This window comes from Brachyistius frenatus, unplaced genomic scaffold (genome assembly GCF_029030835.1).
Source record: "Brachyistius frenatus isolate BFR_SWC_R1_liver_20210118 unplaced genomic scaffold, ASM2903083v1 Contig_131, whole genome shotgun sequence".
NCBI classification, from domain to species: Eukaryota; Metazoa; Chordata; class Actinopteri; family Embiotocidae; genus Brachyistius; species Brachyistius frenatus.
Genome location: NW_027210730.1, coordinates 830049 through 884586, shown reverse-complemented (window position 1 = coordinate 884586; position 54538 = coordinate 830049). Strand labels below are relative to the sequence as shown.

Genomic DNA, 54538 nt, shown 5'->3' with positions numbered 1-54538 from the left:
TGCTGGTGTAATTCAGTCTGGTGACGGCACAGTGTGGAACAAAGATTTATAATAACACTTTAAAGAGAAATACTTTAGCATTTGGTCTGTTATTGGATCTTAAATCTTTCCTTAGAATCTCTGATTATTTCTTACATTTGTAGAGCAGAATATATCAACATACAAACATCAGTTCCTTCGCTCACGTAGTTTCTCTTCTTTCTTTTCCAGATGTCCCGTCATGGAGCTGCATGTCTCTGATCTGCGCTTGTCGTCTCCACCAACAGTTCTTCTCTTGTATTTCTATGCTGTCCTTTTCTCTCTCTGCTCTCCTCTCACCCCAACTGGTTGAGGCAGATGGCTGCCCACCTCTGATCCTGGTTCTGTTAACAGATGCTCCGCCCACCTCTGAGCCTGGTTCTGTTAACAGATGCTCCGCCCACCTGAGCCCGGTAACAGATGCTCCGCCCACCTCTGAGCCCGGTAACAGATGCTCCACCCACCTCTGATCCTGGTTCTGTTAACAGATGCTCCACCCACCTCTGAGCCCGGTTCTGTTAACAGATGCTCCACCCACCTCTGAGCCCGGTTCTGTTAACAGATGTTCTCCACCTCTGATCCTGGTTCTGTCGGAGGTTTCTTCCTGTTAAAGGGAGTTTTTCTTCCCTCTGTTGGAGGATTTTCTCCCTTAAAGAGGAGTTTTTCCCTCCTAGCTTATGTGGGAATTGTTGAATTGTTGAATTGTTGGGTTTTCTCTGTATAATATTGTAAAGCCTTGTTGTAAGGACTTTAATGTGTTAACCCTCGTGTTGTCCTCGGGTCAAAATGACCCGCAGCTGTGTTCAACCAAGTTCTATTTTATTTCTATATTTTTATATTTTTGGGGATTTTTTTTTTGGTTTAAAGAAACCCTCACAGCATCCTCGTCACCAATGAGCCCAAAAAATATGAAAATATAGAAATAAAATAGAACTTGGTTGAACACAGCTGCGGGTCATTTTGACCCGAGGACAACACGAGGGTTAAGTGCCATAAAATAACCTATGTTGTGACTTGGCGCTATATAAATAAAGTTGAATTGAATTGAAATATACATACATTATGGGATTCAGTGACACACAAAGGAAAAAAAAAATGTTTTAAAAAATATTTGCAAATTTACAAAAAATCTGAAACTGAAATCTGTCATTTACAAAAAATCTTTTGACACTTCAGTACTTTGAGGAAGCAGCTAGAGCGTCAAGTCTTCTTTGGTTTCTTTAAGCTTTAAACATCTGAATTTAGTTAGTTTACCTCATCGTTCAGTCGATCCTCTCAGACTCAAACAGGCTGATGGAAAGTGTCTGAACGACCGTCTTTAGATCTTCAGGACCTTCACAGATGTCCGAGGCGACTCCAGCGTCGACCTGCTCGTTCGCTTCCGGTCATCGTTGTGCTGGTAATCTTCGAGTGACCGTTCACTACGGAAACACGGTTGTTTTTTCGAAGGACCTCTTAAGTGTTTGTCTCCAAACATCTTCACATTCACAGCTGTGAGTCCTCTGTTCTTCTGAGGACTCTCAAAACTTTAGAAATAGTTGTATAAACACCAGTTTTCTCTTTTCTCTACAGACGCTTCCTTTGACTTGGAGGCTTGTTGTTTTTGTTGTTTTTGTTGTTTCGTGCCAACATGCCGTGTGAACTGTTTCCCTTTCTCAACTGTATAATCTGCAACAGCTGGACTATAACTAAGGTCTAGACTTACCTCAAGGATCCTTAAAGCAAACATGAAGCACCTGACAACAATCTGGAGTGATTCAACACCCGGTCTGGTCCTCAGGGACGGACTAACCGGTGGGCCCATGACCAGCAGGTTTTCATGAATAACTGTTTTATGTGAATTAGACGTGTTGTATTGTTTGAGTGTTGTGTAGGTGCAAACACCCCGAGGTGCTGTAGTTTATATAATCATTCATAACGGGAGTCTGTGAGTGTTTGATAGAAGCAGAAGTTAAAATATTGATCCAAAATAGTGCAAAATGTGACTTTAATGTAAATTTTCACGTTATATTTTGTGGAGATTATCTTTTTTTTTTTTAAAACAGTAAATCTGTAGGATTTCATTGTGTCCTCTGAAACAATCTAGTCCTTTAGCGAGAAGAAAATCACACTGATTTCAGTCAGGTTAGAAAAGATTTTCTTTTTTCAGTTTTATATAAATAAGTGCACAGTATGGCAGTATGTCAGTCACAGGTTACTGGTTCCTGATCATTAAATGGCAGCCAGTCAGTTAACGAGTCGGTCGGAGAGCCGATCAGCTGGAGAGCCGATCAGCTGGCGAGCCGGTCGTTCAGGTAGTTGGAGGTCTTGATGTCCTGCAGCAGCGTCTTGGTGACGTCGTACAGGTTGTGCTGGTAGGCCAGCCGGTAGCGGCTGTTCACGTCATCACAGTGAGACAGCAGGCGCTTCACGTTGGGAGTGACGCCGCTGGGAGCGCCGTCCAGCCTGAAGGAACACACACACACACACACACACACACACACACACACACACACACACACACACACACACACACACACACACACACACACACACACACACACACACACAGTTTCAGGTAGTTTATCGACAGAGACTTGTGACGGAGGATCTCCGTCATCCTGAAGGATGAGTACTCACTTCTTGAAAATGTCCTCGAACAGGGTGGAGGTGAGCGGCCGGTGGCGTTTGAGCTCCTCCAGGTAAACGAAGTCTCCGTTCACGATCACCTTCTGGAACAGAATCTCAGCCCAGTCTGGACTGTGGCTGTACGCCTCCGACACCACGAACACCTGACACGCAGGAAACACGTGATTGACAGTCAGTCCTACCGGGAGGTTTTTGGGGATCGTTTTTGAGCCAATATTTTAGATTTTGTGGTGGATTTTCAAAAAACAACAACTTTGTGGAGTCTTAAGTGAGTTTCTTGCAGTAAAATTGCAGGAATTAGAAACAAATTTTAGTTCTATGTTTACTGAATAAATAATTCATTCAGGTTTTATCTTCCTCCTGCGTCACGGTGCTGCACACTGTGCACACGCAACAGCAGCAGTCTCTGAACGTGCGGATCCACCCTCGTAGGTTCAATCAAAGGTGACGTTAACAGAAACAGACCTGGTAGCACTGAGGCAGAGCGACGACGGCGTTCAGCAGCTCCGCAGGTCGCAGGTTGATGATGCGTAGGTCCGATCCGTGGTTCAGGAAGTGGAGCTGAAGAGCGACCAGTTTAGCTGTCTGCACACAGCGAGTCGCCTGACGCACACATGAGTCCTGGTGGAGTAAACACACACACACACACACACACACACACACACACACACACACACACACACACACACACACACACACACACACACACACACACACACACACACACACACACACACACAGTGAACATCTCTCCTCTGAGGTTTTATTAAAGGTATAAACACAGAGCAGCTCGGGTACCTTTGAGAAGCTCTCTGCAGCGTCCTTCAGCAGACTCAGCGCTTTGGCCAGCGAACTCTTGAGCTCAGGAGTGATGACTGTTTGGAGAAAAGTCAGTAAAACACCACATGAGGAGGTTCACTGAGTTTTAGTTTGATTCTTGTGTTTTAAAGGTTGTTTGTTTCTCGGTTTCTGGACTCACCCCAGGCCTGAGACTCGATGATCTTCAGCTGCGTCCTGGCAGCCATCTCGTGGTTCTCTCCGATCTCCCGCCTCATGCTGAAGCACAGCGCCACCATGTTGTATTTCTCGCTGTCTGCAGGGAGGCAGCGCTTTATGTAGTCCAGCAGAGCCGTCTTCAGGTTGGAGCTCTGCAGCACGACAGAAAGACTTTATTAAACTGGTTCATATCAGTCAACATGGATCTGTTGTGGTGTGAACTTCTATTTGATTTCAGACTTCCTGTTTTACTTTGTCGTATTCTGGCTTTAGTTCAGACTGGGTTTCGTGTTTTATTTTGAAATTCAGCAATAATATAATAAGTTATTCATTTATTTTTCATACACAGTGGGATGTGATGTCAGCTCTGTGCTGGAGATGCTTCAGAGATCAGCTGTGATGAGTAGAAAACACTTTGTTGGGCAGAGAAACAACGAATACCATCATTTCTTCTGTTTATATTATCATAAATGACATCATAAAAATGCTTGACTCCTATTGGCTGAGCCTTCTTCCCCAAAAACATAGGAGTGTCTTTCATATTTAAACTATTCAATAGTTTTATGTTCCAGACAATAATAGTTTCAGCTTTAGTTCTGAGAAACAGTTTTTTTCCATCTGCATAGATTAAAAAAATAAAATAAAAAATAAAAGTTACCATGGCAACAGCAGCTGGGAGCACTGAACTTTTTCAGATGGATAAATAGTGAATATTCACTTCTTTGCCTGTGTAGTGTGTGTGTGTGTGTGTGTGTGTGTGTGTGTGTGTGTGTGTGTGTGTGTGTGTGTGTGTGTGTGTGTGTGTGTGTGTGTGTGTGTGTGTGTGTGTGTGTGTGTGTGTGTGTGTGTGTGTGTGTGTGTGTGTGTGTGTGTGTCGAACCTGTCCTCTCTCTGTGTCCACCTTCTTCCTCAGCAGCATCTCAAAGCAGTGGTTATGATGCAGCAGGTCGAAGATGTACGTCATCTCGTTGTACCTGCCGATACCTGTCAGCAGACGCACCTACACACACACACACACACACACACACACACACACACACACACACACACACACACACACACACACACACACACACACACACACACACACACACACACACACACACGCACGCACACACACACACCTTACTGACTTCAGGGCTTATTTTAAGCACTTAATACAAGAACAGATAATACAATAATAAGATTATAAACTGTGATTATTTTCATCACAGGGAGGATGTTTTAAATCTTAAATTTGAAGATCAATACCAGCTGTTTGCCCACGTGTCATGTGGCCTGGATATAAATGTAAATGCCACCTTCACCTCACTGGGAGTCAGGAACAAACCTGTTTATCATCACTTCACTGGAATGAATTGTTTTCTAATGACATGAGAAACATGTTCATGAGGGTGAATTTTTTTAAGCCAATGTTAAATTCCTGCCTGATTTCTAAATGTGAAATGAATGACAGACATTTCTGACAGAAGAGAGTCTGAGTCGGTGTTTGAGGTTGGTGGATCAGGGTTGGGAGCTCACCAGCAGGCTGTAGTGCTCTCCTGGAGCCAGGTAGGTGTGGCTGAGGTGACGGGCGGCCTGGAGCACTCTCACGATCCCCTCCATGTTACAGGTGAGACTGAAACAGTCATGAGCCACGATCAGCAGCTCCACGACTGCAGGACACGAGAAGGACTTTTAATTTCATTTAAAAATCACAACATTTTGGACTTCATGTCCACGATCTAAAGCTCATTAAACAGGTGTATTCAGGGTGTATCCAAATCCACTTCTGCTAGTTTAATGGTGAATAATCTGTTAGTCTCTTAAATAATCAGGTGTTTTCTGATCATAACATGAAGCCAACCAATCAGAGTCATCCCTCATTGCCTTTAAAAGCCAGCTGCACTCACACGATGGTGCTTTTAAACTTGCTTAAAGCTTTTCTGCAGAGGAAACAGATCTGCTCGTGCACAAGTGGATTTGCTGTATAAACGTATTTGTGAAAATAACTGTCGGTCTGAAACAAAGACATCTGCGTTACACTTGGTAGACAGAGTCCATAATGTCTCTTCCTGTTCAGGACTTCAAGCTGAAATCATTCATTTGCAGTCAGATTTGTATTTTCACTGTCTGTCAGGTTTATTTTGGTTTCTACAAACTACTCAAAAATAAAATATCTTTCTCTTTGTCTGCTCAATCCTCCACCATGATCAGCGGCTGGTCTCCGACTCAGTCTGTCTGCTGCAGGAAGTGAATACAGTCAGAGTTGATCTGATCGCTGCAAATTAAAATAAACGGCACCGATCAGGACAACTGAGCGGTAACATACTGAGGAGGCCCTCAGAGAATCCACTCATTTCAATCTATTATTGAAGTATAGGGTGCTTAAAGCTTCCATCATTTCACTGGCCTCAATTGAAAATAATACATGTCGTGCAAATTACGTTTTAAAACTATAAAAGTGTTTGTTTCGTCTGCAGGAATTTTTGAAGGCTGCATTTCTGAAGTTTTACTGCCACACAGGAAATACATTTATGACTCCTTTAATGACTTATTTACTGCAAGCAGGAGGGAAAATATCACAGCGAAGAATTAACAATTAGTGAGAAGACAGTTTGGAAAATGTTAACGTTAAGAGAAAATGGTCGTAAGCTTCGAGTGTGAGTCTGTTTCTACACTTCATATTTCATGTTCAATTTTTTAACAGATGATGAGGAGAAAGTATTTTCTGTACTCAGAAAGTCTTCTTCTAAAAACAGATGGTGGAACAGGGAGGTTGTGTGTGTGTGTGTGTGTGTGTGTGTGTGTGTGTGTGTGTGTGTGTGTGTGTGTGTGTGTGTGTGTGTGTGTGTGTGTGTGTGTGTGTGTGTGTGTCGTACTGCACTCCAGGTCTCTCAGGGGAACAGTGGTGAGGTTCTCCAGCAGTTTCAGTCCCACCAGGTTCGGGTCGTCACACAGTTTGATCAGCTGCATCAGAGAGTCGCGGCCCTCCGAAGGCCTGAACACCTGCTTCTCCACTGAAAACACACACACACACACACACACACACACACACACACACACACACACACACACACACACACACACACACACACACACACACACACAGTTTCAATGTGGGAAACACATTTCTTAGTTTTGATGCTTTAAAGATTGTGAACATTTAAAAAAATATATATATTTGTGTAAATTTGAGCAAAAACATCATCAGATTTTCTGAAGTCCAGAAATTAGATAAAAAGAACCCAGTTAGACAAATGATACTAAAATATTTGACTTGGTTATGTATTTATTTGGGAGAATGATCCAGTATTACACTTCAGTGAGTGGAAAAACTCTGTGAACCTTCAGGATTATCAGTTCATTTGCAGGTGATTTTAAAGTCAGGTGTTTTCAGTTAATGGGATGATAATCAGGTGTGAGTGTGTGTAACCGGTTTCATTTAAAGAACAGGAATCGATCAGAGTTTGAGCTTCACCACATGTTTGTGGAAGAAAAGAGGAGATTTTTGAGGATCTCAGAAAAACTGTTGTTTGTGTTCATCAGGCTGGAAAAGGTTCTAAAACCTTTTGTAAAGAGTTTGGACTCCAACAAACCACAGTCAGACAGACTGGGTACAAATGGAGGGAGTTAAAGAGCACCGTTACCCTCCCCAGGAGTGGTCGACCAACAGAGATCACTCCGAGGTGTGTAACACCATCAGGAGAAGGCTGAACAACAACAGTGTGCACGGCAGGTTTACCAAAAGAAACCAACGCTAATTAAAAAGAATATAACTGCCCTTCTGCAGTTTCCAAAGATCATGTCAAAATGTTGTGGACCGACGAGACTAAAATGGAACTTTTTGGTTTAAATGAAAGCCAAAACAAAAAGCGTCCTGCATCGAGACATCGACGCTAAAGACACCAGGCTGCAGAAGAACAGAGTTGTTTTGAATGTTTTGAAAAAAACAAGTCAAAGTCCTGACCTGAGAAATGTTGTCGAAGGACCTGAAAGTTCCCTGTGCTGATGTGCCGGATGATTGACAGTTCCAGGAAACGCTTCAGTTACTGCTGCACGTGGAGATCACAGCAGATACTGATTGGTTACTTTTTGGTTCCTTACAGATATGAAATATTGAATCATTTTCCTCAACAAATACACCATCAAATATAATATTTGTTTAATTAAGTTCTCTTTATTTGATTTTAGGAGTTGTGTGAAAATCTGATGATGTTTTGGGAAAATTGGGAAACTTCTAAAGTGTTCACAGACTTTGTAGCACCGCTGTTGAACTGACACATATGAGCCGTGATAGGTAAACCAGATGTGCTCTCACCGGGCTGCAGCTCCTGGGTGGAGGCCAGCAGCGCCTGCACCACCGTGGAGGAGACGAGCTCGGCCACCGCGTCCGCAGAGAGACTCTGAGCTCGGATGAAGGCCTGAGCGTTCCTGAAGCGCTCCGGCTGCTCCGACAGCAGCAGCTTCTCCAGGACGAAGCGAGGTTCCTCCCCGCTGATCTGACCGAAGGAGCACTGCAGCTCCTGGAGAGGACCGAAGACACACACAGGTAATAACAGGCTGCTGGATGTGTTTTATTAAAGAAAGGACATCTTCATATTAGAATCAGAGGGCAGGGAAGAACAGAGGAGGAAGAATAGAGCATTTGTCTTATTAACATTGAGTGTCTGGAGCAGGAGGGTACCTTGGAGAGCTGGTAGAGGCTGAGGACCTGCTTGCAGTGGTTTTTGCCGTGGCGACACTGATCCACCAGTTTCTGTAGCTGCACGGCGACCTTGTCTTCAGGCAGCATCACAAACGAGGACAGGCTGATGAACGAGGAGGCTGGAAGAGAAAGGAACAGATGAGAAAGACGTGCAGCCAAATATGCATTTTGTGGATTATAAACTATCTCTTCCATGAAGCAGCCTTTCCAATGGACAGTTTATTTATGTTCCCAAGGTCACATCTTTCTTATGAAGTTAGTCAGCAGTGATGCTCCTCAAGGTTCAATTTTAGGTCCTATTCTTTATCAGTTTGTTTATTTTTTGTTATTTCCTTTGTCATTTTTTTTTAGATAGAATTACAATTTTAAAGTAGATGCAGCTACAGAGATCACTTTAATAATATCAAGCATTATCCAGCTGGGGAAAACAGCTACATTGGTTAAAATAGACAGTGAATTATTTCACCTTAAAACAAATGAAAGAAAAACCATGTATTAGTTTAACAGCAGAATAGTCTGATCACATAGGAGGTCTGATGTGTATTTATATATAAATGTAAAGTGATGTGATGTGGACAGACCAAAAATAAGGAAATGTAATGTAAATAACAAAATAATGTGTTTAAAGAGTTTATGTAAAAGAAGCTGATTCAGCTGGTTTGGGTGGAGCTCAGCTATGTGAATAAATGTGATAAACATGAGGAGACCCCTGCTGTGAACTGAAGGTGGGAGGAAGCTTACAGCTGGTCATGCTCGTCTTCGCTGGAGCTTCTGCAGCTTCTTCTTGTGGTTCCGGATCCAGATCTCCGGACGCCAGACCTCTGCAGCGCAGCACCACCCACATGTCCGGGTGGTGCTGGGAGAAATAGCGGCAGACACGACTGGCTTCGTGGACGCTGCCCTCGTCTAATAACTGACCAATCAGATCAGCCAGAATACTCCTCTCCTCTGGACTCAGCGCTGACTCTGCGCTCGGCTCCTGCCGCTCCTCCGGGAGTCCCTCCAGGCTGAGGCACTTCTCCGTACTCAGGGCTGAAATGCCGGAGAAAGAGAACTCCTTCATGATCACGTCGTATGAGTTCATCTCCGGCGTGACAGCCGGCGGCGGCAGGTTAAAAACGCTCTCCTTCTCCATGGCGACGGTGAGGATGTGTTTATGCACCCGGCTGAGCCACAGCTTCTTCTCCAGGCTCTCCAGTTGGTCCACAGGAGCCGGGCTGAACTGGGAGAGCCAGTGAGCGGCGAGCGCCAGCAGCAGACAGCGCTCCTGGACATCCAGCAGCTTCGTCTGAGCCTCTGTGCCCGGCGGGGAGTCGGCGGTCCCGGTGTCAGCCTGCGACAGGAAGAACCGGGAGGCTGGTTCTGGATCGGTGTCGTCGGCCTTCAGCTGCTCGTGACACTTCCTCCAGAAACCAACCCGGGTCTCCAGCCTCCTCCACTGACGTTTGGTCTTCTGGGAGCTCACTTCCTGAAGAAGCTACAAGGAGGACGGAAAAACATTACAGCCAAGTTTACAAAGTCTGTTTACTCGACTTATTTTAAACGGCTACTCGTTCTAATGGAACATTTACTGAGTCAAAATAAACAAAAGAATAATGTATATTCATGATAAGATGTAAAGTAAACCCACTGAGCATCTCCACACACATCTCCAGTGATTGGATCTCACTTCTACACTCAACATGCAAATAAATACAAACACGGCGTAAATAAACAAGTAAATAAGCACCTAGCTATGTACAGAAAGGCACGGAGAGAGGAGCCGAAGTCACAGGAAGGTTAACAAAATGAGACATCTCTGCTCACTTCAGCATCATTTGGTTAATTAGACGACTTATGACGACCTAAGTGAAAATCTGATGATGTTTTCGGTCAAATCTGTGCAGAAATATTGAATAATTCTTAAGGGTTCAAAAACTTTTTCAACACAACTGTACAAATCCTAAAACATGGATGTTTAACACACATCTTCAACCTGAATGGGAAACATGATCACCATCTCCTTTCATGTTCCTGCGTTAGCAACGGCCAGATAATGGTGTCAAAGTGTTGTTGACCTTTGACCTTTTGGACATGGACTCACAAATTTACCTCATCATTTTATCGAACTACTTTTTTTTTTTTTTTTTAAATTCTGTCATAATTAACGTGAATTGTTGAGTTATGGCGACAAATGTGTTTAGTGACGTCACAATAATTTCATCGTGGAGTCTGAGTGAACGCAATAAACAAATCAACGACATTATTGATTCCCATAAAAAAAACTCCTAGAGTAACGTAGATTAGGTACGATTAAATGTGATTTATAAATCTAACAGAATATTATAGTGTTTATATATATATATATATATATATATATATATATAGCCCTGCACCATGAATATATGACCATCCCCATTTTTAACTCTAAAATGACAGAAATATTGCATTGTTGGAGGATGAACCTCCGGGTGAACGCGAGGATCAGACCTGGCTGAGCAGCAGGCAGTGGACGGGCAGCCCGGCCAGCAGGGCGACCTGCCGCGCCTGGCTGTAGCGCCCCCGAGTCTGCAGAGCGTCAACGATGGCCTGGAACTCCTCCTGCTGGCCGGAGAGAGAAGTGCACTGCAGCAGCCTGGGAGACAGGCTGACCTCTGACCCCTGCAGCAACTGACTGAGCTGACTCAGCTTCCTGAAGTCTGGACCTACAGAGCAGATAAGAACAAGAAATACACATTAAAAAACAATGGTTTCTCAAAAAAAAAAAAAAAACACGGTTTGACATGATGACAGCAGCTGGTAGAAAGCAGTTTTCCAAAGTAATAGTCAAGCTTTCGATGGGAACGTCTCTGGAGCTGCGTCTCACAGACTCTCACATGTTTTTAAACCGCTTCACGAGGAGATTCTCACGTCTCACCGTTGGATTTGAGGAACTTGTCGACGTCAGCCAGGAGCTGCAGCAGCCGGTGGAGGTCGTACTGGGAGGAGGTGTGCTGCAGCATGGTGAGGAGCAGCACCGAGGCCTGGCTCTCCACCCACTGCAGCGGGAGGCCACCTGACGGAGCCGGGCCTCCGTTTCTCAGCTGTATCAGCGGAGATGGAACGAGAGCAGATTACAGAGCAGTTCATCGGTGCACAGCATGAAGAGCATCTTGAAGAAACCTGAGACTTGCTTTGGATCCAGATTACCAACAGATACATACATACATGTTATTTATCACCAACCTGACTTTATTAAAAGAAAAAAAGAAATCTTAAAAATCTTCATAAACCTACTCTGCTAGAATCACACCCTCAATTTAAATGGCAGAGAAGCTGAAGATTTAATAGTATTTCTTCAAAACCTTTATTTGTCTGACCATCTTTAAATTTTTGCAATTCTCTCTTTGTTGTGATTTATTTTTTTAAATACAGTAGTCAACTCAGTCCACAATTAAAAATTTGGGAAAACAGGTATATATTGTCCTCCTTCTTCTAAACAATCAAATATCATGGTAAAGGTAAAAGTGTGAAATAAAATTTAACATCAGAGATAACACAAAAACAAGAACGACAAAAGTTGAAATGTAAAACCTGTAAAATGTTCGTTGTGACAGATTACTATGTTTCTGCAAGTGGATGCTTGGTCAACTGATTGATTATATTTTTCTATCAATTGAAGCAGATAGTATTTCGGTGAGGTTGTTGGGACTCACGGTGATTAACATCCTTTGGAAGTCCAGCAGCTTTGATTTGGCCTCAGTGAAGTTTCTGTAGTCGCAGCACAACTCAAACATCCTCAGCACCAACACCAGAGGGCAGTCCTGAGAGACAAGCAGCACAGACAACGTTTTATACTTCCAAATGGGTCAAGCAATGTCATCATGTCTGGCTCAATTTATTATTGATATTATTATAAAATATTATTTTTTTTATATTGAAGAAAAAAAATATATTGATTTCAATTCTTAGCAAGAAGATTGTGATCTTTTGTTATCCAGAATGGGGCCTCACATCTACAAGATGCGATCAAAAGGTTGAAGCTGAGTGTCACAAAATAATGCGTATGAACAGGGGAAGAAACAACCTCTGTGAGTAGGTTGACGTCACTTGATCGACATCAGCATGAGTTCTTTGACTGTCAACACGGAGTTCTACTGGGACCTTCTGAGGCGTCCGAGAGAACATTCGGTGCAAACAACCTGAAATGTGCTGCGATAGCAATTCATTTCTCCAACTTGACAACACGCCTGCTCACCGTTAAAAACATTCAGGTTTCTCGCCCTCAACAAACCAATTATCGCTTTCGTACTCGCAGGATTCCTTGAAGTTCTTTTTCTTCAACAACACAAAGTTCGAGCTGAAGGTCGTTTTGACACAATGGAGGACATCCAGAGCAAGTCACAGATTATAATGGACGTGCTCCAGGACAGGACCATCAGGGAGCGTTTCATGTTTAGCAGCAGCATGAGGAGCTTTACAAGGGGGCGACTCTGAAGGGGGCGGGGGACAGATGTACATCAGGTACAGTGTTCGGTTCTTTTAGGCGCAGTCTCGGAACGCTTTAATCGGATTATTTTATTTCTCTCATCGCATGTTTTTACCCTCTGGAAGAGCTCGAAGCCTCGTAGGAGGGGCCTGACGTGGCCCCGCTCCAGCAGCGTCCTCCAGATGATTGACAGATCGTGCAGGGTCCATTCGTGGTGCTGGGGGGCTTCAACCAGGTGGGAGGTGGCTTCTCCAGTGGTGACATCATCGACGGAGGTCAGCACCCACACACACAGGCACGGCAGCAGCTCAGTTCCCTGTCAATCAAACATGGTGAAGAGGGTGGTGAACCACATCATTTCCCAGCTTTATTACGGACACCTGCTTTAAATTAAACATCCCCCCTGAGACATGTACTAATACATGTAAAATAATGTGCCTGGGACATGTGTTTGATGTGATGTTTCCACATAAGGTACATTTTATAGGTTATTTCTTAATATGACATGTACTACTCATCCTCCATTCACAATTCAAGAATCTTTGAACATAGACACACAAGATGTCTTAAAAATGTGATAAATGGTGAATTTGTTTGAAAGTTTAGAACCACTGAAATAAAATGTCAACTAAGGCCAAAGCACCTTTAACTGAAAACGTGCTCTTTAACAGCACTTAAACAGAATTTGGAGTTGACACGGTTCATAATGTCCAGAGAACAGAAGACGGGGTAACCAACAGTCACGTTATCTCCAGGTTCCCCAAACAGGGTTTTTCAACCACGCCGAAGTTGGATGGGTAACTGTAATAATGTAAATGTTTGTGATCTCAATCTGGATCAAATTATTGAGTTCTTCCAATTAAATGTGTTGCCTGCGCTGTGATTATAGTCTGTTTGTTTGCTCAGCCACTCTGAAGAGTGGACCAGTGTGATGATGTTGAAGTTCCAACAACGGGAGTGAACACACAACACGATGGCCTATGTGGATTTGTTAAAGGCTACTCCAGTAATTAAAAATGAATAAAAATGTCTATGCCTGTCAGGATGCAACAACTGGAAACTGTCCTGAATGCAGAGTGGGCAGTAATATATGTTACAGTTGTGTAACAGTACAATAACTTGAAGTGTCTCTTTGGAGTAGCAGTGCTTGTTTTTGTCCATTTACCTGTAGACAGGCAGCCAGTACCGCCAGCGTCGGGCAGCGCCGCGCCACCGCCTCCTGCAGCAGGTACCTGCAGGGCGCTGACTCATCCTGGCTCTGCAGGAGGACCTGGAACAGCTCGCCGGGGTGCTCCGGGCTCCCAGAGGCCTCATCGCTTCTCAGAGGCCCCGACGGCTCCACGGGGTCACAGCCCCTCTGACTGTACACCTGCAGGTCCTGAAACGCCAGGCTCAGGTGGGCCTGCAGGGCGGGGCTAAACTGAGCAGCCAGCAACTTCACCTGGAGGAAGAACCAAATATGGTCAGAGGAGTTTGATGTGACTCAACGTGAACAGAAACAACATCGCAGAAGAATCGAATAAAGATGACACAGCACCGTGTGTGTGTGTGTGTGTGTGTGTGTGTGTGTGTGTGTGTGTGTGTGTGTGTGTGTGTGTGTGTGTGTGTGTGTGTGTGTGTGTGTGTGTGTGTGTGTGTGTGTGTGTGTTTGTGTGTGTCTTCACCTGCTGCGGAGGGAAGTTGTGCAGTTGAACAAACAGTAAGAAGTGGATAAAGTGACTGTCATCGGCGCAGTGGGCGGGGTAAACAGAGCTGAGTTTCAGACTGTGGAGCTGACAGAACTGAACAGGCAACACCCACTCCTGAGCCGCCTCGTACGACGACCTGACAGGAAACAAACACAATATGTGTCATGATTTAGCCACATGTAATGAACACAAACATCTGGGAGGATATTTGTCCTTGACCCTCCCCTGAGCTCAGAGACTTAGACCCTCCCCCTTTTCTTGTCACTCACAGTAAAGACGAGAATTGAATGTTGTATGATGACATCAGTATTGAGGAGGCGGGGCTAACCTGCTAATGCCTTTCTGCTCCAGACCGTTTGTCACGGCAGCCTCCAGGTAACCAATCAGCTCCTCTGCTGCTCCAGGCTCCGCCTCCACCAGTTTTACACCTTTAGACACTAAAATGAGACAGAAGAGAAGATTAATGTGTGCGTTTACCCAGAGTGTGTAGGTGCAGCGTTGGAGCGGTGTGTGTGTGTGTGTGTGTGTGTGTGTGTGTGTGTGTGTGTGTGTGTGTGTGTGTGTGTGTGTGTGTGTGTGTGTGTGTGTGTGTGTGTGTGTGTGTGTGTGTGTGTGTGTTTACCCAGAGTGTGTAGGTGCAGCGTAGGAGCGGTGTGTGTGTGTTGTTGGTTCCAGTGCTGCAGGATAACGTTCATGGCTCTGATGTCGACTCTCAGCTTCAGGCTGCAGATTCCCAGCAGCTCAGAGAAACAAACAGCAGCTGACGCCACCGACGGCACGCTGAAACACTGCAGGGCCAACTTGTACACCTGCTGCCAGACCCGCTGCAGCCTGAAACACACATAACTAATGTTGTGTAGCAGAGCAACATTTCTTTCCTCTTTGCTCCATTAATCCTCTCATTGGACTCAACTAGACTTTCTTAAGTAGAAAAGCTGTATCTAAGTGTGTCATACTCACAGCAGCCTCAAGTCGCTGCCGCTGCTCAGCTGCTGGACGAGGAAGGTGGCGTACGCAAAACCGGGTCGGCCATGACGGATGTAGTACAGGAAGTCCAGGTTCTCCACCAGAGCGAACCTGCTGACCAACTGAGGGCTGGAGAAGTGAGGCAGCTCCGACGTCTCTGTGGAGAAATGTGTGCCCAGTTTTATTCAGCCTTCGGCTCTGTTTTAATGTCTCACGAGTACGACTACACCTGCTGCCTATACAACCCCGTTCCCCAAAAAGTTGGGACGCTGTGTAAATAAAGACAGAATGCTAACCAATGAGTTACTGCAGATAGACTAAACACAACATATCAAATGTTGAAACTGAGAAATGTTATAGTTTTATGAAAAATATAAGATCAAATATTTTGATGTCAGCAACATGTCTCAAAAAAGTTGGGACACTCATGTTTACCACTGTTTTCTTTTTACAACACTCTGTAAACGTCTGTGAGCTGAAGAGAGCCGTTGCTGGGAGTTTTGAAAGTGAAATGTTGTCCCATTCTTGCCTGACATGGGATTTCAGCCGCTCAACAGTTTGTGGTCTCCTTTGTCATATTTTTCATTTTAAAAATGCACCAAATGTTTTAAAATGGGAGGCAGGACATTTTAGTGCCACTGCTACTAAAGGTACATGGCATGTGACAAAAACTTAAAACAAGAACAGAATCTGACGTCATAGTTCAGATATAAGTATTAAATGTCTGTTTAACGTGTTTTTTTCACACGGCCATGACTCTGTGTTAACCTTGATGCAGGGCTTCAGATCTTACCTGTGGAGTTCAGGGTGTTTGACTTCTGCCAACCAAAAAGCTTTGACGGGTCCAGAGGATGGAGCGACTGGGGAAACACACCAACATGCACACTAAATACACATCATCTGCTGTAGACAATATTTATTCAGAGGACTTTTCTACTCAGCAGTAAACAAACTGGATGTTGGAGCACTAACTGTAAATGTATTTTCCTGAGGCCTGCAGCTGACAGGTGTGAGTGTACCTGCAGGAGGTGGTACACGGAGATGTCCGATAACGGGCTGTTTCCTCTGGGCCCGGCCGGGAACAGGGCAGCCCTCAGTTTCGGATGGGTGGCCAGTGCCATCTTCAAGAGCTGGGGGTCGACCGTCCTCTCCGACCTGCCCGACCTCTCACCCTGGACCATCACCTGGAGAGAAAGTACACGGAGGACGGTTCAAGAAATTCATCTTTTATACCCACGGAGGACTTTATCTCAGACTTATGCTAAAAGGGATTAAAGCTCTTTGGATTCTTCCCAACAATTATTTCTGCATATTCTTCGACATTACTGGTGTCGACTGGAGAGAGCTTATAACTTCTTAACAGTGTGAGTAGTGCAGGAGATTTTGTGTCGATGATAATTCTGCGTGGCCATTTCTTTCTTTACTTTTTATCTCTAAAACAGACTCAAGGGGAATATTAGTTAATGCTTTCCTAAATTCTGTGGAGCTATTCTTATAGTTATTAAGATTATGTCTTTTTTGTATGTTATTAGTGTGAATGCTGCTTAGCGGAGCCCTCAGCAGAACATCCCTGGTTCAATACCAGGTCGGGCCCATTCTTCTTGCATGTTATTGCACTTTTTTCACTCCAAGCAAGATGCAACTGCTGCAAAAATAAAAACTACTTGCAGGAAATATCTTTCTCTCTCTTTCTTTGTTTTATGCCCTGAAAAAAAGTTTAGCAAAGATGAAAAAAATCACGAGCCGACTCATAGGTCAAGGCTATAATCATTATTATTCTGTCTCTGAAGTAGTTCATACGTTTGAAACCAGTTTGGGCCAATCCTTCATGCATGTGTTTTCCCCCTTTCTCCCTCCAAAGCAGCACCAGCAACAGCACATTCAGCAGCTTAATGCAAGCTACAGCAGCTTGCAGCATTCACACGCATTTTCTACAGGAAATGCACATTCTAGTTATTATTGTCCTTTTATATGCAGTTAACTAACTGAACTGTTGGCTGTATCAATAAAGGAAGTGGGATCAAATGTTATTTAGTATGCCAGAGTTCACCTGGTCGATGCCTCCGGGGGCGAACATGATGGCAGCCAGAGCCAGCAGACTGTGTCCCTCCAACAGAAGACTGCTGAGAGACGCTTGGCTGCCCGGTAACAGAACCTGAGCGCTGGTTAAACTGGCCAGGAAGACCAACCCTGGATCTGGAAGCACAGACACAGAGACAGAGAACCAAAATGGAAATTAAGGTCAATCAGATCACAGACAAACAGGCTGAAAAACAGTTCCTACCCCACGTGAAGTAAACATGCAACAGGAGCCATCCTTTCCAACCAGTTTACAAAGTCTTTTTACCGTTTTAATCTTCCATATTGTATTTGTACTTCTATATTTCATCTATATTTCATATTTCCAGAGTGTTGTACCGACTTGGACTGTTTGAAGAGGATTACATTCAAACTAAGAAGACAAAGTGATGTCTTTGATGGTCAAAATGGATCAGCATGAGGCGTGATTCTGTATAATAATAGAAAACTGACACTAAAGGCATATCTCCTAAATTATATTGTTTTTCCACATGTGCAGAATAAATAATATACAATTTCTTGTTTGTTTAAATGTGAATTATCCCTCTTCTCTTGTGATTAAATCTTTATAGTACAACAGAGATGATTTACAAATCTTCATATTTGAGAAGCTGAAATCACAGAATGTCATTCAGTCAGTTTGATTCATCTTTGTTTGGAAAAGTTGTGAATAAAGAGAAGGATTGTGTTACCTGACAGATCTCTGGTGATCTCCTGGATCTTCACCAGCATCTCAAACCAGGGCTGACTCTCAGACAGGTTGTGATTGGTCAGAGGGGGGCAGTTTCTGGGTGTCAGTCTGTGGAGTGGAGACCCAGAGCTCATGAAGTATAATCACAGGAACATGAGTCTGATGAGTGCATATCATTACTCACACACACCTGTAGTGCTCCAGGTAGGTGTAGAGCAGGTACTGAAGGCTGCGGTCCAGACAGAAGGTGATGAAGACGCCGTGGAGGTCGAGGCCGAGGAGGGACCGGTACTGGGGGACGGGAGGGGAGGACGCCATCAGACCTCCGCCCTGAGCCAGTCTCCAAAGAAGCTGCTCCAAGTCAGCCAGCTCCTCTGGGATGAACACGGCTCTCCTGAAGGAGGAAGCACAGACACAAACAAAGATGAAATACAAAAAATACAAAATAAAAAGTGTGTTTGAGAGAAACAATCCATTAAAAACACTTGATCAATGTGTGTATAATACATCCACATCTGTCCATGTAGGGGAGAAGTTAAAGTAAGGTATTACTGATAAATCATATTTACAAGAAGGTCACAGTGACCTTGACCTTCAACCTTTGATCCCCACCAACAACTAAGTAGTTCATTCTTGAGGCCAAGTGAATGTTTGGGCCAAATTTGAAGAAATTACTATGAGGCGTTGGGTCAGAGCCACATTTTGATTCATTATTAGGTCTCCAAACATTTCTGTTTCAGTATTAAACTCGTTTGTTTTCTGTTGGAGGATGAAGAGTCTCAGTGGTGAAAGCAGCTCTGGTACCTGGCCAGCAGGTCCAGGATGTTCTCCCTCATGTAGGTGCTGCAGACTGTGGAGCTGTTCACCAGTTCTGGGGTCAACTCTGGCCACTGGGGGGCGCCAGACGTCTCCCTGTTCAGGATCCAGTCCACCGCTCGCTGCTGGTCGTGGAGGGCGGTCAGGTACCGCCACAGCACGGACGGGTCACAGGAACTCAACTCTAACGAACAGAAGAGAGGGAACTCCTGACGCTGCCATGACGCTGGTTTCTGTTTCTGTTCTGAGTGGTGCGACATACCTGTGTGATGGAGTCGGGACAGGAGGATGGCCGTCTGGCAGCTCTGGTCCCAGTTCCTCACCCAGTCCAGTCTGAGGTTCCTCCAGATTCCCTCTTCCTCCCTGGACCTCCTCGGTCCAACCAGCTCCTTCAGAAGCTGCTCACCACCCTTCTCCTCACCGGCCACCCCAATAACCCTGCGAAGTGTTTGGATTGTCAAATTTTTTTTTTTTTATACACTTTATTAATCCCCGAGGGGAAATTTCTGACGGACACGTCATTGGCTCCTCAGAGGCATGAAATAAATCAGAGTCATCTGGATATAAAGTCCAGAGGAGAACAAGGGGAAGCTCACAGGAGATAAAGAGAACATTGAGGTTTAAGAAAACAGGCAAACACACCAACATAAAAAAGGGAAAACTAGGAAAACCTCTTCCCCAACCTCTGTGTGACTCCTTTACCTTCGTAATGAGACTTTAGTTGGGCGGTGGGAGGCCGGCAGCGGCCCAAGCTTCTCCATCTCCCCGATGAAGAGGACACTCTGCAGCTCCTCCTCTGGAAAGCTGCCCTGATTGGACAGCTCCTCCACCTGACCAATCAACGGGTGGTCAGACAGGTGAGCAAAGAGGAGGAAACATGGTGCTGCAACCACGTGAAACTTTTAAGGGAAAACCTGCCGAAACCCAAAGCTTGAATACCAGACAGTTTACAGCTGATCAGTTGGAACAAAAGTGAAGAAGCAGAAGTCTTTAAGAAGCAGAACAAAGTGTCTTTAGACTAAAACTTACTGATATAATGTGTGTTGATACATGTTGGACTAAGAAAAGAGTATTTTATGGCAGAACTCAAGATTATATTAAAGATAGAACTGAACCAGTGATGCTGTTGAACACCAGACTCACCATCAGCTCCCTGAGCTCCTTGTCATCTGTGTAGAGGCAGATACTGTGGAGCTGCTTCTTCACACTGAAACCCTGCAAACAGAGAAATACTGTAGTTTAATATCTTCAACTTATTAGGATTTAAAGGACTCAGCTGTGCTGTAGCTCAGTGAGCTGACTGCTAATGTTAGCGTGCTACTGTGCAAACTCTATGTGGATTTGAGAGTTCGGTAAATTCCGACAGTGAGATGTGAATATTTATGAATCTCTGTGATTTTTGGGTTCTGGTTCCCATAATTTCGCTGTTTTGGAGGATATAAACGGGAAGTAAAATGTTGCCATGGCTGTAGTTACTCAGCTCTGATTTTTAAGCCTCTTCAAGAATGCTAAACTCCTTGTCATATGTTCTTGTTGGTGCCCACAGATGTACAGGCCACTCTGTTCCTGAAGAACATGCTGAGTCAGCCTTTTAACATTTGGCATGTTTAGCATGCAGCTGTAAAGAGTGATTGACTGCGACGGCGAGGAGCTCCCACCATGTTGGTGAGCAGTGTGTTGGCGGTCTGCAGGTCTCTGCGCTGCAGGCAGGAGAACACCTGACGCAGACCCTCCATCCTCAGAGCGGACAGGTGCTGTTCCGGCCGGCTCCGCCTCCGAAGGACAGCCTGAGCTCTGGGGATCTGATTGGTCAGGATGGATTCATGGACCACTTCCTGCAACACACAACATGGACATTTTTAGGGTTGCAGATTTTATGCTTGACATAAAATTATATTTCTTTTCTGAACATGAAGGGAAGTCTCAAAAACGAATTCTAGTATTTCCTGTTTTCTGACAAAATAAAAAATAGTTTTCAGATGCAGACTTCAAACGGAGTGGTAGAAGAAGACTTTGCAAACTGAAGCTAAACAAAAATATAAATGGTCCATAAAATAAATGTTGTAATCTGAAATTGCAGCTTTGGTATAATAAAGCTATTTCCGGTTCAAACAGATTGAACGAAGTCTTGTTTGTGAGTAATAGTAGTTGATTCTCTGAGGTACACTATTTTGCCATCATACTGTATCTTTCCATAAATTGAATAATCAAATTCTAGAAGAGTCACAAACTTAATAATAATCAACTCAGGAGAATTGTGGCTATTGTTGATGCAATGAGTGGTCCCATTTCCTTAGTTTACGATTTGAAGCCCTGCCCCTTCTAGCTCCACTCTGAAGGGCCACTACCCAGTAGAGGGACGTCCTAAACGAGGGCTAAGGGCCCGGGATGGGAAACGGGATTGGACCTATATGTCACCTCTGTTGAAAGCTGCTCCCACTCATCCTGTTGAGCCTCTTCCTGAGCAGCAGCAGCGTTGTTGGTGTCGGCCGCTGCAGACCAGGGGAACCTCTTCATGTAGCTCCTCAGCTCGGTGACGTACCGGTCCAGAATATCTGTGCAGCTCCGCACAGCCAAGTCCTCGTCTACAGACACAGCAGACTCTCAGAAACCAATAATAGGAGGGTTGAACCTGAGCTAAACATCTGTAGACAAAGTGTGTGTGTGTGTGTGTGTGTGTGTGTGTGTGTGTGTGTGTGTGTGTGTGTGTGTGTGTGTGTGTGTGTGTGTGTGTGTGTGTGTGTGTGTGTGTGTGTGTGTGTGTGTTTGTGTCTCACGGTGTGTGGTGGACAGCAAAGAGCGGATCTGTGTGTTGACGAAGCTCATGGTGATGTTGAGCAGCTGCTCGGAGAACGGTCGGCTCTGAGCTTCACTGTTGGAATCTCTGACGGCTGAACAGAGCAGGTCCAACGCAGGGAACAACTCCTGCACACCTGCGCACACACACACACACACACACACACACACACACACACACACACACACACACACACACACACACACACACACACACACACACACACACACACACACACACACACAAACAGAAGCAACACAAACAATATAAACCTGATAGCACATAGATGCAACACACATATTTGCACACACAACTTGTATGAAACGGCAGCAATTAACCCTTTAATGCACAATTTGCATTTAGTTTCCATTAACTTTCTATTACTTTAAGTTGTTATAACAGGTCTATTTACTGCTGTGTGTGTATTCATGCAGTGATACAGAGAGAGACACCAGGAGTTCAGTGGTTAATGAATAATGAATGAATTAGACAGATAAAATACAAAAGATGAAGTTTCCATACTGTCAGTCAGGCTGAGTGTGGAGGCTGCCGGCTGATCAGAACCACTGAAGGGTTTCAGAACATTTTCTTTGCTCTTCAGGTAGAAATCAACGGTGTCCAGCTGACGGTTCTTCAGTCCAGCCTGTAAAATGCACAGCAGAAATACTGTTTGGAGCTAAGAAACAATAATAAATCATCCAAATGTTGCAAGAAAAAGTCATACAGTGTTGTAACGTCGGCAGTCAGAGGGATGTGATTTCAAAGTGATGCCGTGTCCCAAATCATACGTACTCACACTCATTTTTTAGAGTGCGTTCCCACAGTCAGGTATGAAACATGCAGAGTTCTCAAAACAGTCCACAAAGTATGAAGAAGAAACGTTGAGACATTTTTCACCCTCAACTGTCGCCATCGTGGCTCTGAAGCAACATCAGCGGTGACGTCGGAGGAAGCTGCAGCTGCTGCAGGACGCCACGCTACTGATGCAGGTTGTACAAGTTCACACAAAAGTGTGTATTTTTCAATAAGTACCAACATACTGCTGAAAGCTATCAGTGTGTTTAATGTGTGCGCTAAACAGAGGAGACAAAAACATGTTCATTTCTCGGTTCAATAATCAAAACCTGCAGGTATGTTGGCAGGTGATGCGTTCAAATGTTACGGTTATTCCCGTTAAGTGTAGAATTGAATTTGAGACAACACCACCCTGTCAACATTCATCTGTGAGTGAGTGCTGCCTCCCACCTGCAGGGCGTGTATGGGGATGGAGCAGCGCCCCCAGCTGTTCAGGTGACAGACTGCGTCCACTGTCACTGCGCTGCCAAACAACATCAACCTGCTGAGGAGATCCTGCTGGGAGATGGAAAACAGGACCTGGAACACACCGGCCTCTGGAGACGGAGACGGAGACAGACAGGATCAGTTCACTGTGAACATACTGAAATTATGAAAACAAAAATAATGTTTTCCTTATTTTTTTGACTTCCTAAAAAAAAAAATCAAATCCCTGCGATCCTTTCCTCTTTTCTTTCATATCAACCTAATACGATATTTTTCTTTAGTTTAATTGTAAGTGTGAAAACTTCATGACTTCTGTGTATGAGTTTATGTTTTTTGTTGGTTTTTCTTTCAAACTTTGTTTAATATTTTAATATGTGAATATTTTGCTCCAAACTTTGCTGCTGACATCTAAAGATGCAGAAACATGAGACGATCCAAAACGTTGGAAACAAAACCAACAGTTATCAAAAGTTATGTGGAACAGAAAACCAAAGTTAAAGAAGAGAGTTAAAATCGGTCCCGTTTAAAGTTCTTCTGAGTTTTTCTGTGTTGATGAGCAACTACATCCAGTGTTCAGATGGATTAACTTTGAGTTTCACCTTTGCTGTAGACAATGTGGTGTTTTTTTTGTGTTTTTATTGGACTGTCGAAGTGAAATCAAGATCTCAGTCAAATATTTTACATTTTTATCATCCGTAACCCAGACTTTAAAAGATAAGAGCTCCGGTGTTAAAACGAATTCTTAGAATGAATTTTTAATTATTTAAATTTGCAGCTTGTGGTTTTGAGTCCGTGAAGGTGCCGTGTGAGTGTTGACTTACTCTTCAGCAGCAGGCGGTGCTGTTTCTCTCCGCAGCACTGAACCGGAGCCGCCTCGCTCTCCGCCTGGTGGCAGCTCACAATCCCAGACTCCATATCCCATAAGGCCACAGCGGTCTGTCTGTTGCCAGGGGTGACGAAGGTCAGCATGGCAGAGAACTCGGAGACAGCGAGCAGAGATGGAGCGGATGATTCGGGGACGGAGAAGGACGTGGTTGTCCCTCCGGGGGGCGCTCTGCTGTGGGAGGAGGACGGAGCCAGGTGGGACTCCAGGTGGGGGAGCGAGGAGGACCAGGAGGTGGAGGAGGAGGAGGATGGAGCGGTAGGCTGCTGGGCCATTTTATACATCAAGGCCAGACGAGCTTCCCAGGAGCTGGAGGGGAGGTTAACAGTCAAAGGTCAAAGGTCAGGGTTAAAAAGTTAGAAGATCAGATCAATTTCCAGGAACCCTAATGTTTAAAATGATGGTTTTAACAAACCAACAATAATAAGACAAATGCTATAAGATTTTTATGCTGTTTTCTGTTCAGCCGTGTAAAAACGGAGATTTTCTTCATTCAGCAGCTCCGAGTTTTAGAGTGAATGAAGGGAAAACTGGCTGTGATGCAGTTTTATTCTTTACAGACCAAAGTCGGTATGAATACATTATTTTTATACATGAATATATGACCTTTATTTAACCAGGTAAAATCAATTGAGAACCAATTCTCATTTACAATGATGACCTGTCAACACAGTCCACACAGTGACACAAACAGCACAGATACAAAACAGTATAACAAACACATGAGGAAAAGGCTAAAGACAACATGGGTAAATGAATAAACACTATGTACCAAAATAAACAATAAAATGAATAAAAATAAATAAATAAAATGAGAAAGGGAGATTACTGGATTTTCTTTATAAAAAAATGTAAAAAAAAGTTTTACGGGGAAACAGTCTTCACATGGGAATCCTGTGGCAGCAATCAATGCATCGTTAGTCTTTATTATTTATCAATATCATTCAATCTGTTGAACACAAATCCAGATTTAAATATGTCAACAACTACTAGACAGATGGAAGGAGATGAAATTAGATTTAGACATTCATGATCAACAGAGGATGAAAAACTGATTTTGTAGGAAAAGTTATCTTCAGACTGATAATCTGTAAAAGTGAAGTCTGCGTGGCGGTCGGCGGTTTACCGGTCGGTACTGAAGCTCGATCTGAGGGCGGCGACACTGCAGTTGGAGCTGGACAGGCTGTCCTGGTCTCGGGGGTGCTGGGGTTGGAGAGGGGGGCGGGACTGGGGGACAGCACACAGCAGGTGGTCTGGATGCATCCTGGAAGACAGACACATCGATGTGAAATTTGTTTCATCTTATATCTGGACAGAGGAGCGTCCGTCTGAGCGGCACTGTGCAGGACGAGTCACGGTGAAAAGGTTTGATGTTCCTCCAGCTCATCAGGAACACTCACATCACACCAGTTTGGCTACAACAGCAAACAGAAAGTGGGCAACGTCTCTGCAACGTCTCTGGAAACAGCATCCGAATCGTTTGATGGGCAGACAAATCAACAATGGTCCCGTGTGCAGGGACATTTTGATCAGAGTCAGAGAAGCTTTTTCACCCGAGTAGTCCCAGATTCATATTTATGAAAAGGGACTTGCAACTTCCATCTTCAGAACTGCACCGCCGCCTCGCACCGCAGCCTCACAAATTGTGCACTTTTTCAGAAGTAAAAACAATTTTTTTTCTGACAGTTGTGGAAATCCTGAAACACAACTTCAACCAGCAGGAAACTAACAACGAAAAAAAAGAGAAACAACACACTTCACAAAAAACTGGGCTTCCTGCTTCTCTACCTGAAATAGTGGTTGAGGTCGACAGCGACGGCGGTGTGGGTCTGAGTGACGGCCACAGCTGTACTGAGGTCAGCTGACACCTGGAGGAGGCAGAAGGAGGAGGAGGGAGAGGAGGAGGAGGGAGAGATGGAGGTCTGTTCGTCCTCGGCCGAGCCAGAGTCCAGGTAGGCGGGCAGGTCGACGGTGGCCAGCAGACGGCCATCAGTCATGTTGTACACAGCTGGGGGGAGGGGGGCGGGGTTAAAGACCAACAGTCACATGACACTGTCAGTTATTACTCACTATTATGACATTTATAATTATTATTACACTGTGCACTATTATTATATTATCAATTCATTGTATGTTCATTTACAAAGACAAATCAAGAAAATGATGAATTTAAAAATATTCCACACTTCAGTGTTTTTCAGTTTCAGACCGCTACATCTTTAAAGAAATAATAATCATACAGCTTCAAAAGATTCGACTAAATTACAATACAAATGGTCAAAAAGATTGTTTTGTCTATTTCAGTTTCATTAAGGTGTGTTTAGTTTTAGAGTTGAGCCGACTGAAAGTTTAGTTCACCTTGTTTCTTCAGGTTCATCTTAATTGTGTGATAAACAGCTTATAAACAGTTTCCTTCATTTAAATGTAGTTTATGAAACTTGAAAATAGTTCATCTTTGTTTAATTTAGTTTAGCTATCTTAATTTAATTAGTTTTAGTTTACTTCAGGGGATTAGCAGGTAAAGTTAAAGGATGGATCTGATTGGTTTGTTAAAATGAGTTAAATTCATTTCAGTTTAGACCTAATAATATATTCATTTTGTAGTTTGCGCTTGTTTTTACAAGGATAATAACTTAGTTTGATTTGGTTAAACATTTACTCATTTAGCTCTTTGATTTAATTAGTTAATATTAGTTTCTTTAATTAAATACAGAACAGTTTATTTATATATTCTAGTATTTTCTTAATCAAGCATATCTAGCTTAGTTTAATTTAGTTTTTCAGCATAATTAAGTTTCATTTAGTGCATATTACTGACTTTTTTATCTCAGTTACATTTGTCTTAGTTCAATTTAATTTAATTCTGATGAAGTTCCTTTTTATGTCACTTTCACATAATTTAGCGCTTTTTAACTTAATTTATCACATCAACTAATCTCAGTTTTGCTGCAGTTTATCTCAGTTAGATGATCTATTATTATTACAGCTCTTATTTTCAGCTACATAAATAGTTTTATTAGTATGTATTCAGCTGTAAAGCCTTTATCGGTGGAGGATACACATGAGTCCGGTGGCGCTGAGGGTGAACAGGGTTTCTGAGCAGACGCAGTGGTGAACAGCAGCGAGTCGGTCGCTGTCCGTCAGCTGGATTCTGCAGCTGGAAAACATCTGCAGCTCTTCCTCCGTCTGCTGCCACCGCAGCTGCAGCAGCCAATCACGGTTGAGCATCACGCAGCAGCAGCCGGCCGCGAAAGACAGCACACGCAGCGACCGCAGCTCACACACACCTGGAGATGAAAACAAATTAGTGAAATGAACACGTTAACAATATGAACACTGATTGTAACGCAGGAGTCTCATCCTGGTGATGGTTTTGGTGCTCACTGGGGTCGTGCTCCCTGACGGTCTGCAGCAGGCGCTCAGCCGGATATTCAGATACACAGAGTGGAGTGACGGAGGCTCCTCGGTCCGCTTCCACCTCCAACAGCTGGAGGTCCCACTCACATCCAACAGCCAGCAGTCTGAAGCCGCCGCCGGCCGCCTCCTCCCACAAGAAGCTGGGGACACAATAGATGTTTCGTGACTCGTTAGTTTACTGCAGTGATTCAGTGGTTTCATTCCCGTCTTCAAAATAATTCTGTGATGCAAAATAATGTTTAATATCAATCTAAACATGCTTTTACTGTTCATTACAGTACTCTATATTAACATTAAAGTTGATTCGTCGATCTACAGAAAACACAGCTTTTACTATTCTCATGTATTCAACTATTCAACTAATTTAAACTATTTGTTTAAGTAGTTGTTTAAGCCAAAAAGTCAATATTTCTGGATTTCAGGCTGTTGGTTCGTGACTTGCTGTCATGGTTCATATATTACGAGACTCAAGTGATAGTCAGTCTTTTCAGACCAAACTACAACACGAGCAGTAACACCCTGACAGTGCTGGACTCACTCTCCGTAGCTGCCGTCCACTGCAGCCGGAGGAGCCTTCATGTCCGCCGGGTCCCACACCACCAGCTGCCCGCCGGCCCGCAGGCAGCCGAGGAGGGAGCCTCCAGGGGCCAGTCCAGCTTTCCTGATGTCTGCTACACCTCCACAGTGCTGGTTCTCGGGGATGACGGCCACCTCGATGGGGTTACTCTCCAACATCTTCACGCGGTCCGCGGACAACCACACTGATGCCTCACGTGCTTCTTAAGGAGACATTTCGAAAAGAATATCACACAAAGATTAAAACGACATGATGAGAAAAGTTTGGACGTTTCCCGTTTCTCATGTAAACAGCGCGAGTGTCGCGCTCGTCACGTGTCCTGTCTCCGACTGTCAGGTGACCGAGACTGAGCAAAAGGACACTTAATCGAAAGACGACGTCACCAATCAAAATACAATGTGAACTTCATAGTTACAAAAACTGAAGGAAAGGACATTTGTTTTATGTTTCAGTTTTGTAGAGTAATTGATTTATTGCATATTTGAATTATATTCAATGATTTCAACAAACAAATCAATTTATAAATCACAAAGTACATCAAACTTTAAATAAAGGGCATGTTCCTTTCATTTTCAATGGAACTAAACAAGGTTGTATTTTAAATTTAAGGAGCATTGGAAATAATTCAAATTTAGGAGCACCTTTAAAGACTATTTGTCTAACAAAAATAACTGTTATACCAGCATGTTATTTTATGCTTTTATCCTATTTTTTTTAGCTTGCTTAGTGTTTTAATGACTATTTGTAATGTTTTAATCACTGTTCTTAATTGTTTTTAAACGTCCTTTTCTTTTGCCTTATGTTTTGATGCTTTTAATGGTTTTATGTGAAGCACTTTGAATGGCCTTGTTGTTGAAATGTGCTCTACAAATAAACTTCCCTTGCCTATGCAATACATGTTTATCAGGGATCAAATAAAGAGTTCGTCATCGTTTATTGATTGCTTTTGCCTGAAGCCGAAATGCAGAAGAGGAAACGACACGCGCTCGTCGCCGCTGATCTGTACGGAGCACTTCCGGTCGCGTTCCCGCTCCCCGCCGCCGCTGGTCCCATCATGGTGGATGGAGATCTGCGCTCATCGCGCGCCGCTGCCCGCTAACCGCCGTGACTCCGTCCGTGTTGTCAAAGTCACCACGATCCCGTTTGTTTAGTCGTTTTCTGAAGAATGGAAGTTGTGTTCAGCCTCGTGTCGTGAACGGTCACGAAGCTTTAACCGTTTTCTGGACGTGTCGACAACAAGATGGAGGAGAAAGCGCTGGAAGTGTACGGTGAGTGTCGAGAGCTCCGCGGGCCCGCCGCCGGGTCACAGCGGGACCGACAGAAGTCACGTAACGTCACTCGGTGACATCATGTCCCTCCTGTTGTCTCGGTGACATCATGTCCCTCCTGTTGCCTCGGTGACATCATGTCCCTCCTGTTGTCTCGGTGACATCATGTCCCTCCTGTTGTCTCGGTGACATCATGTCCCTCCTGTTGTCTCGGTGACATCATGTCCCTCCCGTTGTCTCGGTGACATCATGTCCCTCCTGTTGTCTCGTCTTTCTCAGAAACACATGATTAGAAGAAATGTGTGTTTTCTGGAGCGTGCTGACCGATGACGTCAGTAACTCCTTTGGCATGACTCCGTTGAAGTGAGAGGCTCACTGGACCGGTGCTGGTTCGGAGCTCCGCTTTCTTTAAATGGACTTCGGTGAGGTTGCTATGACTACGATACGGAACCAAATCCATGATTGTGGTAGTTTCGTTTGGTGTGTCTATAAATGAAGTCACAGGACGAGTGCAGATCTCAGTCGGGTTACTTTCTGAACGACCTAAGCTTTATTGAACAAGTTTCAGTTCATCGATTCCTGAGATTTTTACAATATGTATGACTTCCTCTCTCTCTCCTCTCTCTCTCTCTCTCTCTCTCTCTCTCCCTCTCTCTCTCCCTCCCTCCCTCTCCCTCTCCCTCTCTCCCTCCCTCTCTCTCTCTCTCCCTCTCTCTCTCTCTCTCTCTCTCTCTCTCTCTCCCTCCCTCTCTCTCTCTCCCTCTCTCTCTCTCTCTCTCTCTCTCTCTCTCTCTCTCTCCCTCTCTCTCTCTCTCCCTCCCTCTCTCTCTCTCTCTCTCTCTCTCTCTCTCTCTCTCTCTCCCTCTCCCTCTCTCTCTCCCTCCCTCCCTCTCTCTCTCTCTCTCTCTCTCCCTCCCTCCCTCTCTCTCTCTCCCTCTCTCTCTCTCCCTCCCTCTCTCCCTCTCCCTCTCTCTCTCCCTCTCCCTCTCTCTCTCTCTCTCTATAAATATATAAATAAATATATATATATATATAAAAACCTAATATTGACTGGAGCTCAATAGATCATCTCGTTCTCATGCCCTAAATTCAGATGTGATCCGATCGATCCGGGACCCGGAGAAGCCCAACACCCTGGAGGAGCTGGATGTGGTGACGGAGAAGTGTGTGGAGGTGCAGGAGCTCGGAGAGGACGAGTACCTCATCATTATCAAGTTCTCTCCAACCGTCCCTCACTGCTCTCTGGCTACTCTGATCGGTGAGTCGCTGTGCCGATGACACAAGATGGACGATAAACCAGAATCTGGACCATCTCAGCTTCTGAAGTCACACCAACACTAGTTGAAACAAATGGGTTTCAACTACAGCTGCAACTATTAGTGTTTTGATAGTGTAGTTGATCGGCAGAAAATGAATCAGAATTGATTCATGGCCTTTTTCTGGCTCGTCTGTTCCTGATTGAGTAACACGGCGACGGTGTGACTGAATCAGGAACAGACGAGCCAGACCAGGTCCAGACCGGGTCCAGACCGGGTCCAGACCAGGTCCAGACCGGGTCCAGACCAGGTCCAGTCCAGGTCCAGACCGGGTCCAGACCGGGTCCAGACCGGGTCCAGACCAGGTCCAGTCCAGGTCCAGACCGGGTCCAGACCAGGACCAGACCCGACACACTTCGGATGAAATGTGGAGCTCCTCGCTCCTCAGATTGACTGAACGATACACGTTCTCATAAAACATTCACAGAAAATAAATAACTTCTTTCACATACAAACAAAGAGAAGACGGGAGATTTAAATGAAAGCCTGACGTGGCCAAAGCAGTTTTCATCCACACTAACCTGGAGTCCATTAAGTAGAAGATATAAAGTGGGTTAATCAGAGCGGTTCAATGAGGGCGGTGGGAGCAGTCATACACGTTACTGTGCTTTAACTACTGATGGAGACCACCGTCAGAAGGCTGACATCACCGAGCACCATGTGGAGCAGGGAGATTATTACATCACTTCCTGTTGCAAACTCATGGTGATTATCTGCGACTCAGATTTCCTTTGGTTTAATGATCTGAGAAATAAAAGCTCTCTGTTCAGTTTCCCGTGGCTGTTTTCCAGGGACCTGAGTTCACCTCACTGGTCACCTGATGTTTGCTGGAGCTTCAAACTAACCACCTGGTGGTGAATGTGCTCGATAGGGAACCTCAGAGTGGTTCATCACATTAGTGATGGACGTGTGCTCCGAGCTGACGATCACATCTTATACATTTTTGTGGATATTTTGACGCTCATGGTTTATGAAGTGACAAAATGATGTATTCATTTTAGGATAAAAACTTAATTTTTTCTTTAGAATTATGCTAAATGCATTTTTTTATGGATGAAAGTATCTCTAAGATGTATAACTTTGTTGTCCTCCTGCTGTGAACTCTTTTTTAGTTCATTGTACGAAGCATACAGACGGCTGACTTATTGTTCAGCACGTCTACAAACTGTCAGTTTGAGGTTGATTGAACTGACAGTTTTCACCTGTTGAGCTTCGTCTTATTAGGATGAATAGCTGAGTTATAATTGAAGCGTCTCTCTGATCTCGGCCTCTCTGGACTCCGACAGTGTTTGTTGTTGTTTTGTGTTGTTTTGGTGGGGGGTGGGGGGTTGTTGGTTAAGCTGTTTGTGCAGCAGATAAATTGTTGGCCTGAAGCGCCTGCTGTTCCTCAACTGCACTTCCCTCCACCAGGCGACCTGCAGCCTGTCTGAGGAGGAGCTGCTGCTGTAAGAGGCTTTTAACACAGCTGCAGGTGGTTCCACCCAAATCCCAGGATCCATTTTGGGACGGTTTGTTCCCCCGCTGGAGTTTGAGAGGAGAAAGTGTTTCAGTATTACCACAACATGAGGGCTTCCCTCCAGTTACCAAATCAAACAGGCAGAAATTCGATCTTAAAATAAAGTTTGAAACTCCATGTCTGGTAATTTGCAGTATGGTGTGAAACTTCATATTTTAGTGGTGTCTCACTTTAAGGTACTTACCTTGTTAAAAAACGTGTTTTTCTACTCGTTCCTACAGCTGCGTGTTTGAGGCATCTTTAAGATGCGTCTGTTTGATATTTTCCATGTCACATGTTTCTTCAGTGTTTCATGTCTTTTTCCTTTTTGCTGCAGAAGCAGCGTTATTTCCCAGCAGACACCAATAACTTCAGACACGCTCTGATCCACAGAGGAAGGGTTTGAGATGTTGCTGTACAGAATGTGTGATGGGATGTTTCGTGTGTCTGCAGGTCTCTGCTTACAAGTGAAGCTTCAGCGATGTCTGCCGTTCAAACACAAGGTGAGTAGCAGAACGACGACTCGTCATTTAAAGGGCCGCCGCCGCACTCAAATCACTCCTCACACATTTTCACGCTTCCTACTCCTCTGCTGGCATCATTTTTTCTTTTGTATTCAGCATTGAAATAACTTCATCCACTACGTTGGAGGTGAATGCAGTTTTACTTTGTGGCGCTCACGTCATCACATCAAGAAGATTAGCAGCTGTTTCCAGAAGAAGTGTCCTCATTAGAGTTGATGAGGGGTTTTCAGATTCAACCACTGGAGACAAAATCAAGACACCTACATCCTTTCACTCCCCCCCCCCTCCCCCACACACCCCACACCCCTCTAGTGTTGATGGGACATTCAGAGAGGCCTTCCTGCTCGTGTCCTGGACAAACAGCAGGCTGCAGCTCATCGCCCTCACACTCTTGGCTTCCTCCCAACCAGCTGCATGATGTCATCACCTGAGCTTTTCCAACAAGGAGCTGCCACATATGCAGAGCACTTGTTGTTTGCTTCATCCCATCCCAAACCTTCTCGTTTGGGTTTGGCTCACCTGATGCAGCACTCGGTCCCTGTCCTTCTTGGTTTGAATCGCCCCTACAGAGCCTGCAGGTGTGTCACGGTTTATTTCCCTGCTGTGGAACTCATGATGGGATGGCGTGTCACTGCAGGATGTTACATTAGCCAAGCAGGCTAGGTGTCGCCTTGAATTCTGAATAAACCACCAGCACTGTTAGCAGCAAAGACACCATCACACCCACCACACCTCCTCCTCGGTGCTTCAGTCTGAACCACTCGTGTGGATAACATCTGTTCTCCTTCACAAACACTCGGTGGCTGCAAATGGAAATCTCGAATTGGGACTCCACAAACATAGTAAATAAACATCATTTCCAGCGGTCTGATGTTCATTCCTGGCGTCTCCCTCAGCTGTGGTCACGTTGCAGACTGGAGTGACTCCTGGAGTTAAACAGGCCTGTTTACACACTGACGGTGTCAAACGCAATGAAAAGATCAGAAATTCCACCTGTTTACTTTTGACTGACGTTGTTAACTGAAGACCATTTGGTGTGATGGCCTGATGAGGCTGGTTAACACGTACGGATTACTTTCAGAAATCTAAAATCTTTCAGACCCGAACACGCCAAAAACAAATTGAACATTTCTTCAGACAACAGAAGGAGGCGAAGCGTCGAGACTTCTCGAGCTCAGTCCAGTAAAAAATAAACAGCTGGTGTTTCATCAGCAGCGCAGCGAGAACAACGGAGAAACAGACAGAGGACAAAAACACACACAAAAAACAGCTAACTAGCTGTTTATTAGCTGTCAGGGACAGACGAGCTGTTGGATGGCCTCCAAACAGGCAGCGAGGCAGCAGACACCAATCTCTGCAGCAAACAAACAAGATGAGTTGTTTTCTATCTCGGAGCTGCTGAACATCTGCAGAGGATACGACAGGCGTGATGAGCTCCACCGAGTCCTCCGATGGAAGGAAAAGTTGATTTCAACCAAATACACACAATAGAGCAGGAAGTGCTTTTTTTTTTTTTTTTTTTTACATTTATCCATCAAAAGATAATCTGTAATTCCATGAACTGTTTTAACCCCTTTTAGCACCAAGTTTTGGTTTTACTGCACATCTACTGCCACAGTTTTCATCATCACCACATCAAAACAGAAATGCAAACAGCTGATAGAAAGTCAGAGGAACATCGGTGTCCAAAATATTTAGTGCGCTCAAACAATGAGATTTCCTTTTACTGGGACTGAAGGGTCCGAACCGTCAAAACAACCCCCCAGGGCTTCCAGTGTGTCCTGTGTTGTGATGTTTGTTCTGTTTTAGCAGCATTTGTACCGTCAAAGTACAGTTTTAAACTTATTGATTAGTAATTTATTTTTAAGACTTCTATTCATGCACATAACTACAGTATTTGAATTGTATTGCTGCTGTTCTTCTGAGCTGCACGTGTTTCATTTCTCTGTTTTTTTTATCCTAAACTGCTCGGTGATTATTTTTTTTCATCTTTTACGCCAACCTCCAATCTAATATCCTCTTGACACTTTTCTCAATTGAATTTGTTGTATAATATCTGAATAAATAACAGAAACGTGTTCAGCCTTTTAACATCTTTTTTTTTTTCTTCTTTTCTCAGCTGGAAATTTACATTTCTGAAGGAACCCATTCGACTGAGGAAGACAGTAAGTCTGATTTTATTAAACAACCTCCCACTGAGGTCACGTTATGAGTCATATGGGATGCATTGTGTTTATGTGAGCTTAAAATATCACCAAAGATTAGATTAAAGTGAGGTGGAGCGACTGTGATGCCGCTTCGAGGAACCACGTGTTGTTCTCAATGAGCTCTTTACGAGATAGTAAATGTAGAAATGTAGGTAGAAGTTCAACGTTTCTTCCTGTATTTACTGTATTTAATTGTCTTCAGTCCATTTCACCTCCACTTTGGTTGAATATTTTCACAGCCTCTGGTCAGATTGTCTTGAAACATGCTGCAAATATCTTCTCATCCTGTCCTAACCGCTTAGGTGACATTTTGACCTTTTGTACGACAGTTACAACTTTCCATGGAAAGCTATCCAGAAAACAAAAGCCAGATTTCTGTGACTTGTGAAATTGATATTCAGTTTCCATTTTGGGCCTTTTTTATTTTTCTTCTAAAGGTCAACTCTCCCCATTACGTTGACGTTTCACTGATTGGGCATATTCATGTTCCCGTTTATGTATTAATGAGACCTTTCGTCTGGTGCCACTCTCAGGACAAGCTTGGCTAATTGGGCTGACATGACTGACAGTTTCTTCACACTGATTTAACTCCAGCACATTTCAAACTCTTTTTATCGAGCAATTAATGGGTTCACGATGAATTATTAACATCCCTAGTCTGGACTATACACTGTTTTTAAAGTGTTCGTAGCTTCCAGGTCTGACAAATGAGGCCGATGCAGAAGTACCTTAAGCTACAATACCACCGAGTGTCACTAGGGGCAGACTCCTATTCACCTTCTGTCATTAAATACAAAGTCAATACATTTTTCCACAAGTTATTCGAGTGTTTTTACCTAAAGTCACTCCTTCTTATTAGTTGTCTGGAGGTCCAGCTGAAAATAATCCCTCATTCATTAAATATTAGGCTTCCAAAAGCAGCATTTTGGACAGCGTGTTTGTTTGATTGACAGGCCTGTGGTGCAGTCAGGTTTCCACTATCAGTGGGCGGGACGTAGAGTCCTCGAGTCTCCAATCAGATCAGTCAGATTCACCGCTCGCTCCTCCCCCAGCTGGCTCCAAAATAGCAAGATGGCGACGGCCAAAATTCAAACTCGAGGCTTCAACACAGCCGTTCACAAACCAACGGGTGACGTCACAGCCGGGTCTGGACCGACCAACTGACACCGCCGTCCGCTGGTGGCATAACAAATTGAAAACACTTCGAATTAAATAATAGTTCTTTGCCACAATGTTACAACAGTGAAGCTGCTGTTGGGTCGGGGGTTTCCGGTATTACTGTTGTTAGTGTAGCGTTTGTGTGGTCTCACTGTTATTCATAGAAAACTGCCGTTTGTGTCTCCAGTTAACAAACAGATCAACGATAAGGAGCGAGTCGCAGCCGCCATGGAAAACCCCAACCTGAGAGAGATCGTGGAGCAGTGTGTTACCGAGCCAGACGACTGAGGGAGGCTCACACTGCCCCAAGCAAACTCTTAGAAAGAGAGAGAGAGAGTGTGTGTGTGTGTGTGTGTGTGTGTGTGTGTGTGTGTGTGTGTGTGCGTGTGCGTGTGCGTGTGCGTGCCTGAGAAGGATTCCTGGCTCTGGAGTTTGTGGGGTGTTTTGGGGTTTTGTTTTTCTGGAGGATCTCCAGGGAGAGCTTGAAGACTGAGCTGTGAATAAAAGGCTCAACTGGAAGCTGGAACCAGACAACACGTTTGTGTAGACTTTCATCATTCCCTGCTGGACAGTCTCACGTTGTTGTTGTCGTCTGCTGAGTTCTTGTGAAGGCGACCTCAGACGCTGCGGGAGAAGTGGGCCAGAGAAAACAGGACCCGCCTCCCGTCCCGTTTCCACGTCACCCTTCATCCTTCTGTTTCCTCACGTCAATCAAACAGACTCATCCTCTCTGCAGGAAGAGCAGCCGTCTCTTCGTCTCCTTTTATAAACTCAAACATCACGGAGATCTTTGGAAGTCCTTTTGTAAATGCACTAATCTGCTGAATTACTCAGGTTCAGGGCTGAGTGGAAAATATGACTCTTTTACAGGTGATTATTTTTTTTTCTAAATGTAATGTACAAAATTAATCAGGTATTAAAAGTATGACAGGATAATGTTGCCTCGTGTGTCTTTGAATCGGGTGGTTGAATTTACAGACACTTTCTACACTCCAGCTGGCAGAATTAAACAGTCACACCACGGACTAAAGTCTTTTTCTAAATAATCTTGAAGTCAGCGTGTTGCCATGGTTATCTCAGTTTGAAATATAGAACTGACTGACCGATAGAAACTGGAGGTGTACAGTTCAAGATCAGTGAAGTTGTGTAAGATTTAAGGAAATGTAGGATGCAGTGGTTTTGGAACGAAGTCGGGATTCATCGAGCTCTGCTGCACAGATTTCTGCTTCCGCTGCTCTGGAAGAACAACATTAAAGTAAAGTTAATGTGCAGATGCTTTTTGCAGCTCGACACTCGAGTGCGTGACGATGCCAACAGGACCTCGTCTGCAAAAAGCAGTGATGCAATCCTGAGATCACAAAAGTGGACACACTCCTTTTCACAGTCATTGTACAAATATGGATTATATCCACTTTAACTCATCAACACCAAAGTGAGTCACCATGTCCTGATTTTTCTTTTTCTCAATTACAGCATAAAAGCTGGATGACAAACACTGTAAGGATGTTTTTGTGTTAAAAAAAAAAATCTTTACTTTTGATTTTGTATTATTTTGGAAGATATCTTTTTAAAAAGTAGCTTCAGTTAACATCTTTCATTTCTTCCTCTTTCTATAAGTAAAGTAGCCTGGAAAATAAAAACTCTGCTTCAAACACCTGGAGTGCAGCTGAATGTCCATCTTTCATAAGTTATTTCAGACATAAATGCTGAATTGCCCCTCAGATGTTTACATGATACAGTTTTCAGGAATTGTAATAGCATTGCATCACCTGTTGGGGGCACTGTGGGTCCTACAGCAAAGATCCTGAGAGAATTGAACAGCAGTCAGAGGTGAGTGTGACTGAGAAGTTATGCTGCAGTTGATGTCAGGATGTGAGCTGAATGAACATGTAGACAGACTGATGCAGGTTTTCAGTAGAACTTCAGATTCACCTGATGTAGTGAACCTGAAGTTGTTAAACAGAGGTCACAATACGCATACAATTGAAATTGTTTGCATGTACTAAACGTATCATCATTCCAGCAGCAGGCACACAAATTCTTTTGTCTTCTTGCAGACTGCTGACTCTCTGAAGTCTGAACTGATGAAATCCACACAGCAGAGAGGCGTGTTTTACACGTGTTCATACAAAGTCAACCACACTTACAACCTCCACGTTGTTGGTGAGGGCTGGAAGTCTGATTGTTTTTTGTTTTTTTGAATGCAGGAAATTGAAAAAGGTACTTGTGTATCAAAAATATGAAAACAACTCAATATGAGCTCATTGGAAACTGGTTAACATGCAGTCCTCATAACTTCCCAACTTTAAAGACAATTTCACACATTACGACAATTACGGCTTGAAACTGAGGCCTTTGCGAAGTACCTTAAAGTGCAATACCACTAAGTGTCAGTCAGTGGGTGCTGGCGATTTAAAAAGCGGCAACTTCTACAAAGAAATACTAAGACAGTCAATTTTTCATCAAGTCTTATGATGTCATTGGATAAATTCACTCCTGATCAGTGTGATTTGTTGTGAAAATAGTTCCATGATTAAGTAGATATTAGGCCATGGGCTATGGGTGGTGTCATCACTGTCTACATCCCTCTTCCATGTTATCCACCCACCCATCCATCCATGTGACTTGTTTGATTGACAAGCGGTCAATGCTTTTTCCACACAGTTGAGATGTTTGTCAGCTTGTCTGAATCAGTTCACCTCAATTCGTGCTTGTCTTCAGTTAATTGTACCAACAGATCCTCAGGAGGTTCATATACAGTTGTTTTTTTGGGGTGTTTCTTTTATTAATGGTTTTCTAATTTAACGCACTTTTGATGCATGTTACTGTTAAGTAACTTATATAAAGTCTATGGGCCTTCTTCACAGCTCCAGTTCAGCCCTCGTATTTGATCAAAGCCAAAGTGCGAATGCCAAACGAAGCCTCGCAGCTCTGGCACATCCAGCAGCTCGGGCTGGTGCAGCCTGTGGATCTCTGGCTGTGCAAGATGAATCATCAGCCGGCCTGACAGCACAGAGTCGCCTGCAGCTCAGCCTGCTGTGATTACAGAGCGAGGAGGAGAGGCGGTCTGTATTCAGAGCAAAAACATTGTTTTCAACACTGCTGTAATGAAATCGAGTTTAAGGAGTGGGAGGACGGCATCACTGCATTTTGTCAGCTCAGTGTGTGTGTGTGTGTGTGTGTGTGTGTGTGTGTGTGTGTGTGTGTGTGTGTGTGTGTGCGCGTGCTCTAACAGTGGCTCATTTAATGATGTAATTATCGTAATCATTTAGAGCTTCTGCGGTACAATTCATCCTGTTCATTTAGCACAAAGAACCACCTCAGTCAAGTCTTTAAGTGTTTTACTTTCATAAAGTTGGTGGACTTGCAAAAGGTGAAACAAGACGAGTCCTGCTTCACTTGAGGTAACGGATCAAAGCATTCATGCTCATATCATGCTAACATGCTCACAGTTGTAATGTTGCATGTTGATGTTAAGAAGCTGTCAAACTTATCAAGTTAACCGTGATGGTTTAGCATATCATCATGCTGGTATATTCTACTCAGTATAGCTAACACACAGTGCTGTTGAGGATGATGGGAATTTGGTCCGGAGCCAAAGTTCTGAGCAAAATAAAATGCACGAGATGAAAAATCACCAAAGGTCACCAAATTTATAATTTATCTCATTTGATAGTACAAAAGGAAAAGTCCGAGGTTCATCCAGTCCATTTCATCCTCTGGGGACCTTTGATCTTTGGAGCAGTTCATGGAAATCCACTTCGTGTTGTTGGGGAATTTCAAGCAAAACCACAAATGTCCTCCAGAAAAAGTCAGATGTTCACCAAGTGAGAAGTTCATGACAATAAACTCAATCCTGGCTGAGATATTTCAGTCTGGAGGACTGACTGACTCCCTCGATCATGTTGACAAAACCCAATCAGGACATCGTAACTTTTTCACCTTTTGGGTAAAACTCTGAATACTCTGGAATCTTACAGTTCCCATAATGCAATAGGACGGCATCATTTCTCTCAGCCAGCCCTGTCTGGTACTAACACACATTTTTCAAACTCAATGCCTCCATTTTGTCACCCAACTCACTGTTGAAACTGTGTCGTCTCTACCAAACAATACCTTTAACAGGTTTCTGCTACTGATTGTATAAGTGGAGGTTTTATTAGGTTTTACTGAATCTTTACTGAGCCTCTAAATCCAGCGTCTTCTCTCCAATCACTGCCTGAGAGTCAGGCTCAGTTTATCACCACTGGTCCAATAAGGGTTGATTGCACAAACCACATTTCCCTTTTTGTCCCAGAGGAATTTACCACAGCCGAAAAGATTCTCTAATTAAAGTAAAGAAGGAGTGACGAACAACAGAAACAGAACTTATAGATAAGAACTTCAAAGCAACACTTTCACAAAATCCAAAGGACTTCACGTTCAGGCAATTTCTGCAAAGCAAACCTTCGTTTTTCAAAAGGAGTCGGAGAACGTTTGCTTTTATTCCGTCTTTGACCAAAATCACATTCCACATCACAAAAACACCTCCTTTTTAAAAGTTTTCCTTTTGAAGTGATGCTCAGTAGTTTCCTGAAACTGCTGATCACTGTAATTTTCATTTAAAAAAAATCCTGCTTTAGTAAAAGCACACAGCATGTACTGGAGGTATGGGCAGTGAAAGGACTCTTCTGACTGTTTTCTGATTCAGACACCATCAGACTGTTCACCCAGCCTCAGCAGCATTTCACCGTCAGAGCTGCTCATCATGCTTTTAACTACTTCATTTTGATTTGATTTTATACACTTTATTAATCCCCGAGGGGAAATGTCTTCACTACAGCAGGGGGGCTCTCAGGGGGGAGCTGCTGCAGCAGGCTGCCACTAGCGCGGCGCCAGGTAACCTGACCTGAGGTGCATGTTTTTGGATGATGGGAGGAAGCCGGAGAACCCGGAGAGAACCCACGCAATATCAAATGCAGTTAAGTTCAGTGATTACAACATGCAGGTCAGACAGCAGATAAATCTCTCCTGATGGAACCAGAAGAACTGATGCTCGTTTTAAACGTGTTTCATATGTCAATATTTGGACAAAACCTTTCAGACCACAATCAGAATAAAACTTAAATGCTATAATAGATTTAAAAGCTCAGAGGGAGAAACTGCTTTTTATTTTCTCAAAAACATAGTTGAAGTTTTTCCATTTATCTTTAAAGTACTTCATAGTTTTGCACCTGACCTCATGCCAGACATTCAGTCTGAAGCGAGGCGTTCTCAGGTCCTCTGTACTCTGAGTCTAGTTGCTCCACAGCTCAGGACAAAATCTGTGCGAGGTACCTTTAAGTTGTTACGTTCAGGACAAACACAAACTTAAAACTATTTCAACGCAGCTCCGTCTTATTGATTTTGTTTGACATAGTCTCATCTGTTATCTCGGTTTATTTTTTTATTTATTTCAGTTACTTGGTTTTAAAACGAATATATTATTGTTTTCATCATTATTTCCCACTATTTCTATTTCCTGTGGGTTTTTTTTCCTGTTTAAATGAAAGCGAGAGATAAGTGTTGAGGGGAAATGCTGTACATAAGGATACTAATCTAAGTGTGAAGGATGGTCTAGATTGCAGGCATTGATTTTTTTCTGTTTTTTAATAAACACATTCAGGCCAGCAACAAAATACACAAAGACAGCACACCAAACCGGCCTTCCTCCATTATTCAGAGTCAAACAAACGGACCAGTCCACTGGCTTCCCGAACCTTTTATACCCTGTCACCTGCTCTCTGTGGCCAATCACAGAGGGCCTCTGGAATTAGTGCCACTTTGACCCAGGTGGCATTAATCTCTCCAAATTCAGAGCAACATGCCTCAATTTTACATTTACAGAACCATTAATTAAACTTACCTTCTCAAGAGGTGTTAACAGAAAAAAAAGGTACATGCTGCAAGTAGGATTGCTGAACAAATCAATATTCCCTGCTTTGGAACAATTAGCCTCCGGCAGAAAACAAAATGAGAAAAAATAGACATCTGAAAGAGGAAAGCTTAAAGGAACAGGCAGTTAAGGAAATTAAAATCCTCCTACAGAAAACCTGTGTGACTAAAAACAAAAAAAATGAAAAAGCATTTTCCAAATCGCACAAGTTCCCGGCTCGCATGAATGTTGTTCAAATCAACCTACCAACATAAAGTCTCGTAAACTACATATTGGGAATAGAGGAGGTGGCTGCATGACAGGAAGTGACTGTTTTGTGAAACTGCTGACAACTTTGACATCTGAAGTTTGAAAAAGAGCCCCAACCAGACACTTAAGAGGTCACAGGTCAAAGGAGGTTCAGAAACTGCCATCAAATAAATACAGCGCACTAAAAATATGCAATATTTGCATCTGAAATAAAGTTTCTCTCCACTTTCACTGTCCACCATGTTTCTGTCCATCACTGGTTTTGGACCACAGAGGAGCTCTGTGAGTGGGACACATTCAATGTTGGATAATGTAAACCATAAATAATACCAACCAACATACCAACTTCATCTTAAAAGTGTATTCAGAGAAAATTGGGTGTCTTTTCATACCTCTTCTGTACCCTTTTAATTGAGCCGTTTTCCGTCTTCCTCTGTGTCCTCCGGTCTCAGATCTGCTGCTTCGGCTCGGTCGCCTCCTGCAGAGACGACGCTACGATCTGCTCCTCAGCATTAGACTACACGAGCTGAGCGGACCACAGCTCTCACTGGGACATCTCTGCGCAGCATGCCGGGTGCTGTAAATGCATTAGGATGTCTGCAGCGACGGTCAACACTGCAACGGACAAACAGCGAGTCTGACAGTAGCTCTCAGTGGTTGGTTGGCTCTCACTGCGCAGCTAGACGTCTCCATCAACGCTTTAATGCCCAGACAGCGTCCCCCGGGACCCCAGACCCTCATGAAACACTCAGAGCTGCAGAGTTTTGTGCAGATTTCTCTCTCTGTGTGTCTCTTTTCACTTTTCAACTCTTGAACATGAGTCTGATCTCTGCAGAGATCTCCTCTCTGCCAGCGTTTTATCCGAAGCTCAAACAGACCACATGGTGGTTTAGGGGCAGCTGCAGCATCCTGAACATGCTAAGCTCCTGCAGCTGTAGAACAAATCTACCAGTTGGTCCGTGCAGCAGGTTTATGAGCCTGAGGTCACGTTTAAAATTCCCGGACCATCTGGGAAGATCTGCAAAGAAGATCGATACGACACCAACATCAACAAATGGTCAGGAGGGATGTTTAATTTAATCTGTTTGATTTACTGAGGTCATGAGCTCTGAAAAACTTTTAAAACACACACGTGGTGAGTGCACTGAATGTGAATGTTCTGGCTGGTTAAGTGCCCCTGTGTAAAGTGAAGCTCTGTGATGTCACTCAGTCAGTTAAATCTCTCTCGTGGTAAATGAGAAATGTCCCGTTTACCCTCTTGAAGGCTTTTTCTGCATCCAGGGTGGCGATGATGGTTCCTGCTTGTTGTCGTGATGAATAATGTCAAAAAGTTAAGTTAAAAATTCGGTGTTTGTTACTGGATGTGTGTTTACCTTTCATGCAACTGGATGGATTATAGATGCGGTGAGTTTTATTAATCTGTTAGCGAGTGTCTCTGATCATTTTTATATACAATATACATGACTCATGCATTAATGAGAGAGACAGGAGGGTAATTTGATGGTGACTTGGGTTGGATCTTTGTTATGTTAGAGGTCGAGTGAAGTTCTAAATGTTGTTTTGTGTCAGTCATGATAGATGTCAAATTCTACATTTTTAAGGAGAAGAATATTCCATCTGGTGACGGGTTTATGTGGACTTATTCTGTTTCATTTAAATGTTACAAGGGCATGATATCTAAAAATGAAGTGGTGGATCTTTGAGATGTTAGATTTAATAGAATTGCTGATGATTTAAATTTATTGTGGTCTAATTCTGATCGATGTGTTTCTTGTACAGCAAGTGAACCAGCACAAATCCTTCTGATGGGTTTTCCAATGCTTTTAAACGGTGAAAGACACAAATGGAGGCACAATTGTACGAACACAAAGAGCAACAAACAAGACAGCCAGAGTGAGCAGAATCCAAACTGCAATCAAACTTCTTTTGTGATATGACATTTTCTTGATGTCTGCATGACAAGGCAGTTGTGAAATGTCAAGACGGATGGAACAAAGACAAAATCAAAAGTAAACTTTGTGCTGGTCGTCATGAATAAGATACGTGAAAGCCTGCTGGTGCAACAAAATACATTGTCCAATCCCACTACACATGCTTGAAGGGGTACAGATGTAGATGACTCACGGGCCCTGCTGCAGAGTGAAGACGGGTTTAACCTGTTGAAAGGAAAAAGGCTGTGATGAGAATTTGGGAAGTTTGGGAACTCTAGCAACTCTCCTCAGTTCCCAAACGTTTACAGAGTGTTGTTAAAAGAAGAGGTGACACAACACAGTGGTCAACATCACCCCGTCCCAACTTTTATTTTTTTAAACTTGTTGCAGGCATCTATTTGATAATGAGCATTATTTTCCAAGAAACAATACAATTTCTCAGTTTCAACTTCTGATGCGTTGCTTTTGTTTTACTTTCCATTAAATATGGTTATACAGGATTTACAAATGATCATTTTACATTTAAAACACATTACTTTGATTAAGTATATTGTTTAAGGTCACAATGTATACACTGCAAATATAAGTATTGTGTTAAAGCTCTCACCAAAAATAAGCTCATTGGAAAAGAAGACGTTAACTTGTGCAGATAGACCTTTCGACAAACTTCTCTCAAATCAATGAAAGAATAAAAAAACAGGAAGTGTGTCAGAATTTAGTGTTTTATATGTAAAAAAAAACAAATATGATGATTTGCAAATCGTATACCCATATTTAATGGAAAGTAAAACAAAAACAACATATCAGATGTTGAAAAAACAAATAGACAAATGAATGGAGTCTGTCAAACATAGAAGATATGCAAAACAACAGGATGAATATTATATTTTACAGATAAGCTTTCTACATAAAAAAAAAATACTAACTCTAATTTAATTGATATTTTGTTCTCTAATTGATTAAAATTACATTTATTTTGTAATGTTTTAGATGTAACCTGTTGTTAGTGCGAGACCAGGACTGAAAGCATCTTCCAGAGTTGAGAGAGTTGAGAGTGCTGTACTAAAAAGAGCCGCCACAATTTGGATGTCAGAAGCTCCATTTAAAACCTGCATTTGTGTCAATGTGAATGTACCTTTATGTCACATTTAACAAAGGCACTTAATGTCAATCAGGTCTAATCACCATCTTTCTCAAAAAATGATTACCTTAATCTGAGTGCTCCCTTTTTAAATGGAAATTCAGGCCAGTGATGAATATTATGACAGAATTACGTACATGCAACTCCTGACAATGTTCAAAGCACAGAAAAGCTTTTAGTATGTTTTCAAAGGTAAAACCAGAAAAACCTGCAGGTTACACAACCAGCATAATAATTATTAGCCAAACATCTCATCAGAGACTCTTCAATACTCAGAAGCTCTTCAAAATCCAGTTCACCTCCCTCTGGGCTGAACTCGCAAACTCTTGTGTAAATATGAAGTACATCATTACTTCAAAGCTCCCAGCTGACACTCCTGAATGTGACGTCCCTGCTGGGCGATGAGAGCTGCTTCTTATTACTCAGCTGTGGGGCTTTTTGAACCCGAAAAACCCGAACGGTTCAAATGACATATGTCGGGTGTTCGCTGTAAGGCTTGTTTTGTGCCTGCAGATACATGACATGAAACCCTAAATCGTTAAATTAGATTTATTCAGAGTGCTACATTATTAACTGAAAAAGTGCCAGAGCCTTTTCTGAAAGTGTCAGCCTTCCTCTTCAGTGAAACTCAGTCCGTTCCCTGCGGGCAGGGCCTGCTGCTTGTTTTACATCTCATCTGAAGTTGTGTATCTGCTCTCCGGTCACGTCCTGTAAATTCATCCTCCTCGCTATAACGCTCCTTCACACACTGACACAAAAACAAACAAAAACACACACATCCCTTTCTGTTGGTTCAGTTTCTCAGCTCCACTCTTCACCTGAATGGATGGAGTTTATTGGGCCTCCGTCCACTCGGTACTGTTTTAGCTTTTAGTTTTAGAGACAGTATAAAGTAAATTTAAACACATTATATATGGTAGAAAATAATGGCTGAAAGCATGTGAAAATAAAAAAGACAATGTTGTCCTGAGTTTAATAATTGATTTGCCGATTCAGCCTTTCATCCACAGTTCCAGTGTTTTTATAAAACAAAACAAAAAGGTGCCTGTTCAATCCTGATAGCTTGCAAAAATTCCTCTTTCTCCACTTATACATGCGTATAACATTTTTAAAGCTTAGAAATATTTCAGATCTCCTTTATCCTCTCTTTTAACCACCTGACAACCATCCCATGTCAAAATCATATATATTCAGCACTTCAATCAAGTGATCCTTAAATGCGGTTCGAGCCCTCAGCATCACTCAGCCGCTTACGCCTCACACATCCGTCCCGATTTCAACGGCATCTCTCAGGCCTTAAATCTCATGATAAATCAGTTTTCCTGGCTTTATGCTCCTCAATTCTATCTTATCTGGTCTCCGCCGGCCTCCAGCCTTCGCTGTCCTGGATTCACACACTCACAGATCACTCCAATGGCCTCACGCTCCATCACTGGCTTGCCTACATTGCTCCGGGCCTCCGACAGCCTCCTAAACTTCTCCCCGCTTCTCCTCTGGTCTCTGACGACCCCTCCAGCCTCCATCACTGACCCACATATCATCCCTCTACCGGCATCTAATGGCTGCTTCCTTTCAGGTGTACCCACCTGTCCAGCCTCCGCCAGCAATCTCCTTTCATTCTGTCTTTAACCCCTTTTCTTAGGTTCCTCAAGTCTTGTGCTTCTTCCTCATTTTATGTTTCTGTCATATAACATGAATTACCTCCTCTCAGAGGGAAACCCTCCTCACCACAGTAAGATTAGTTTGGATTATTTTGGGCACCCTGACCTTTCACCTCTCAGTCATCGCCCCTTTAACACAGCCTCTCCATGGAGCCTAATGCCAACGTTATTTCAACCCTCGTGTTGTCCTCGGGTCAAAATGACCCGCAGCTGTGTTCAAACAAGTTCTATTTTATTTCTATATTTTTATATTTTTTGGGATCATTGGTCATCATTCTTTAAAGAAACCCTCACTCTCATCTCATTATCTGGAGTCTACAATAAAGTTTTTATTTGAAATTGAAAACGCTGCTTTACACACACTTTGGTATAATTATCTGTGTTTAGGCAGTTTAACAGTGAGCCAGTCAACAAGGGGAAAAACTGGAGATTTCAACATGGCCCACTCTGATTCTCCTCCAGCAGCCAGTTCAGTAAATTGTGATTTTAAATAACTCCATGTTCGGCCCCAGAATGTTTTTAACACTTGATAAAAAGCATTAGGAGTTAAAAAACAACAACAACAACAACAACCTGCATGCAGAGTATTAATAACAGCAGCAGAACATTTTATTTGAATGTGCGTGCGTGTGTGTGTGTGTGTGTGTGTGTGTGTGTGTGTGTGTGTGTGTGTGTGTGTGTGTGTGTGTGTGTGTGTGTGTGTGTGTGTGTGAAGAGTACCAACAGACACACCAACAATGAACATTTGGATTTTCCACACACTGAATGTTAAACTGTTGCTTTCTCTTTTTCAGATCGGCAAAATATGTTTTCTAGTTCAGTGGTACAAAATCAACATATTTCAGTCAATCAGTAATTCACATCAGCAAGTTAAATACTCTTCTGCCATTTTACATACGCAGCGATGAGACATGCATGTTGTGTGTTATGTTACGTTAGTAATGGTGAATTCTCAGATCGTTTCCTGGTAAACAGCCAGTAAAAAAGTCCACGGAGAGGAAACGGAGACGCTGCAGGAGGAACTTTGATGTCACTGATCGTCTGCTGACGGAGTGGGAGTGAAAGTTGGAGGCAACCAGCTTTAATAAGATTATAAACACTCATTGACTCATGCACCCCCTCCGCCCCCCCTTCGGTTTTTACTCTCCTGTCCTTATTTCATCCTCTATCTCTGTCGCCTCTCAGCCTCCTCACTTCTCACTTCTATCCTCCTTTTCTCTTTGCCTCCTTCTCCTAGGTCCTTCCTTGCCACCTAGTTTTCTCGCCTTCTCTCTTCCTTGTGTTTGGTGTTTTAAAGATGTCAACCTCCTCTGCGTATTTCCCCATTTTATCCCCATTTCCTCCTTCTTTGCTCTCCTTTCTGAGCCTTTAACCCTGCTTCTTCTCCTCATCTCCCTCCATCTTTGCTTCATCCTTATTTCCTCTCCTCTCTTTTTAGCCTTATTTGATCTACTCTTCACCTCATTTCCATTTCCCTGTTGTTTCCCCTCATCTATTCCTCTACTCTCCTGTTTATTCTAACTTTGTCCTGTTTTCTTCTCTCCTCCTCACTTCCTCCTTTGTTTTCTTATCCTTAGCCCCTCCCACTTTCATTCTCCTATATTTATTCCTGAGTTCCCTCTTCTTTCACCTTGTCTCCACACCTCCTCTTCTCCTTTGTCCTTTTCTTCTTTCTAACCTCCTTTCTTCTGCCCTGTCGTCTTATTTGCTCCTTCCTTCTTTCCTCTCCTCTTTGTTTTTCTGTCTGCTCCCTTGTTTCTTCCTGTCCTACCTTTAAATCCCGTTTCCTCCCATGTCCTTCTTTCCTCTTTCCTTTCTCCTCTTTTCTTAAGATAACCTTAACTTCCATCCACCTTTCTCTCCCTGCTTCCTCTTCTTTCCCTTCTCCTGAAGTACGTCACCATTGAGTTTGCTTTCCTTCTTCAAACCTTGAAGGTTTTATTAATTTCCTCTGGTTGTTTTTCCTTATATCTTTGTGATTCCTGTCCTCTCCCTAACATCTTCCTCTTTCTCTCTTCCTCTCATCTCTCCTTCCCGTGTCACCTCTTTCTTTTCCATCTCTTCTATCCTTCTACACTTTTCTCTCCTTCTTCCTTCTTCCGTGCTCATCCTCGTCTTCTTGTCTCTGTGGTACGTTGAGAAGCAACGACATCTGTGTGACTTATTTGACGGTGAAAAAATGAGTAAAGATATTTTTTCAGAGTCTGAGCATGAATCTGAGTAATCTATCAGGGAACAAAGTATTATAGGACTTCTGATCAGGATGAGTCACCGGATGGTACTAAATGAACACGAGAGTGCTTTAGCATGCTAACATATGGTGATGGGGTCTAACAAATAAGTGGGAAGATGGGGAATATGTAAAAAGCTAAAGTATTGGACGTTAAAATGTCGCCCTGCTTCTTAATCTCCATGTAAAGTCACATGATCATTAAAGTTGTTGTTTTTTCATAAAACTATGAATATCTTAACCCACCAGTTGTCAAAACATTTCACTTAAACCTCAAGATTCAGTCTGCTGGTGGTACTCGGGAATCAGGGAATCAGCGGGACTGTCGGGATTCTTCCTCCGGACACGATGAATGTCGCTACAGATTTCCATGGCAACCAATCAGTCCAGGTCAAAGAGATGGTTTTGGGACATTGTGTGTTAGTGATCGGTCCATCGGAGGAGGAGCCAAAATAAAAGGGAGGAGTTCAAGATTCAAACTAAAATCACGGCCTCACATCAGGTTGCAGTTTACGTCCGTTTCTGTTCAGACTCGCATGTCGCGAGGACTTTGAAGGAATCCGTACATACGTGTTCACATGCGTACACAATAAAGCAGATTGACAGCAGACGATGCTTCACATTTGGATGATGCTGCAAAGAAGCATCAAGTTTTATCATCTTCAAACAGACAGAAGATCTAAACTATCAGCACACGATTAGTGAAAACAATCAGTGTTTCTGGCTTTGAATCACGGCCAGAAAAAAAACGTTTTTTAAAAACCATTATGACGTCACAGTGAAACTCCTCTTTTGGGTATGCCGACATGATCAGTGTACAAATTGAGCTATGGCCACATGCAGGTTTTATGAGGTCACCGTGACCTTTGACCTCTGGCCACCAGAATCAAATCAGTGTATCCTTGACTCCAAGTGATTTTTATACTTGTTATGGCATTTATTTAATTTCAAAAACGCTTTTTATATAAAACAACTAGCCTCTGTAAAGTTGTGACTTCCTCTCTTTCACAGTATTTTTGAGTGTGTCAAGGTTCAGTGTCAGGGAGGACACAAATAATCAACAAGACAGCGGGTTCAGCAATAAACAGGCTCACAGGAAGAAAAAAAAAAAATCCAAACCATAAATTGGACCGGGAGTGGACTGAGAACTGGGAGAGTTTATACTGACAGACTAATCACAGAGTGGATGCAGGTGAGGCAGATTGGGAAGTGGAAGCAGGTGAAGTGGGCGTGGCAGAAAGAGGACTGAGCACAGATGAAGAGTTGGACCTCTGGTGGCCGGCAGGAGTGACGCAGGGAAAAAACAAAGTCAGAAACCATAAAAAAGAGGCTGCATGCATTATTATTATTATTTTGCTTTTCTGAACACATGAAGCTTTTGTCGGTATAATATTGGTATCAGTGATAGCGATACAGTCAACACTGAGTATCTGAGGCTGTTCAGCGTCTGCTTGTACGAGGCAGAATGTGTTCTCTGCAAAGAAGCAGCAACCTGTCAGACCAGAAGGACCGGTAACGTGTCAGCAGCAATAAACAGTATTTTGAAGGAAGTAAGTACAGGTGATCAGCACTATGCATTATTTTAATTTTTTTGTTTATCCATAAATCATGTAAAAGTGTTATTGCTGTTATATATCCGTAACTTTCCCCAGATAACCCGGATTTGAATTATTTTGCAGGCTGCAGAGTGACACTTCCCAACAGGAGAAACAATTTAAGCCGTACCAGCTAAACTGATTGGAGATTAATTACTGTTCTATAATAAGTTCAATTTGTACATTCATAATAATTGCCAGTGACAATTGAATACATGCACACATATACAGAACGGTAGAGGTCAACAATACAGCTGAACATTTACACAATATAATAAATATAGAAAGTAATATTAAGGTGAAACCATTTTAAAACAACATTATTATTATTATTATTCAACTCTACAGCTCAGTGTTGACCTGCTTCAAGAAATATTTGCTGAGGTTGTTTTCGTGGAAGGCGACTAATTGAAACATTAAACTGGTCTGGAAGCAACTTGAAGACATTTTGTCCTCCGAGCAATGAAGACAGATGACACATTAATGGCTGGAAAATATGTAACTAACAGAATTACAAACAAACTCTGTCCTGGAGGAGATTCCAGCCGGTTATCAGCTGCATAAATGTGCATTCATTTACAGTTATTTGGTACAAGAATTCCTGTTGAACTACTTTTTAGTTGAGAACAACAGTTCAAACTCTCTCTGTCCTTAAACATGGATGTCCACCTCCAATCCACCACCCAACTCTCTGCAGCCTGTCCTCTAAGATCAGAAACACATGGCCAGGAAACATCACTGCAGATATGTCCCTCTCTAGAAAGCACGTTTCATTTTTTAGTCCTTAATTCCCCAACTCATTCATATGCAGCAAAACAATCTTCAATCTGCAGACAGAAATATTTTGACTTGTTAGAGAGGGAGATAAAGGAAGAGTTATATTATCTGCCCATCCTGGCACCAGCCTCATAGGCTCAGCTACAAGGAAATATTCAGGGAAGAAAAGCTCCTTTTCGAGTGTTAACAGTTTAATTTCTTTCTTCATCATCTGATAACACTGTTGAATGGAAAAAGCTGGCAGGTCAAAGAGCTCAGCGACGCTTTCAAAATTGTCCCTTTTCACCGTCTCAATTATCTTTTTGGCATCAGATGGGATTCAGAACATTACTTTTTATATTTTCAACCCAGTGTCCGAAACATTTTTTTTTAGGTTTCTGTGAAACAGATTCAGGGTCCTTTCAGTTCTTCTCTGTCCGAAATAAAAGTTTTGTCAGTGACAGAAACACATCAGGTCCACTGACCTTGGCTGGAGTTGCTCTGCATCACACTGGACTACACAGAAACTCACCTTTCCACCCGTCCGTGACATCACACGGTCTGTCTGTGCTGCCAAAGACGTCTGAGAACAACAGTTCCTCTCCCTCCTCAGCCCTCCAAACCTTTTCTTCATCCTCATCTGCCTAATTTGCATGATCCCGTCGAGGCTAAGAGGGCTGCTCTGATGTGCACTTCTATTCTCATCTGCTCCATCACTGGAATGGAGTTAAACATTCCTCTGATTCATGGATGTTTTTCATGGATGCTGTCCCATCTGTGGACCACATTTATCCCGTCGCCGTATCTTGGAGGCATCAATGGGAACTCAAACACATCTCGGTGCTGTGTGACAGTTGTCGTCTTCATCGACAGAGGATGCTCCGCCTCAAAACATATCATGTCTTTCATGAGAAGCGTCACATGTTAGTCCATCACTCACAACGTCCTCCTCACTGCCCGTTATGTGACGGCTCATCCCATCACACCGCCGTCTGTCCAGAGGCTGGTGTCCCTCCTTCCTGAGCTGGAGCTCTGTCCTCCACAAAGGTTCCTTATTTGAATCAGCCAGGTTTTATATTAGGACGAGTTTAAGCAGCTTCCACTCTAAAATTATCAGGTTTTTTACTTATTTTCTCTGGAAAACAAATCGAATTCAGTTTCTAAACCGCTCATTCACTGAGACTATTGTGGGTGTTGAATCCACGTTAGTGTTTGTGACGTTTTATGTTGCTGTTGTAATGAAAAAATGGAAGATTTTCATATCATTTAATATCATGCGCTTGAAAAACAGGACCATAATACTGTTACACATTGAGGGGGTTTCCGCTTGTACTTTGCTTATCTGAGGTCTCTGTTACATAATAAGACGCCTCACCTGGCACCTTTCCCAGGTAATCAGTGATGTTTGTCCATCTGTCCAGGCTGACACATTTTACGTAATAGTGTAATAAAAGACTAAAAAGACAACTTCTCTGCTGGGAATCTTTATTTCCGACACCGTGTTGTTTGCAGTGAGTTTAACACTCGTCCGGGATGTGACGTAGCGTTTCAATGTGTAAAACTAAATATCCAACTACATCAAACACAGAAGAGTCAGAACCGGACCGCGAACGTCCCGACATGCTGCTGCAGACCGTTGCTGTATTTCAGACTGATGTTTCTTTGTGGGATGGATTTAAGATATCGAGCAAGTTTACTTTTATTTTCATTTTGGTGTTTAAAATCACTTTCCTGAATAATTTAGATAAATAAGTTGTTTGTTGATTGTTGTGTTTTGCAGTTTGTTTATACAATTTAAGTTGATCTTTTAGCACATAATTGGTTCATTATAGTAAAACGTAATTTGGTAGTATTTATAATACATTATAAATGAACTATACACATGCTAAAGATAAATACCTATTTCATACTCAGCATATTTATAATATGTTGACAATACATAGAAGGTAAAGTACTGGCATATTTTTAGTATATTTGCAGTTGGAAGTACCTAAAAATATACATCAAATATAATTATATTGTATTCAAGTATACATTTTTAATACATTAACTTCTACTTAAGTAAATGCTACCTAACACAGCATAAGTTCACTTATTTTTAGTTATTTAAAATACATTAAAAAACCTTCAGAAACTTATTTCAGTATGCTTTTTTCCTGATTTAAAGCATGATTTAATTGTATTTTAAATGTAGAAAAAACTCTTAAAATGCAGTTACCACATATATTATAAGTAGATTTATTTTGTTTTCACAATATATTGGTAATACAGTATACGTTCAATGTCAGTACACCTTTTGTACATTTGCAAAATTATACTTCAGATGCTGAAATTATATTTTAACACTAGTGTACTACTTTGGGAAGCAAAGGTACGCAAAAATACAGGACATATATAATTATAATCTATTAAAGCAGAATGAAGTCCCTCTGTCAGTATATTAAATGCTTCTTAAGTGGTTTCATTTGAACACAACTTGAATTATAGTCATTTTAAGTTGTAATGAAGTATTCTAAAGCATATGAATGAAGTCCACTAAGTATATATATTTTTTTCACCTGGGTGGGATGAAAACAGGACTGACAGCTGTGATCCATGTTGATAATGTCGACCTGGAGGTGAAACCTGAGAATGACCAGTTACATTATCCAGCTCTTTTTTTCTTTCCAAATGAAATCAATCCACTGAACAATTCCCCTGAAAGTATTTATACCAGCTGTAAATCAGATGAGAGGATAATGTGTCCTGTTTACATCGCTGCACTGTCAGTAATCATAAAGAATCACCGCGACCTCATCCAGCTCTGCAAAACATCAAAAAGAGAGACGATCCTGCATCGACTGCTTCAGCTTCACACCGAAATCATGCTTAAAGTCTCCCCAAACTTGATGTAATGTTTTCGTTCTTTATCCAGCAGACAGAGCTGTGATTGTTGTCTTTCCACTCACACAAACAGCATTAATAAACAGCATTCATAAACAGCATTCATAAACAGCATTCATAAACAGCATTCATAAACAACATTAATAAGAACTGTTTTAGTTCCAGAAAACAATCTGAGATTCTGAAAACAAACTAGTTTGGAAGCTCCAGTCTCCCACAACTGAACCACAGATCCAAGA

At 42.9% G+C, this 54538-nt stretch overlaps 2 protein-coding genes across 2 annotated transcripts; one reads left to right on the top strand and one right to left on the bottom strand.

Annotated features, from left to right (window-relative positions):
- Nucleotides 1-2138: 2138 nt before the first annotated feature.
- Nucleotides 2139-29006, bottom strand: spg11 (SPG11 vesicle trafficking associated, spatacsin). The gene is made up of 40 exons (XM_069714504.1): nt 27933-29006; nt 27362-27534; nt 27037-27264; nt 25766-25985; nt 25104-25241; nt 23916-24286; nt 23059-23204; nt 22336-22456; nt 21794-21949; nt 21435-21601; nt 20675-20851; nt 20160-20231; nt 19719-19846; nt 19279-19454; nt 19005-19200; nt 18391-18594; nt 18202-18308; nt 17481-17626; nt 16450-16614; nt 16224-16290; nt 15425-15587; nt 15087-15295; nt 14793-14901; nt 14441-14600; nt 13942-14217; nt 12892-13092; nt 12004-12111; nt 11226-11391; nt 10799-11013; nt 9071-9806; nt 8309-8448; nt 7943-8147; nt 6504-6641; nt 5164-5297; nt 4523-4642; nt 3626-3794; nt 3445-3521; nt 3112-3267; nt 2638-2789; nt 2139-2463 (listed from the first exon to the last, which is right to left on the bottom strand). The coding sequence occupies exons 1-40, from the start codon at nt 28127-28129 to the stop codon at nt 2289-2291; spliced, it is 7164 nt and encodes a 2387-aa protein (XP_069570605.1). The 5' UTR covers nt 28130-29006; the 3' UTR covers nt 2139-2288.
- A 76-nt stretch (nt 29007-29082) lies between these two features.
- Nucleotides 29083-36875, top strand: ciao2a (cytosolic iron-sulfur assembly component 2A). Its single transcript, XM_069714532.1, has 5 exons — nt 29083-29239; nt 30333-30497; nt 32504-32553; nt 34694-34739; nt 36127-36875. Exons 1-5 carry the CDS (start codon nt 29212-29214, stop codon nt 36225-36227), a joined length of 390 nt encoding a protein of 129 aa, XP_069570633.1. The 5' UTR covers nt 29083-29211; the 3' UTR covers nt 36228-36875.
- Nucleotides 36876-54538: the final 17663 nt, after the last annotated feature.

Excerpts from the sequence above, each read along its gene's own strand:
- ciao2a (XM_069714532.1), top strand. The coding sequence starts at position 29,212 with ATGGAGGAGAAAGCGCTGGAAGTGTACG. Across the intron at positions 32,554-34,693 it reads GTCTGCCGTTCAAACACAAG|CTGGAAATTTACATTTCTGA; the intron begins GTGAGTAGCAGA and ends TTCTTTTCTCAG. Across the intron at positions 34,740-36,126 it reads CCATTCGACTGAGGAAGACA|TTAACAAACAGATCAACGAT; the intron begins GTAAGTCTGATT and ends TTGTGTCTCCAG.
- spg11 (XM_069714504.1), bottom strand. The coding sequence starts at position 28,129 with ATGTTGGAGAGTAACCCCATCGAGGTGGCCGTCATCCCCGAGAACCAG. Across the intron at positions 22,457-23,058 it reads TCCCCATACACGCCCTGCAG|GCTGGACTGAAGAACCGTCA; the intron begins GTGGGAGGCAGC and ends TGCATTTTACAG. Across the intron at positions 11,014-11,225 it reads CAAGTTCCTCAAATCCAACG|GTCCAGACTTCAGGAAGCTG; the intron begins GTGAGACGTGAG and ends TCTGCTCTGTAG.